Consider the following 50,789-nt stretch of genomic DNA (forward strand, 5'->3'; position numbering starts at 1 on the left):
CCCGCGGCACGGCTCCACACCCGCAGACGTCTGTGCTGCTCTCGACCCCCCCACCCCGCGGCGCGGCTCCACACCCGCACACGTGTGTGCTGCTCTCGACCCCCCCCACCCCGCGGCACGGCTCCACACCCGCAGACGTCTGTGCTGCTCTCGACCCCCCCACCCCGCGGCGCGGCTCCACACCCGCACACGTGTGTGCTGCTCTCGACCCCCCCACCCCGCAGCACGGCTCCACACCTGCACACGTGTCCTGCTGCTCTCGACCCCCCCACCCCGCGGCACGGCTCCACACCCGCACACGTGTGTGCTGCTCTCGACCCCCCCACCCCGCGGCGCGGCTCCACACCCGCACACGTGTCCTGCTGCTCTCGACCCCCCCACCCCGCAGCGCGGCTCCACACGCGCACACGTGTCCTGCTGCTCTCGACCCCCCCCACCCCGCGGCACGGCTCCACACCCGCACACGTGTCCTGCTGCTCTCGACCCCCCCCACCCCGCAGCACGGCTCCACACCTGCACACATGTCCTGCTGCTCTCGACCCCCCCACCCCGCGGCACGGCTCCACACCCGCACACGTGTGTGCTGCTCTCGACCCCCCCACCCCGCGGCGCGGCTCCACATCCGCACACGTGTCCTGCTGCTCTCGACCCCCCCACCCCGCAGCGCGGCTCCACACGCGCACACGTGTCCTGCTGCTCTCGACCCCCCCCACCCCGCGGCGCGGCTCCACACCCGCACACGTGTGTGCTGCTCTCGACCCCCCCACCCCGCGGCGCGGCTCCACACCCGCACACGTGTCCTGCTGCTCTCGACCCCGCCACCCCGCGGCGCCGCTCCACACCCGCACACGTGTGTGCTGCTCTCGACCCCCCCAATCCATGGCGCGGCTCCACACCCGCACACATGTGTGCTGCTCTCGACCCCCCCACCCCGCGGCACGGCTCCACACCCGCACACGTGTCCTGCTGCTCTCGACCCCCCCACCCCGCAGCACGGCTCCACACCCGCACACGTGTGTGCTGCTCTCGACCCCACCCCACCCCGCGGCGCGGCTCCACACCCGCACACGTGTGTGCTGCTCTCGACCCCCCCACCCCGCAGCGCGGCTCCACACCCGCACACGTGTGTGCTGCTCTCGACCCCCCCCCCACGGCGCGGCACGGCTCCACACCCGCACACGTGTGTGCTTCTCTAGACCCCCCCACCCCGCGGCACGGCTCCACACCTGCACACGTGTCCTGCTGCTCTCGACCCCCCCACCCCGCGGCGCGGCTCCACACCCGCACACGTGTGTGCTGCTCTCGACCCCCCCACCCCGCAGCGCGGCTCCACACCCGCACACGTGTGTGCTGCTCTCGACCCCCCCACCCCGCGGCGCGGCTCCACACCCGCACACGTGTGTGCTGCTCTCGACCCCCCCACCCCGCAGCGCGGCTCCACTCCCGCACACGTGTGTGCTGCTCTCGACCCCCCCACCCCGCAGCGCGGCTCCACACCCGCACACGTGTGTGCTTCTCTCGACCCCCCCACCCCGCGGCGCGGCTCCAGACCCGCAAACGTGTGTGCTGCTCTCGACCCCCCCCACCCCACGGCGCGGCTCCACACCCGCACACGTGTGTGCTGCTCTCGACCCCCCCCACCCCACGGCGCGGCTCCACACCCGCACACGTGTCCTGCTGCTCTCGACCCCCCCACCCCGCAGCGTGGCTCCACACCCGCACACGTGTCCTGCTGCTCTCGACCCCCCCACCCTGCGGCGCGGCTCCACACCCGCACACGTGTGTGCTTCTCTAGACCCCCCCACCCCGCGGCGCGGCTCCACACCCGCACACGTGTGTGCTGCTCTCGACCCCCCCACCCCGTGGCGCGGCTCCACACCCGCACACGTGTGTGCTGCTCTCGACCCCCCCCACCCCGCGGCGCGGCTCCACACCCGCAGACGTCTGTGCTGCTCTCGACCCCCCCACCCCGCGGCGCGGCTCCACACCCGCACACGTGTGTGCTGCTCTCGACCCCCCCACCCCGCGGCGCGGCTCCACACCCGCACACGTGTGTGCTGCTCTCGACCCCACCCCACCCCGCGGCGCGGCTCCACACCCGCAGACGTCTGTGCTGCTCTCGACCCCCCCACCCCGCGGCGCGGCTCCACACCCGCACATGTGTCCTGCTGCTCTCGACCCCCCCCACCCCGCGGCGCGGCTCCACAGCCGCACACGTGTGTGCTGCTCTCGACCCCCCCCCCCCGCGGCGCGGCTCCACACCCGCACACGTGTCCTGCTGCTCTCGACCCCCCCACCCCGCGGCGCGGCTCCACACCCGCACACGTGTCCTGCTGCTCTCGACCCCCCCACCCCGCGGCGCGGCTCCACACCCGTACACGTGTGTGCTGCTCTCGACCCCCCCCACCCCGCGGCGCGGCTCCACACCTGCACACGTGTCCTGCTGCTCTCGGCCCCCCCACCCCGCGGCGCGGCTCCCCACCGCACACGTGTGTGCTGTTCTCGACCCCCCCCCACGGCGCGGCTCCACACCTGCACATGTGTCCTGCTGCCTAACATGCTCGCTCAATGGTGTGTGCTCTAATCATTCCATGTCGCCCCCCCATGACACCCCCTCCAGCACGGTCAGGGAGAAGCAGGTACAATCACGGAGGTCCTCACAATTGCACACCCCAACAGCACACACACACACACAGGTGTGTGCCCTGACACAACATGCGTGTGCTCAAAGTCACACACTTGCTGTGGCTCACAGTCACAGAGGCTGTTACAATCATTCATCCCCTCACAACCACACACTCCTACACTTTGCTCCCCACACAAACACACACACACACACACAGCCTGGCCCAGGAGACAGACCCCTCCCCACACATACCCAGCACCCGACTGCCCCCCGTGGCTGGATTACAGTGTGTCCCCTGCACACAGCCCTCGAGCTGGCCACGCGTGTTGTTACGCCCCTTCTCCCCCGCACAGCTGGTCGAGGATTTAAGATGTGCATCTGATTGTGATTGCGAGGAAGCATGCGTGCGCGTGTGCTGGGCGGGGTGTATGCTGGCAGGGAAAGGAGTGTGTGTGCGTGTGCACAGCAGTGTGTCCCTGCGGTTGCGGTGGGACCCGGCTGTTACATCCCCGGCGCGGCGGTTGCACTCGCCTGCAAATGTTGCAGATTTCCTGGCTCGTTGTTGCTCAACTCCCCCCTCCCTGCCCCCTTGCTGCCCTCCCCATCACAGTTTGCAGGACGAGACGGGCAGGGTGGGCATGACCCCCTGACACCTGTTGGGCGGTGATCTGCTCGGTTGCGAACGCCTGTCCTGGGTTGTTTTTCCATCGGTGTGGGAGGAAAGGCACCAGCGTGACCTTCCCCACAAGCTAACAGCCTCCCTTGGGGGGAGCCTCCATGGGTCTTTGGAAGGAGTTCAGGGGTTTGTGGCTGGGGTGCTGGGGGTGAGGGGAAGGAAGCCCAGGGCGCTGCGGGAGGGAGGATGGAAGGAGGCCCGGGGCGCTGGGGTTGTGTTGAAGGAGGCCCGGGGTGCTGTGTGTGTGGGGGAAGGAGGCCCGGAGCACTGCAGGGGCGGGGCAAGAAGGCCCAGGGCTCGGGGGGGGTGGGGGGGAGAAGAGGCCTGGGGTGCTGGGGGGGTGAGGAGGCCCGGGGAACAGGGAAAGGGGAAGAGGCCCAGGGCACTGAGGGGGCGGGAAGGAGGTCTGGGGCCTGGGGGGAAGAGGCCAGGCGCGCAGGGGAGACCCAGGGCCATGTAGTCTATGAGTTTAGGCAGTTGTGTCATGTGGGAATCGGGACAGAGCTCAAATGCCTCCCACGCCGGGGCAGGCGACCAAGGTCACACTAGGTCCGGGCCCAGTCCCAAGGCCGGCAGCGACTGACCCCACACCTCCCTCCAGGCACAGGGCTTGGGGCACCTTGGGAGAGGCAAGAGGCTGCAGGGGTCACCGAGCAGCGTTCACAGCCGCCGGCTCTCCACAGAGGAATCTGCTGCTCTTCGGGGCTCCCCCTAGCCCCCCATGTAGACGGATGGGAGCTAGGACTCCTGGGTTCACGGCCTGGCTCTGCCACCCCCAGGTGACCCTGGACAAGTCCCTGCCTCCCTCGGTCCATCTCCTCTGCACAGACTGGGGGAGCTGGGGGCCCCGGGCATGCCAGGTTCCCCAAGGCGCTGCTCCCACAATCCCCTGGGGTGCACAGGGCCAAGTCAGTCCCCACCTAGGACCACCTTTGAAATGCAAAAACCCCGGCACCCCTGTACGCAAGACAAGCCGGCCGCAACCCCAAGTCAATGCTGCAACCCCCCTTCAACAGCCTAGAGTATCTAGAGTAGAGAGAGGGCGCACATAGATAAGATTCAGAGGAGCAGCCGTGTTAGTCTGTACCAGAGAAAACAACAAGCAGTCCTTGTGGCATCTTAGAGACTAACAAATTTATGCCCAAATGAATTTGATAGATAGATTGAGCATCATTTTAGGCTGTGGCCGAGGGGCAGTGCAGCCCCTGTAGCTGGCCACAGACACCGGAGCCATCGCCAGCCCTGTGTAGAGTGAGAATCAGGCAAATCTCTAGACCCACGTAAAAAAACACCCCCCCCCCCCCCCCGGCAGATTAAACGATTTTTCTGGCAACTGGCATATCCATAAAAAACCCAGCCAGGCGGGTCCAATACTGGCCAAGTGGGAACCCTCCCTGCCCCCCCACTCTGCAGTTTATGGACCGGTCACCCCCTTTCTGGGCCTGATCCCCAACCTTGCTGCTGGCCCAGGGGTGGGAGCAGCAGCGGGCCGGGGAGGGGCACGGCAGGTTCCTGGGGCCAGCAGGGTTTTTCGGATAGGGGTTGGGGGAGCAGGCTGGGCTGCCACATTATCTGGGGTTGGGGGCCTGGGAGGCCGGGCCTGCTCCTTCCAGCCTCCCCCACCTCTCTAGGAAAGTAACGGGGTGGGAGGCAGGAACAGAGCCTAGGGGAGAGCCAGGCCAAGCTGGAATCAACTGGATGGGTCTGGGATTTGGGGGAAGGGGGCTAATGTAAATGGGGGTGTCCCATTACATGGTGGGGAGGGATAAATTAACTGCCTTGAAGCTGGGGAGGGGGTCGCTCAGTCTGAGCTAAGGATTGGGGGGGGAGGGCTGGCTTGGGTAAATCCCCTCCCCCCTGTGTCCCATGGGGAGACCAAGCAGGGACCCACTCGGGAAACCCCCATCGGCACCAGAGTGGGAACCTTCTAAAATGCCCCAGCCCCACAGTGAGTGTGACCGGAAAGTGGGTGGGGGACTCCCACAGGGCTGGGAGGATTTGCGTGTTCGGGGGGCGTTTGAGGGAGCACATGGGGAGCGGGCGGATCAGGGGCTGTGGTGACCGTCCACACTAGCCTGGAGACAGCACAACTTGCCCAGAGTGGAGGGAGTGGCGGGCGGTGGCCTTGTGCCACGAGGGGGCGGGTGTTTGTGCACAAAGGGGTCTCTGCTGCCGTAGCTGGGGGGGCTGCACCAGATGAGTGTCGTGGGCTCTCTGCCCAGAGCCCCCCACAACCTCCCCACTGCGCACCCTGCAGATACACACCCAGCCAAGCCCCGCCCTCAACACCCCCCAGGCTTCACCCCCCCCAACTCTGCTCTCACACACACACATGCGTGTCCTCTCCCACCACCAAGCCCCTCGCTGTGTCCCAGCGCCCCCTGCTGGTCACAAAATGAACTCCACACAGAGAGCTCCCAAGCCAGCCTCTCCCCCAGGGCTTAGGGCTGGGATTTGGGGCCACAGGAGGGGCCCCCAGACTTTGGCTGCTCGCTGCAGGAACATTCCCAGGCACCTACGCTGCCAGAACCCAGGGGCTTTAGTAGCCTCGCTCTTGCCACAGAGGTGAGATGCAGCTGCCTCTGGGGTGGAGCTGGGGACAGTTTACCAGCCTCACAGTGATGGGGGGCAAGAGAATCTGGGCATTGCCCCATCTATGGCTGGGGCTTCAGACCCTGCTATGGGTGACTGGGACAACCTCCTCCTGGGAGAGGGCAGCCAATCAGGCGGACAGCCCGGCTGGGGCAGTGACAGCGCCTCCTGCTGGGGTCTCTGAACAGCCCAGCCCCTCCCTAGGAGCTGGCTGCTTCCCCCAGCCCTACCTTTACATGACCCCACCCACCTTCTCCCTGCCACCCTGCCAACAGCTGGCAAACCCGTGTTTCCCTGGTCCCAAGGATCAGACACTGCCACTCGGCCAGGGGGAGGGCAGCCCCCCACATGGCCCAGATGTTCCTCCCAAGCCCCAGCTGGGCAATATCCTTCTTCAGGAGCAGCACGGGGACTTGGGCAGGCCTAGCAGGGCATAGATGCTCCCGCCCCCCCGAGCCACCCCTGCTTCCCGTTGCTTGTCCCATTTCCTGGCCTCAGCTGCCCTTGGCAGGATGGGATGTTTGTTCCTGCTGGCACAGACACAGGCTGCGTCCTTGTCTGTCTCCCCCCCCGCCACCCTCTGGGTCGCTGCCTCTCATGCTGGGAGGGGTGTGGGGTCTAGTGGTTAGAGCAGGGGGCTGGGAGCCAGGACTCCTGGGTTCTAGTCACTGGCTCTGGGAGAGGAGGTGGGGTCCCAATCCAACCCTGCCGCTGTTCCCCTGTGGGTCCTGGGGATGAAGACGAAGCCTGAGGCGCTGCAGGGGGATTTGTTGATGCGGCCCAGGGCACGTGGGGCCTGAGACGCTGGGACTAGAGAAAATCTCCACCCAGCCGCACTTAGTGCCTCGGGAGCAGCCAGCATCCGAGTCTGGGCCCAGCCTGCCCTTGAAAATCCCAGCACTCGGCCTCTGGTTCCACTTCACGATCTGCTGAGGCAGCGGGGCCCCCTCAGAGTCAGGGGCTCCAGCCCAGCTCCCTTTGGACCATTATCTGGGGAGACGGGACTCTAGTGCCAAGGGAATGAGTGACTGGGGGCAGGAGCTGTACGGCCTCAGAGGCCCCTCAACCCTGCCCCGCAGCCCCCTGCTGCCCCAGCCCTGTCTGCGTCCCCCCAGGTTGGCCATCGAGGGAAGGCAGTGGCCACCACCTTAGCCTCACTTAGGCCAAGTCTCCACTGACTAAGGTAAGTGACCAGAGCATTCATGTCCTGGCTGAGTGGCCCTTCGCTGGCTGTGGATCGTTATCCCCATCAATCAGACAGACAGCACCCGCAGAGACGAACTTATCAGCCTTAACTGCTGGTAGGTTGCCAGTGTGTCTGCTGAAACGGAGAAGCGCTCGCCCGGATCTCGCAGGGGTCGGATACGGAGACTCCTAAACTGGCTGGCTTTGGCTCTGGCTTGCAAGGTGAAGCTCCAATTCGTTATCACTTCCGTGAGAAGCCGCACTCTGCGCATACAGGGAAGCGCTGGCAGCAGCTTGGGGGTCAGCCCCACGTGCCGGATACGCTCTACCCAGCTGACGGGTCCACCTGAACGGCTCCAACTTTCTTGCCCTTCTTGAAGGGTGGATAGCTCAGAGGATCTATACTGAGTCCTTCCATCTGAACAACCGCCTGGCCAATCAACCCCCCGGTCTCTGCTGGGAACTGTCCAGGCCCAGTCCAGCCAGGGGTCACCCACTTAGACGTCTAACATACCGGTGCCATCCCACTGCCTCCCCATCGCCTTGATCCAGAAGCTAGCAGGAGCCTCCTCGTGAGCAGAGGCGGATGGTTTAGGAATCTCCGTCCGCACTCCGTCCCGGTGAATATCGCGTAGCAATCTGGGGCAGAAGTCGGCACACTCATCTCTGTGATTTGGAGTTGAGCTCACGCACCTGTATCATTAGAGGTTGTCCCCGCCGCTCGTTAGCGTGTACTTTATGTGTGTTGGCTCATACGCTCCCCCCCACCCCCGCAAACGTCGATGTGCTGCCATCACCCGTAGTGCATGGAGGGCGACCCTGGAGGAACGTGACCTGCTCACGCGAGGCTGACAACGGTTGCCACGGGGCTGATCAGCTGCCTGCCTCCAGAAGAAAACACGGATCCGGGCAGCTCCTGCTGGCGTGCCACGGTTGTCTTTGTGACATCTTTTTCCTGCCCATGGGCTCACGTGCAGTGCTGCCGGCCCAGCGCCAATCGCAGAGGATCCGCAGCAGATCGGGGCCGCCAGCCACGGCCTTGCAGAGCGGCAGCGGCTCTGGGACGGAGAGGCAGGTGTGACTGCGGGCGGCGATGCAGACGGGGTGCAGACCACTGGAGGGTGAACTGCCACAGCGGGCTGCCCTCGATGACGCAGCGGAACAAGACATCAGCGTGTCACACACGTGAAAGCAGCAGCTCTGCTGGTGCCCCTCAATCCCGACCCGCAGCCCCCTGCTATTCCAGCCCTGGGCTGCCCCTCCTCCCAGCCACACTGGTGCCCCTCACTCCTGACCCGCAGCCCCCAGCTATTCCAGCCCTGGGCTGCCCCTCCTCCCAGCCCCACTGGTGCCCCTCACTCCTGACCCGCAGCCCCCTGCTATTCCAGCCCTGGGCTGCCCCTCCTCCCAGCCCCACTGGTGCCCCTCACTCCTGACCTGCACCCCCTGCTATTCCAGCCCTGGGCTGCCCGTCCTCCCAGCCCCGCTGGTGTCCCTCAATCCCAACCTGCAGCCCCCTGCTATCCCCACAGGTTTTATAGGGGGGTGCTGAGAGCATTTTAACCAAACTGTAAATCCTGCATGTAATGGAAACCACTTAAAGCCAGAGTTCCAGCACCTATGATCCCAGCCCAATGAGGGGAGCACCCCCTGTTGAGCCCAGAGTGGGGGCAGCCACCGGTGCAGACACCTGTCCAGGAGGAACCTGGCTGAGCCCCACGTCCAGCGGCCGCAGCGTCGAGCCCAGGCCATCCCGGCTGGACTGGAACCAGTGACGCATTCTGGCCTGGGACAAGAAGTCCATGTCCCAAGTCCTGGGGTCACCTTCTGGGAAGAGTGAAACTCATGGAGCAGAGCCTGGGGGTGGGGTCTTGCCAGGTCGACACCAGGCACCTAAGGGGCTGACGCAGGCAAAGGAGGGGGCACTGGAGCTGGGGAAGGGGCAGCCGGTGGCAGCAAAATGCTGGCAGCTCCAAGCCCCAGAGCCAGGGCTCCCTTTCCGTGCTTGCCCATCTCCTTGGCGAGGGGGCTGCAGCCCGGCTCTGTGTCTGGGGCAGGAACCCCAGGACAGGCGGCAGCTGGCCTCGTGCCCCTGACCCTGGCTGAGGTTTAGGCGTTTATATGGTCAGCAGCCCCACGCCAGGCAGGGCAAAGGGGCCCACAGGGGTCTTTGACAGCAGGGCCAGAGCCTTGCGACTCCAGCTGAAGCTGGGGGACGGGGGTTAGAAGAGAATTAGCCCAGGTGGAGCTGAGCCAGGGCAGCAGGACTCACCCTCCGGCTTGGTGGGAACACCCTGGGGGATCATTTTACCACCAGCAGGCACAGCTCTGGCACTACCCCTCATCTTAAAGCCAGAACTTCAGCACCGCCGTGGGGTCAGCACTGACTGCCAGGGGAGAGCACGCCTTGCTGAGCCCCCTCCCCCCGTCCCTGCAGCACAGCGCCCCCTAGCACCATGCTGGGGTCAGCAGCGACTGCCAGGGCAGAGCGCCCCCTGCTGAGCCCCCCTCTCCTTGCAGCACAGTGTCCCCTAGCGCCGCACTGGGGTCAGCACTGACTGCCAGGGGAGAGCACCCCTTGCTGAGCCCCGCCCCTGTCCCTGCAGCACAGCGCCCCCTAGCACCATGCTGGGGTCAGCACTGACTGCCAGGGCAGAGCGCCCCCTGCTGAGCCCCCCTCTCCCTGCAGCACAGCGTCCCCTAGTGCCGCCCTGGGGTCAGCATGCTGTGGGGAGAATGCCCCCTGCTGAAGCACCGCCCCTGGTGTCTCCCATCCCTTTGGTCTCCCTGTTAGCCTGCCCTCTGACTCCAGGGAAGGCGGAAGTCGCAGAGGGCAGCAGGGCAGCCGCTGAAGGGATACATGTCCACCCCCAACCCCAGAAAGCCAGGTCCAGGGCAGCCATACAACTGGCACTGAGTGCAGGCTCCGGGGCGAGGCAGCTCGGGGTCTGCTCTATTGCACTGAGAAGGAAGGGAAGGGGGTGTCACTGAGCAGGGCCCAGCATTGGGGCAGGGTGGGGAGACAGGCATTGAGGGGGGCAGGAACCTCCAGCGGAGCCTCGCCTTGGAGCCTCAGGCAGGGGTGTGTGCGATGGCTGAGCTAGGCCTGCCTGTTCTTTCCTCCAGGGCTGCCCCTGGGAAGGATGCTCTGATCGGACCCTTGCAGAGGGAGCTGCCAGTGGGGGGGATGGGGGCTTTGGCACTGCCTCCTGTTGTACCCACTGCCCGGCCCCACAGCACGACCAGGCTCCCCAGCGCCCACCCCTGCCCTGCAGCTGTAGGCAAGTTCCCGACTGCCCCAGTCACGGCCCATGCCTGACGCACTCCCTGCCCCCACAGACATGCAGCTGGCTGGCTAGAGTCGATATATTTTTATGTTAAAGATGCTTTACAGGTAAAATACAAAAATAGGCCCTGGGAGGAGGGGGGGTCTGCCCCTTGTCAGCAGCTCCCAAGGGACTGGGGTTCAGCAGAGGGGTCACAGCTCACTTCCATCACAGCATGAGTGGGGGGACAGGGGCCTTGCTCTCTGGGACTCCAGACCCTGACCATGTCCTGCTCAGCAGGGGGTCACTCCCCACCCTGGGGGCCTGGAGCCCCTTGCAATGGAACCACCCTCTCCAAGTCCCGTGCTTTGCCCACTCCCCTCTGAGCCGGGGCCCAGGCCCAAGCACCAGTGCTGGGCTTAGTGTCATGGATACAGTAGGTGCCTGAGGGCTGGAGAGTGACTGAAGAAGCTGGGGGGCAGGGAGCAATTCTGGGGCTCCCAGCCTGCAGCCCGGGAACGGGGCAGGACGGGATATAAATATTGCAGCACGTAGAGTTTTACAAACATTGCGTGTCCTCACACCCGCCCTGCGAGGTAGGTCAGTCCGATCCAGAGTGAATGGATAAGACAAGACAGAGAGAGGAGGGACATGCCCAAGGGTGAGAAGTGGAGGCAGGGCTGAGAACAGAACCAGGAGTCCTGGGCTCAAACGCCCCTGGTCTAATCCGTAGGGGCCCCCCCACCTCCCAGAGCCAGAGATAGAATCCAGGAGTCCTGATCCAGCCACTCAACCGTGGGGCTTCTTTTAGAGAAGGATCTTGAAAAACTCCAAGCCAGCCCAAGGGGACCCCAGCCATTCAGCATTGTGTGTGTCAGCTCACCCCACCCCAATGGGTGCAGTGGGGGATTCACTCAGAGTAAGGTGTGAGAGGGACGTGTTAGGCGCATCCACACATGGGGCACTGCGGAGGGGATTGGGAAGGACAGTGTTATGACAGGCTCAGAGTGGTGAGCGAAACCCCACAATGGGCTCCGGGGGCAATTAATCATCACAGAGTGTAAACGCTAGGAGAGATCATTAACCCACCTGCCTAGGTTACAGATGGGACACTAGGGCCAATGCTGGAGCCATGGAGGGAAAGAGGGAGGAGGGCATCCCCGAATAGGGGGGCAGGGATAATCTCTTTACACAGGAAGTCAGAGCAGCATGAAGCAGGCAAGGGACCCTGGCTGAGCCAGAGGAGCGAGCCTAGATCAGCTGGGAAACCCACCACAAGACCCAGTGGTGTATACAACCTGAAGGGTCTGGTGCACCTGCTCCGGTGGGGAGACAATTCAAACTCTCCCCCCCCCCCCCCCCCGAGAATGGAGAGGAGGGTAGATGCGTGGGAAGGAAAGGTGGGCTGGGGGGCTGTGAATAGAACAGGCCCCTGACTGGCACAGGGCTGTTGCCTGGCCTGATTGCTCAGTGTGGTTTTTAGCAGGTGGATTTAACCCTCTGACCACCCCCCAGGGCAGCGATGCTCCAGGGGCAGCAGTAGGGGGTGGGCGCTGCCTGGCTGTCTGAGAGCTAAGGGACACGCCCCGTCACACTCACCCGCTGCCCGCAAGCCAGCAGAGACCAGCTGCTTTGAATGTGGGATGTGAACCATACAGCTAGGGGAGCGCAGGGCTCCAGCCTCAGGAACAGATGCATGACAAGAGATGCCCAGTCATTCCTGAGCGGCTCCCGAAGAATGCTGCTGCACCAGGTGGGGCTGTAGCTGGAGGGGGGACCTTCCCCCCAGCCCACCCTCCCTAAAGGGGGGGGGAGCAGTCCCAAGAAGCAGGACCGATCCTGGGGCTATTCTACTATGGTAGGTGGGGCATGGCCCCACTGCCCCACAAAGAAGCCTTTCCGGCAGCAGGTAAACAGAGGAGTGGGTCTCAGGGTGATGGGGCTCAGCTGGGACAGAGCCTGAACACACCAGACAGCTTCTGCCAGAGGGGGCGGGAGCTCCCAGCTACCCCAGCCAGGTCTCTGCCAGCAGGGGGCACTGCAGGCTGTTGATTCCTTTCCCCTGAGTGGGGCAGGGAGGGTAACAGGGGAGCAGGAGGAGGGGATGGGAGCTAGCCACCCCCCCTCAAGTTAACAGCAGCTCCCAGTCTCACACTGCCTTTGAGGGGAACTAGGGATCTCAACCTTGCTCGGGGCTGCAGAACCACCCGAGGAGCCGGTCCGCAGCCCCCCCATGCTGCCTGCCCCCGCCAGCCTGGGGAGGAGGAAGGATTAAAGCACGTGAAGGGATAGGGCAGCACAGTACCAACAGAGCAGCAGGGCAGGGAGCTGGAGTGAGCTGAGAATGCCCTCGGGGAGGAGTGGGCAGGCTGGTGCGGGCACTCTGCCATCCGCAGCCTGCCCGGAGCAGCCTCGCTCCCGTTAGTGGTTAGATCAGTGCTGACAGGCAGTGGGGTGGGTGTACCATATAGGTGGGGGGCGGGCGGGGGGCGGCACTCTGCTCGCAAACACCCACACATGGAACACAGGCAGCTGGGTTAGTTTAAAGGCACCGGGGTTATTGCCCCGGCGGGATGCTGCGCCAAGGGACTCCCTGGCAGTGGCCAGGTTACCCTGCTGACTGAAGAGGGGATAGGGGTGCCAGGCCCTGCACCTGCCAGGACACACACCCTGCTCCACCCCAGGGAGCAGTGCAGGAGCTGGGAATCCTGTCCATCTCCTGACCAGCACCCAGAAGAGAAAAGGGGCCCCCTCACTCCCCTGCTGCCCCCCAGGACCAGGGAGGGAGCACCCCCAAGGGCCTGTCCATCCCTGCAGCCTTCCCCAGGGGCACACAATGGCTCAGCTTCTTGCTCCCTAACGCCCAGCAGCTGTCCCCTCTGCCAACACTAGCACTGGGGGGGGGGAGGGGAGGAGAGGAGAAGAGTGAGGCTTTGAGCCCGACTCCCGCACGGCCCCAGGAAGGGCTGCCTACAGTGAGGTGCACACACAGCCCCGGGTGGAGGGGAGGGGTGAGGAGCCAGAGCTGGAGTGTTTGCCAGAGCGGTGCTGGAGCCGGGCCCGTGGTGTATCCCCTACCCCCTGGTCCACATGAAGGCAGCGGCCCAGCACTCCCTCGCCCAGCCCAAGGGCACAGCAGATCCAGTGTGGGCACAGCAGAGTCCTAGTAGCGCCCAACCTTGGCATCCCCGATGGCGCCCCACACGTCAAAGACGAACTCGTCGGGGAAGGCAAAGTCACCCAGCCGCTCATCCAGCGCCTCAGCGAACTCGTCGGGGTTCTGCTTGTCCTTCCCCAGCTCTACCATGGTGGCAGCTACAGAGAGCAGAGACGGGGGAGGGAGGGTAATGAGGAGCGTTCACTGCCACAACGTTACCTGTGGCTGGACGTGCCAGTCCTAGTGCTATCCCACCACTCACACCGACAGTGCCAATGCTTTGTGCCCTTGCCAGGAGCACTAGACACCCTGAGCCCCAGCGCCAACGCGCTGCTCTTGCCCACAGCCCTGGCTGACAGGAGCGGCCGAGGAGGCACGGCAGCTGGGAGCCCTGGGAGCCACTAGCCTGTAGAGCCTGCAGGGTTGATTAGCTCTCTCTGTGCCCTGCCCTGCTTCCCAGAGCACACTGACAAGCCTGCTGTAGCTGCCACTTCCACAGTAACCCCTGAAATGCTGCTCTGTGCCCCCAGGAGAGCCCTGCTCACCTCTCAGAGAGGGGAGACGTCTCTCCTCACACTCAATGCTGCACATGAGGGATGCAGGCCTCTGGGCCACTAACAGCAGAGCTGGCACTTAACTGCTGGGGAGTGTCCAGCTACTCCAGTCCCAGCCCCTCCAGGCAGGGGCGCTGGAGGGAGCAGGGGAGGAGCACTGGCTGTGGGGGGCGCTACTAGCAAATCCAGCCTGGGCCTCTCCCAGCAGGGCGCTCCCAAGCTGCCCAGGAAGGATTCCCATACTGGCGGACCGTGACGCAACCCTTCCCCCAACACCCCGATGCTTTGGGCACCCAGCCCCAGGGTGACTTGGGGGCTGCTTGGCAGGAGACTCACCTAGCTCTGTGTCGCGGATGCCCATGTAGCTCTCCAGCAGATCGTCCACCTTCTCAATGGCCCTCTCCTCAAACGCAGACAGCTGGGGGGCAGGAGAGCTGCTGAGCAGGAGACCAAGGCAAAAATATAGCTCCCCCCCAACCCAGAACCCATGGGAAAAGAGGGGCCCTCTAAAGCCTCTTCCAACCCCGCCCATTCTTGGGCAGAGGGGTGTGGGTGTTGGGGGCCAGGGCTGGGATAGCAGTGGGCTGCGTGTTGGGATTGAGGGGCATTGACAGGGCTGTGGGAGAAGACTGGGAAGCAGGTGCAGTGCAAGGATCGTAGTGGGGGAGAGCGGCCCCACATGGAGGACCTGTCCCCTCCCCACTCTTGGGACAGCTGGGACCTCAGCTCCCCTCTCATTCTGCTCTGGCTCCCCACCCGCAGTTCTCTCTGGGCAGAGGGCAGGGCCCAAGCAAACACTGAAAGGCTCCCAAGGGCTGATACCTACCTGCTCCTCCACGGTGGCAGGCCCCTTGGCCCGCAGCCGCAGGGTCCCTCTGCCAGTGCCCAGCTGGGAGCTACTGTTGTGCTTGCCCCCTGCAGCCCGCTGGCTGATCATATCTGAAACACAGCAAGGAGACGACCCCATGAGACCACGCCGGAGGTGGTGGGGGGGCAGTCAGCACGCTGGCCTCGCAGCCCAGAATCTCAGCCCAGCCCGAGGCACCGGTGCAGCCAAATGGGCAGCCACCCTCCAGCAGGAAGTGGGGCCAGGTATCAGACACCACCACCTGGGCACAGCAGGCAGGGTGTGCTTGGGAGGCAGCCAGGGTTGGGGTAGTGTGCGTTGTGCTGATGCCTCAGTCCCAACTCAGAGTGTGGGGAGCCCAGGGCCGGGATAGCTGGGGACTGGGATTGAGGGGCACAAGTGGAGCTGGTGGAGGGGAGCCCAGGGCCAGGATGGCCAGGGGCTGGGAGAAGATGCTGCAGGTTGGGATTCAGGCTGTTTGCAGTAACATCCACCCCAGGAAGCTGCAGAGCTGCCTTCCCCTCCCCCCATCTGCCCTGCTGGGTCCCACAGGGTGGGGCTCGGACCCACAAGACTCAACTGCGTCAGTTTGACAACACGGGATGGCAGAGGCACTTTGAGATCAGCATGTGGGACCAGGGATGCGCGGGGGTGGGGGAGAGACGGGACCCCTGGCAGTCACGGCAAGGCAATGGGCGCAGTGCGAGACCTCCGTTCGGCAAGGCAGCGCAGCCCTTGGAGGGTCAGGTCTCCATACTCCACAGCAGAGGGATGTGCTCTTGCTTCGCAGGGGGCTGGGATCCCTGCTTCACAGATAGGAAACCGAGGCATGGGGACAAGAAGCCACAGTGCAAGCCTCATGGAACCCCCAGGCCTTCCACTCCAGGCCATTCTGTCTCCTGGGTGGGTCTAGTTCTTACCAGCAGCAGTGTGGGATCCCACAAGCTCCTCTTTCCTCCAGTATGTGATCAGTTTCTTCCTGCCCTTGGGCAGCCTGGAATCCCCAGGGAAGCCGTGGTGCATCCTGCAGCAGCTCCCACGCCTGCAGGGACCTCTGTTCCAATGCACTTCCGGAGCGGCCAACATTGCCCCCGGACAGCCCAGTCCCCTTGAGCCGATACACGGCACTGGTCACTCCGTTTCCTCTCCCCACAAGGGACTGAGCTGCTTCAGCATCATCCCATTAAAACCCTCATGGGGCAACCAACCCAGCTGTTGTGTTTCTAAAAGAGACTCTCTATTCAGGCCAGTTAGAACAACAGCTGCCAGGGCCGAGGGGACCTGCAGGCTGCCAAAGGGTTAACAGCCTGTGATGCGCCTCTCCAGCCAATCTTTACTGTGTGCTGGGGAGATCCAGCCCCACTGATGTTTCCCACAGTCCCACGAAGTAAAAATAATCTGGGAAGATGTCATCAGATCAGCCACTTTCCTGCTTCTGACATACAGGGGAGGGGTCCCCTGAGCCCATTCCCTAAAACGCCCACGCTAGACACAGATGGCAGCAGGAATATGGTATAAATGCCTAGGCACCGGGCTGTGTGTTGCTCAGTCCCTGCCAGAAGGGGCACGGGAGAGCAGTCTGCTGTGCTCCTTTTCCTACCAGCCCCTGGATCCATTCCTTCCTGCTAGCCATGGTCTCCTCTCTGCCTCTCAATGACATTCCCAAAGCCCAGTTGCTGTGCCAAAGAGGTGCCCCCAAGTGCGGGGGGGGGGGAGGGAGGAGTCTGAGGGCCCCCGCTTTCTTGCTTGTTAGAGCTGTCTGGAGGCGGAGGGTGAAGGCCATGCAGCCAGGGTGCCGGCCATGGGAGCAGAGATCCTGTATGTGGAGCATGGATGCTGGGGCAGGCGCGGGGCAAGAATTATCCAAGAGGGGCTCCACTCGCAGGGTGCAGGAGGTCCCTTCTCATCGTAGGCTCTTCAGAGGCTGCTTCACTTGCAGTTTGTCCTTCACAAATGGGATGAGAGGCCCTGGATGTGCTGAGCCGGGGGCGAGGGACGGCAGCTTGGGGAAAAGGAAGATGGGGACACATGCAGCAACATGGCTCCCCCCACCTCACTGCCCCAGCCCAATACAGCAGGCTGTACACACCGCTGTAGGAGCCCCTATTTATTTCTGCATTAAATTCCATGTCATGCTGCCCTCACACTCCTCGTGGCCTGCCCGGGCAAAGCTTTTGGAGGCAGCTGGTGCTTTGCCACTTTTCCACCTCCCCATGCCCTTCGCGCAGGGGCAGAGAGGACATTAAATGCGGAGCAGGGGAAGGCCTGAACTCCTCAGTCCAAACCTCAGCAAAGGCTAGCTCCCGCTACCCAGTTCTCTGCTGCTGTGGCCCACGGCCCGGGAGGAGGACAGCCCGATGAGTCTGCCAAAGTGAGCAGCAGCGAGACTGGTAACTTAGCGTCCTCAATAAACGTCGGCGACGAACGAGCTCCCGCGTCAGGCTGCCTGCAGACTCCGGCAGATGTCCTTGCTATCGGGTAGGCTCGACAGCTGTGGCTGTGAAGAAACCCCTCAAGAAACTTTGGTTTGCCCCTCCCCCATGCCCCATTTAAAAAAAAAATTTCTGCAGCAGATTGGAGCCCAGATGACTTTGTGGGTGCCCTGCTGCCAGGACGCAAGGGGCGGGGGAGCTGGTTATTCACCCTCCCATGCCAAGCGAGGGGAGCAAGCTGAGGCAGACGCACCCCTGCTCTAGGGCTGATGTATCGCTCATTCGGTGTGGAAGACAGAATGCCACGTTCAGTTCTGGCCCAGGGCGTTCATTTTGAAGTCACTTCTTCCCTTGATCTACAGATTTCCCTCTGGGAGAGACGGGGACGGTCTGGCCTTTGTGGCAACTGCACTGTTGGGGATTGTATATTCAGTGCTTTCTCACCGAACATGGCAATAAATGCTCTGCTCTTTAGGCCACTGCTCTCTGCCCTGTGCTTCTCTCCTGTCCCCATCCTCCGCTCTCGGCTTCTCTCCCTCTTCTTCCCCCTGCCCCACCTCCCAATTCCCACCCTGCCTCCACCACAGAAAGTTGGCGCTGAGACAGAAGTGCAGTGCTGGCAGTTGCAGACGACACCACCGGGAGACTGGACTGAGGAGTGAGCACTCGCCTGCACCCGGTTAGCCATAGTCTCAGGCTGTCAGCAGAGTCAGCCAGCAGTCACTGCCTGGGTCACATGAGAGCTAGAACCCCCTTTGGGGTTTTGGGGTGATTTTTGAGAGGAGGGAAGCAGACACTGTGGACGTGTCCAACGGTCACAAGTCTCTCAGGAAGGCGAGGTACAGCCTGGGGGCCATATGCAACTCCTCCCAGGACTCTGCCTCCAAGAGCGGATCCCGTGGCCCTGCAGCATGGGGCGTGGATGCCTTAGCACCAGGGACACGAGAGGGTACGGGTTCCCCCGACTGTTTGTAAGGCAGCTAGAACTGCTCTGCCTGGTGCATTGGGGTACAGGAGTTTCATGGGGGAACGCACTGCTTGGTTATTTACAGTCCCGTGCACCTGTTCCCCAGCTCTCTGGCGCTGGCCCTAGCAGCTGCTCCTTGCCCCTCCAAGCACACACTAGCGTCTGTCTCTTATGGAAAACACTGCTTCCCTTCCCACGTTCCAAGGAGAACTCCTTGGAGCAGCAGCGGCCACCACAGCCTGGCAGCGGCTGGGCTGGAGGAGCCATGACACCCCGCCCATTACCAGTGTGGTTAGCACAGTATGGGCTACGGGAGAGGGAAAGGCTCTGGACTCAGACTCAAATATCCTCCAGCCACATCAACGTGTCTGGGCTGGAGCCGCAATCAGAGGATGGCGTGCCGGGCCGGCACCCCACCCTGCCGCGTGTGTGCCTCATGCACAGACGCCAGGCCAAAGCCTTGAGAGCCAACGCACCACCTGTGGGGAAAGGACGGCGCCAGACACTGCCGCGCAGGCTGCTCTGTGCCCCGGCCAAGTGTGGGCCGTGCAGGCAGACTTCTAGGAGATCACAACCAAGAGACCTCCGGCCCCCATCTACACTAGGACCAGAGATGATGTAAAAAGCGATTGGCCCAGAGCCGGCATAACCCCTTGGGTGCCCACACAGCCACTGTCCCTGCAGCCCCAGGCACTGAGCAGCCCCTGTTCTGCTGGGTGGATGCTGAATGCCATTAAGACCCCTGGGACGCCTGGCTACCATACACCCGGAGGACAGGGTGACAGGGAGGGGCCATCACCACCACCACGTTCCTATTCTGCCTCTGGCGTTTAGGGCAGTGACGAAGCTCCTCCACTCCTGCCTGTTTCTGGCAAGTCTTTCAGTGGTTCCCCAGCTGTGCCCCAGGTTTTTCAGCTCGGCTTCCGCAGCTCTTCGCCAGGTTGTTTTCGGGCGGCCTCCTTTTCACTTGCCTTCAGGTGTCCATCTTATTGCTACTCTGGTGATGGAATCAGTTTCTGTCTGAAGCACACGGCCAATCCATCTCCAACACCTCCTGGCAATGATGGTGCTCAGATCCTCTTGGCTGCACTGTGTCAATAGATCTTGATTTGAGATTGTTCTGGGCCAAAAGATAGGGAGGATTTTTCCGTTTTGGGGCTATCATTGGCGGGCGCTGTTCATACCCCACGCTCCATCTATTCAGAGCTTTAACATGGGCTGCGTATGGGCTGGTACCGGCGGCCACTTCTTACTGGTACACCGTACTGGCCCACTTTCACCCCTGCATCTATTCTCCCCCAACATACAGAGAGAATCACTGATCCAGAAGCCATGGGAAGAGGGGTCACTGGCCCCCAGGTCAGCCTGCCTCCGCCTCCCTGCTAGAGCCCTCACAGGGCAGGGAACAGCACTGAGCAAGACCAGCCTGGCCCCAGCACAGAAGCCCAGTTGTTCTGCCTCTGCTAACGGGAACATGGGCTTGGCTCGTAGTGGGGATGGAGCTCCAGGTGTTCCTGGCTTCCTGTCATCCCCCCACTTCCCCCAAAGCTGGGAGGGGGTGGCTGTGTTAAACTGGGAATGCAGAGACACTCCCTTGCCTTTCCAGGAAAGCTTGGCTCCTTTCAGACAGGGAGGAGTAGTTTGCCTCACATGGGGAGGCTGGGGTTCTGGCCTCTGCCCTAGAGCTCACAGCCAAGAGAAAGAACAGCCTTTCCAGTCATGCACAGCAAAGCAGCGGGCAGGACAGGGCACAGAGCCTGCATGGGAGGGGAGAGCAGGGCATGTCTGCGCCAAGACTCCAGCGCTGGCAAAGCGTGGAGACCAGAGGAGCCGCAGAAGGTCACATGACCAACATAGTCTAATAAGTGCAAGACTGGAATAGCAAGGGCACTGGCAGAGCTGTGGGGGGAGGGGGCCAGGGCTGGAGAAGCAGGGGGTCTGGGTCAAGGGGTACTGGCAGAGCTCTGTGTGAGGATGTTGAGGTGCACCAGCAGGGCTGTGTGTGGGGGGAGCCCAGGGCTGAAGGGCACCTGCAGGGCTAGAGAAGCAGGGGGTCTGTGGGTGGGGGCTGAGGGGCACCTGCAAGGCTGTATGTGGGGGGAAGCCCAGGGCTGGAGAAGCAGGGGGTCTGTGTATGTGGGGGGGGCTGAGGGTAGCAGCAGGGATGTGTGCAGGGAGAAGGTAGGAGGTGCTGCAAAGAGGATGGAGGGGCGCGGGCACAACCGTGCTGCCTGTACATTAGTCTCATTCAAGAGCATTGAGAGAATTCTCCCCAGTCTCCCCAGCCGGGGCAGGGGGCTGGCCCCTGCCCAGATCACGGGGAAGGTCCTGAGCACTCTCAATGGGGGATAACAGCCACTTAGTCCGGGGAGCTAGAAATAGCCAGCGAGAGAGGTTAAAAGAAGAGGCTGCTCCAGGTTGCCCATAGAGGGGAACAAATGAAGTGAGCTGGCCTAGAGCTCTTCCCCAGAGGCCAGCACTTTCCCTATCAGCAGCTCTCACAGCGTTCCCTCCAGTCCTGTGATCCAGGGCTGGCACAGAGCCCAGCGGGCGGATGCCTCTCCGGTGGGTTTCAACAGGAGGTGGGAACTGAACAGGGCCAGCATAGGATGAACCAGTTCCCCACCTCCCTGCTTCGATCAGAGGACAAGAGGCTGCTTGTGCATTTGTGCAAGGAGCTGGTGATCTGGGTCCTCGGCAAGAGCCCGCGAGCTGGACCAGGGCCCTGAAGCACAAAAGAGCTGTCAAGAGCAGTAAGGGGGACACGGCAGGGGTAGAAGGGTGCACCCAGGAGGCCACCTCCAGGAGAAAGACCTGTAATGGACGCCGCACGGTCCCTCAGGCCAGGCTGATGGAACGCAGAACATCCCCGCCCTCTCCTAGAATCAAGCATGACCTGCAAACAGGTTGTAACACCCAGGTTGGGGTGCACCCACTGCTGCCCTCTGCTGGATACTATCAGATCTACCCCGGCCCTCCCAAGTTACGTCTCCCTCTGGCAGCTCCAGAGGTGAAAAGCCAGTCTACTCTTGGCAGCTAGCGGCGCTCTCCCTGCGCTCTAGCTGCCGGCATTCTGAGAGAACAGCATGGAGCTTTTCTTCCCTCACGCCTCGTGCAGAGGGTCCCGTGCGCACTGGAAGGCAGGGCAGGTTATGAGGCTGGATTGAACCGCCAGTGAGTTGGGGGTCCAGGCAGCAGAGCACAGGGCTGGCAGGACCGAGCTTAGTTTAGCTTTCTCACATTTGCTTCGCCAAAGCAGAGCCAGCGAGCATCGGCACCTGGTCTCTCTCCAGCAGAGCCGAGCAGAGGAGCCTAACGTTCACGTGCACAGCCAGTGCCACGGAGCTGTCACTAATTAGCATGGAAGGAACTGCAGGGAATGAACAGGGGCACGGATGCTGGTGTGAGGGCTCCCGAAGTGCCAGAGATGAACAGATGCAGCTGGTACCCGGTAGAAGGAGGGGAGAAGAAAGTTGCCAGATTCCAGAAACCAGGGATGTGTATGTGGGCTGAGAAGTATAAGCCAAGGAGGAAATAAAGTGAAAATGATCTTCCTTCCCAGATCAGAGTGAGTCACTCAAGGAGGAAGGAATTCGTAGTGGCAGGCTGACCTCGTGGATGAATGAACTGAGACACCAGCAGCAGGGAAAGTGATGAGACTGGGAGCTAGGACTCCTGGGTTCTATCCCTTGCTCAGGGAGGGAGCGCCGCCTAGTGGTTAAGGTTGGCAAACCAGGACTCCTGGGTTCTGCTTCCACACTGCCACTGCCTCGGTGTGATCTGGGGCAATGTGAGGGTAGCAACAATGACCCAGCCCGGGGCTTCATGCAGCATTTGAAGAGCACCTGGAGAGCCTCAGTCTGAAGGTGCTACCAACAGCCAAGGAATCCGGAATCAAGGACTCTCGGAGAAGGCGGCACAGACAGAGGGTGAGGTCGCACTGTGATCAGAGGGAGTCTGCGCGGAATAGAGCTGACAGGGCTGGAATCCCCATCCCTGGGGTACGTTGGGGAGCCACTGACAAGGCCAGCACTGGATAACACACACAGGGGCTGGAACAGTCCAGCCCGGAACCAAGTTGTCTCCCCCTGGCCTTCAGCACCATCCTGGGGACCTAGCTTTTCCCCAGGCTTCACTCAAAGCCCTGTGCTTTGAGGGATCAGTAGGGAGAGAGCCTTCACCTTGCCAGCTGCTGGGGTTGAAACAGGCCTGTTTGCTTAGTGAAATTCAGGACAGTGAGTACAGACTCCTTTCCTCAGGCCACCATAGAGATGGGGGGGGAGTGGGGAGGGAGTGAAGAGAAAGAGGGTGCAGATCTGCAAGGCAGAGTCAGCCCCTCCCACTTGTCCTGTGAGCAGCCTCCTCTCATCACTGAGTACACAGAGGGTCATTCACAGATACCTTGGCAGGGCCACCTACCCCCAAGTCCAAGCAGAAAGGGGTCAGCTTTACAGGCTGGCTGCCTGAAGGCCCACTTGTAGGCTCAGTAGCTACAGGAATCTCCAGATCCCGTCTGCCTTGCATGGCAGAAGCCTCCTTTTCCCTCTTGCAATATGAGGAAGGGTTCCTTGCAGTAACGTGGCTGGTGAAGCCCTACCCTGAAATTAAGCAACAGAACTGACCCACCTCTCAACCAACCCTGTGCACAGGCCATCTGGCTAGGAGCTGCAGTGAGGTTACAGTGCCACCTGCTGGCCACCACGCCACAGGACACGTCACTCAAACCTCAAGCAGCAGGTCTCACCCTTTTTTGGCTCAGGACCCATTTGTAAATGTCGATGGGCCTGTTGTGACCCAGCACATTGGCTGGGGTGGCCCTGAAGGAGGCTGCAGAGCCACCTTGCACTCACCTTGCAGCAGCAGCAGCAGCTCGAGGGAGGCAAGCCCAGCCAGACCCATGGGACCAGAGCCACCGTGTGGCCCTCTGAAACATTCCGGCGACCCGCAGATTGGAAAACCCTGATGCAAAGCCCCTCCCCACCTCCCATTTAATGGCCGAGTAGGACAGAAGGTAATGGCCCTTAGTGCCCACAACAGCCAGCAGAGCTTGGGCCTTTGGGCTATGATGAAAGGCGCTCTCAGATAAGCACCCAATGCGACTCCTCACTGAAGGAGGAAGGACAGAACGTGCAAAACAAAGCCCAGTGCGTTCTGTGCTGGACTAATTGCCTTGGAGGCTGAAGGTCTCAGCAGGGCCAATGGCAAACATACCACCCCCTGCTGCCGGGCCTCCCCCGCCCCCCGCACAGGAGCGGGCCCGTCTAGAGAGATGGGGGAGCTCAGTCTCTGTGGCGTGCTTGGTCCTTTCTGCTTTGGCTGCCAACAAGGGGAGCCAGTTACTTAGCCATGAGCCAGGGACACCTGCCCTACTAGGACCTGGACTGAGACCTACCGTGTTCGTTTTACACATGTCGGGTGGAACCAACTTGTTACAGGCCTCATGCTCCAACTGTCCTGAGCCTGCCAGTGGCCACCCCGCCTCATCTGCCCAGTGCAGTCTGTGGGGCTCACTCACCGAATGCCTTCCGGGGCTCTGTAAGCTTCAGCGTGAAGGTGCGGCCTTTGGGCAGGTCCTTGAGCATCTTGGCAACCTCGTAGTGCCGGCAGCCGACGAGGCTCTGTCCGTTGATGGACTCGATCATGTCGCCCACATTGATGACCTGGATCCGATCTATGACGCTCCCTTCCTTGATCCTCTACAAGCAAGAGACAGGCTGGTTGGCTCACAGCACAGATGGCGGGTCCTGGGGCAGTTTTCTCCCCGCAGCTTCCAGGAGGGCAAGATGCACTTGGACAAGAGAGTGTGAACAGCAGCACTTTCTCTGCTCTACTGCCGTTCAGCACAGGGGTGTGCACAGCCCTTTGTATTCAGCAAAGCTGCCCAGAACCCCATAAGACAGGTCAATTGAGACTGAAGCACAGAGACATCTCCAGGGTCACAGAGCGAGTCAGCAGCAGAGCAGGGAACAGAACCCAGGCTCCCATCAGGCCACAGGGCCTTCCCTTTGTAGTTAGTCTCACACACAAGGACAAGCTTGGTCCTTCCTTAGCACATTAATGGTGACTTATGTACAAGGGATCATGATTTGATCATATTTATAAAATACAAACAGAATGAAATCCAGACCAGTGATATAAATACTCGGTGCTTTAGAAGGGCCAGTTTCCCAAAGCGGAAAACAATTATGAGCCACATTAGCTGAGAGGAAGACTGGGTTTAAGAACATTACCCGATGGCCATAAAGCCACAATTGAGGAAGAAGACTGTATTGGTTACAGAATGACCTGGTTTAGTGGGGAAGTGAAAACAGCTATAAAAAAATAAAGAAATAATGTAACAAATGGAAGAAAGGAGAAAAGAAAGGGAATATAAGTCAGAAGTTAGGAACTGTAGAAAACTGAAAATGGAAGCAAAGAGTCAAGGAGAATCTATCGCCAGCAGAGTTAAGGACAATAAGAAGGAGGTTTTTTTTAGTATATTAGGAACAAAAATAATGCTAACAATATTGATCTATTACTAGATGGAAATGAGAGAATCATCAATAGTAAAGGTTTCAGAGTAACAGCTGTGTTAGTCTGTGTTCACAAAAAGAAAAGGAGTACTTTTGGCACCTTAGAGACTAACCAATTTATTTGAGCATAAGCTTTCATGAGCTGTAGCTCACGAAAGCTTATGCTCAAAACAAAATGGGTTAGTCTCTAAGGTGCCACAAGTACTCCTTTTCTTTTTATCAATAGTAAAACAGAAAAGGCAGAAGAGAACAAATTTTTATGTTCTGTATTTGTGGAAAAAATAATGATGTATTAATATCCTAGGTTAACACTCTTTCCACTGCACTAGTATCTCAGGGGAATGTTAAAACAGCAGCTACTAAAGTCAGACATTTTAATATCAGCAGGTCCAGATAACTTGCAACCAAGAGTTTTAATAGAGCTACTGAGAAGCTCACTGAACGGTTAATGTTGATTTTCAATTGGTCTTGGAAGACTGGGAAAATTTCAGAAGACTGGGTAAAGGGTGACATGGGTAGTTATATGCCCAATCACAGGCATGATAATGAAGCAGTTGATATGGGATTTACTTAATAAAGAATTAAAGGAGGACAATGTAATTAATACCAATTAACATGGGTTTATGGAAAATAGATCCTGTCAAACTATCTTGATTTGTTTTTTAAATGAGATTACAAGTTGGTCGATAAAGGTAATAGTGTTGACATAATATACTGAGATATCTAAGGTATTTGACTTGGTACCGCATGCCATTTTGATTTAAAAACTAGAATTACAAAATTAATATGGTACACTTTAAATGGACTAAAAGCTGGTTAATTGATAGGTCTCAAAAAGTAAGTGTAAATGGGGAATCATCATCAAACAGGTGTGTTCCTAGTTTGTTGCACAGGGATCAGTTCTTGCCCCATATTGTTTAACGTTTTTATTAGTGACCTGGAAGAAAACAAAATCATCACTGACAGTTTGCAGAGGACACAAAAAAAATGAGGAATGGCAAATAACGAAGAGGAGAGGTCATTAGAACAGAGTGATCTGGATCGTTTGGTAAACTGGGCTCAAGCAAGCACTGTGTGTTTTAATGTGTCTCAATGTATACATCTAGGAACAACAACAACAAAAAATGTAGGCCATACTTACACAACAGGGGACTCTATCCTAGGAAACAGTGACTCTGAAAAGATTTGGGGGTCAAGGTGGATAATTAACTAAACATGATCACCCAGTGCAAAATTGTGGCCAAAAGGGCTAATGCCATCCTGCAGTGCATAAACAAGGGAATCCTGAGGAGCACCAGAGAGGTTATTTTACCTCTGTATTTAGCACTGGTGTGACCCCCGCTGGAATCCTGGGTCCATATCCACAATTCAAGAAGGATGTTGAAAAACTGGAGAGGGGTCAGGGAAGGGCCGCAACAAGGATTAGAAAACCTGCCTTATAGCGACAGACTCAAGGAGCTCAATCTATTTGCTTAACAAAGATACACTTAATGGGTGACTCGATTACAGTCTGTAAATTACCTACATGTGGACAAATAATTTGATCATGGACTCTTCAGTGTAGCAGTGAAAGGTCTAACATGACCCAATAGCTGGAAGTTGAAGCTAGACAAATTCAGACCGGAAATAAAGGTTAAATTTTTAACAGTGAGGGCATTTAACCATAGGAACAATTTACTAAGGTTCCTAGTGGATTCTCCATCACTGAACATTTTTAAGTCGATACTGGAAGGTTCTTCAAAAGATCTGCTCTGGGGATTATTTCGGGGCAGTTCTCTGGACAGTGTTTTACAGGAGGACAGACTAGATCACAATGCTCCCTTCTGGCCTTGGAATCTAGGAATCATACATCCTTTCACAAGGGCCTAGAAACCCAACGCCTCCCACTAACCAAATGGCACCATGAGACAAAAGACCATGGCATTAGGAGGCATGATGATGGACAGTCCTGGTTTTACCAGCTGGAGTTGCTGCAGAGTCTACACATCTTGTTTATTAACTCAATAATATTTAATTAGGCTCCCTTGTACCTCTACCCAGAGCACTTGAGACTGGCTCTATAAACGAGTCACCTCAGCCACTGCTGTAATGCAGCCAACTATTGGGTAACAGCCATACTGCACCACTGCAGTGATTTAGACTCTGGAATTGAAGCTTCTTAGGGAAGGTCATTAGCTGAGAATTAGCGAATGCACCACAGTACCAGGGGATCTTTTGTAAGATTCCAAAGAGGATTTGTGCTCTAATACCAAAGCCTGCTCTGTTGGCAGGGCTCTATTCTTTCCATCGGATCCACTAGTTTGGGCCTCTCTCATTTACTTGGAGGTTTAGAGTCTGATCAGGGATGTCACTATCACTGTGCTATGGGGGCACAAAGGGGTCTCTTTGCCTCTGAGGGAACTGCTGCAGCTCCTAGCACCTGGGAAAACCATCTGGGACACAGAGCATGTGAGAAAGTGACAAGGCAGGAGAAAGGACTGGGGCAGCCTCAGGTTAGGAAGGGATGGGTGCACTGATTCCCTAGCTCCTTCAGAGAATGACTCCAAGTGAGGTTTGGGTCAGAGTAGGGGACGGGAAGCAGGAAGAGCTGTAAGCTGAGTAAAAAGAGGCGGTTAGGGGCCAAAAGCATCCTTTAAAAATTGGAAGTTAAATCCTACTGAAGAAAACAAAAAGAAAAACTATCAAGTCAAGTGTAAAAGTATAATTAAGCAGGCCAAAAATGAATTTGAAGAGCAACTAGTAAAAGACACAAAAACTAACAGCAAAAATTGTTTTAAGTACAGCAGAAGCAGGAAGCCTGCCAAACAATCAGTGGGGCCACTGGACGATCAAGGTGCTAAAGGAGCAGTCAAAGAAGACAAAGCCATTGCAGAGAAGCTAAATGAATTCTTTGCATCAGTCTTCACTGCAGAGAATGTCAGGGAGATTCCCACTCCTGAACCATTCTTTTTAGGGGACACATCTGAGGACCTGTTCCAGACTGAGGAGTCAATAGAAGAGCTATTGGAACAAATAAATAAAACAAACAGCAATAAGTCACCAGGACCAGATGGGATTCATCAAGGAGTTCTAAAGGAACTCAAATATGAAATGGCAGAACTAACTAACTGTGGTATATAACCTGCCACTTAAATCAGCCTCTGGACCAGATATTTGGAGGACAGCTAATGAGACATCCATTTTTTTAAAAAGCTTCAGCGATGATCCTAGCAATTACAGGCCAGTAAGCCTGACTCTACTACCAGGCAAACTGGTCGAAAACAGAGTAAAGAAAAGAATGATCAGACACACAGATGAACACGATATGTGAGGGAATAGTCAACGTGGCTTTTGTAAAGGAAAATCATGCCTCGCCATTCTATCAGAATTCTTTGAGGCGGTCAATAAGCATGTGGACCACAGTGATCCAGTTGATATAGTACAGTTGGTCTTTTAGAAAGCCTTTGACAAGGGTTTTTAAGCAAAGTAAGTAGCCATGAGATAAGAGGGAAGGTCCTGTCATGGATCATTAACTGGTTAAAAGATATGAAACAAAGGGTAGAAATAAATGGTCATTTTTCACAATGGAGAAGGGGGACCCTGCTATTTACCTAAGGATTTGTACCGTTCAACATTCATAAATGATCTGGAAAAAGGATTGACCAGTAAGGTGGCAAAATTTGCAGATGATACAAAATAACTATCTTGAGTAAAGTCCAAAGCTGACTGCAAAGAGTTACAAAGGGATCTCACAAAGCTGGGTGATTGGGTAATAAAATGGCAGATGAAATTCAATGTTGATAAATGCGAAGTATTGCACATTGCAAAACATAATTCCAACTATACATACAAAATAATGGGGTCTAAATTAGCCGTTACCACGCAAGAAAGATCTTGGCGTCATCGTGGATAGTTCTCTGAAAACATCTGCTCAATGTGCAGTGGCAGTCAAAAAAGCTAAAAAGAATGTTAGGAGCCATTAGGAAAGGGACAGAAAATAAGACAGGAAATAACATACTGCAACTATATAAATCCACAGTACCTCCACACCTTGAATACTGGGTGCATTTCTGGTTGCCCCATCTCGAAGAAGATATATTAGAACTGGGAAAGGTACAGAGAAGGGCAACAAAAATTATTTAGGGGGATAGCGAGCTTCCATATGAGGAGAGATTAAAAAGACTGGGACTGTTCAGAAAAGAGACGACTAAGGGAGGATATGACAGAGGTCTATAAAATCATGACCAGTGGAGAAAGTGAATTGGGAAGTGTTATTTAGTTCTTCTCATAACACAAGAACTAGGTGTCACTCAATGACATTAACAGGCAACTTGTTTAAAACAAAGTTAACACACAGTCAACCTGTGGAACTTGTTGCCAGTGGATGCTGTGAAAGCCAAAACTATACAGCGTTCAAAAAAAGAACTAGATCAGTTCATGGAGGATAGGTCCATCTATAGCTATTAGCCAAGATGGTCAGGAATGCAACCCCATGCTCTGGGTGTCCCTAAATCTCTGACTGCCAGAAGCTGGGACTGGACGATGGGATGGATCACTTGAAATTGCCCCATTCTGTTTGTTCCCTCTGAAGCATCTGGCACCAGCCACAGTTGGAAGACAGGATACTGGGCTAGATGGACCAGTGGTCTGGTCCAGTATGACTGTTCACATGGCTCAGAGTCTCTGGGACTAGGAGCGCCACGTGATCAGGTTTGCTGCTGAGGTTTCTATTCTCCCAGAAAGACCCACAGCATCGCTGGTGCTCGGGGGCTCATACTGCAGCTCTCTGGGGATGGAGAGACAGATAGGAAGGGAAGGAGCAAGATAAGACGCCACAGTGTGTGTCTGGGAGGAGCACCCCTCCTCTCAGAATATGCACCCCACCCACAGTCCAATCAGCCAGTGACAGGGCCTCCTGGGCACTAGGATGGTGTGAGCAGAGGTCAGTCATCTGTACCTTAATGAACGCATAGCCGGCTCCATTGTCAGTGATGGTCAGGCCCAGGGCCTCCTCGGACTTGAAGACCTCCACCTCCTTCCTCTGGCCCTTCGTGTGTGCAAAGATGAAGTCCTCCAGACCGATCTGGCCACCCAACAGCTTGTCCATGTCCACTTTGTGGGTGTTTAAGGTGCAGAACATCACCTGGGAGGCGGGAAGAGAGATACAGAGTGAGGAACTCTGGGGACCATAGCTTCCCCCACTGCCCACTCAGCATCTCTGCTGGGAAGGCCCCATATCCCCAAGGTTATGTCAGGATTCTAGCACCAGCCCCACTGGGCTCAACCAATTGGGCAGAGACCTCAGAGTGCATATAGCCACTGAGCCCAGAGTCATTGACCTGCAAAAAGCCAAGGGCACAGCACAGCCTGACACAGGATGCTGGCCCACGAAGCCAGAGAAGGCACCAACGCAGAGGGCCCACCCCACTGACTGGCTAGACACTGCCAGGCTACAGGGCATCCTCTTTGAGCTCCCCACCCTGCAGCCTGGGTGCTCAGCACCTACCTCAGCTGGTGGGATCTTGAAAGCCTCTGCAATTTTGCTGTACAGCTCCTTGACATTGGTGAAGCCCTCGATCCTGCCAGTGGGGCTGCCATGGGCCAGCTGAGTGTGGAACACCAGTCGAGGGCGGAGGCTGGCAGGAGGCGGTGGCAGGCCGGGCTGCAGGGCTGCCACACTGCCACCACTGCCCACCTCCACCCCACCCAAGCTGCCACGAATGGGTTCAGCCTCCTCATTCTCCACCAGCGGAGGGGCCTTCTTCCGGCGGCCTAGTCCAAGCGGCATGAGGGAGGAGTGGCCAGACAGCAGGGAGTTTCAGTCACCCACAGGAGAGATCTGTAGGAAGCAAAGGGAAAAGATGGTAGGAAATCGGCACTGGAATCAACAACAAAAACCTAGGAGTACTGGCTGACAGGGTGTCAGGGAATGGGACATGCAGCATTCCTCCTCTAGGGCATCAGCTCCAATCCAGCCCCAGATCAGGGAGCCTGAAAGGTAGGGGAGTCACACTTGTGGCGTGACAAAGCCTGTTTCAATTCTGTTTCATCTGCATGGCTTTAGCCACTTTTAAAATTAACCAGAATAATGTAAAAAGAGGAGTGACAGCTTTGGAAGCTCCCTGCCCCTTGCCTACCTCCCCCAAGACCTACTGTACAGCCCCAGACCAGTGCTCTCCTGCTGGGAGCCAGCAGTCAAGTGGCAGCTCCTGCCAGACCCCCATGCACAGCTCTAAGTTATGGAGAGAGAAGTAGCCATAGGTATTTCTAGCCTGCTTTGAAAACACATTCAGTACAAAGCTGTCTAATGAGTAAGCATCAAGTGATCTCATGGCTTAGCAGTGGCCCTGCATCTCCATTCCACTAGCCAACACAGGGGAAGCAGCATTTCTGATACCAGTGGTGCTGGGCTGTTCACACGATTCCTAGTGCGGCAGTGCGTGTGGGGTATGGGCAGAGAATGAAAAGTATAAATCCCGGAGTCCTGCTCTTCAGGGCTGAGCTGCTGGGGAGGCAGAAAACACCCACTGGGCCTGACCCCAAGTAATGATTTAAAAGTAAAAAATAAAAATCAGTGTAGTTGCCACCTGGAAACAAAGTAAAACCCCCAGGCCCTGCTGGCAAGCAGAGACGACAGAGTACTGCAGAGAGCAAACCACAGGGAAATGCCAGCCCAACTGCCTCCCAGACAAAGAAAAATCCATGTCAGGCCCACAGAGCTTTCCTTGCTGCCACAGCAGGACATGAATACTGACCCTTACACTCCAAGCACACTCCCAGGGGAAGTGGGATTCCACAGGGGCTCAGCAGGATTGAGGATCCTGGTGCTGCTCGCTAGGAATGCCCTGACCCCTGAAGCAAGTACATGGAGGAGGAAGGGGAGGCCTCGGCGGGAGTCCTTCCAGACCCGGAGCCTCCAACGTCTCTGTTCTGGAATGAGGGTGGAGCGCACCCTGGCAGGCTGATTCAGAGCAGAGAAACCGGCTACTGGGCGTTCCTCAGAGGGTGTAATGGCAGAGGAACTCAGCCAAGCCTGTCAGTGATTACTCCATGTCAGGAACCTGCTCAGACCAATGGATCCCAGCACCACCCAGGGCAGAAAGATGCCTCCAGAGCTACCACCCACCATCCCCCTCACCCAGCCCAGAACCCACAGCTCCTAACAGCACTCCCCAAGAGAGGATTCAGCTCATGCTGCAGAATTTCTCTACATCCATGTTCTCCCCCTAGCTGCCCAGCTCACTCAGGATCCTCCTTATACCCTATTCTGTGCCCACATCGGTCTTTCCCCTACTTCCTCCCTTCCCTGTCTCCTCCTCTTCCTTATGCTTACTAGTTTCACCTCCAGCTCTTTGCTTCCTGTCTCACTGTGTCTATCACTCTCACAGAGCCAGAACTTACCCTAGCCCTCTTTGCCCATTTTAAATCCTAGTTTCCTGGGACATGGTTCTTCACTTCCTGGTGCTAAACAGCCATTTAGCACCACACCTGTTTGGGGATCTTGGGACTCAGCTGAGACCTCCTGCTCAGACAGACTCAGCACTGAATGCCTGTCTTATTATGGCCAGGCCTACCATAACTAACTCAAACTATTCTAAAGAGCAAACAAAAAAAAAAATGCAGGAGGCCAAGTTCTTACAGGACCCAAGTGGCCAGATAAATTGACCCCCTATTTTAAAGTTTCAACTTCAGAGTATTACTCACTTAAATCAATTTAGAGCTACTACCTCTTTATGCCTAACTTTTGCACCTGCCAGAACTGGCAGATCACTTATTTGTCTAACACACAACCGACAGTTGTGGGGCAGGCAGGACAACACTGCCAGTATCTGCTCTACTACTTCCTTGTACAGCTATTCACAGTCCTGTCTTTGCATTTAGGGAGGAACTAGAGTTCCGTTTGCAGCTATCCTGCCCAGCTTTTGAAATGCTAATACCATAAAGACATTATATAGACACTTGTTTTGTTTGTGTGCATACGGACCGAGCAGCTGAACAACTGTTACGCTCCACCACAGAAGTGGCTGCATTTTCAGCAGAGGCTGAAGCTATTCCCTTCTAGATTGCAGAGCGTTTGCTAAGTAAATACAGAATGACTAATGAGCATTTGGAACTTTAGGGCAAAGTTGTTAGGAAAAAAAAAAAGATTCACAATTCAGATGAATAAGGAAATTTGATGGCTGGAAATGCTCAGGGGGCTTTCCCCAGCTGCTGGGTCTGGGGCCATCTGCTGCCAAGTGGAAGGAGATAACAAATGGTGCTGCCCATTAAAGTGGCAGCAGTTTCCTGCCCCAGGAACTTGTGACTAGTGACCCCTCTGTGGTGACAGAGCTGGGTGGGGGGCCTAGAGGCATCAGACGGGATAAAAAATAAGGATTCTCAAATTGCCCAGTAAAAGTAGGGCACCGTGTGCATGTTTGTATGTCCTGACTGATCTTGTGGCTAAAACACAGACATGGGACTCAGGAGATCTCAGTTCAGATGCCCAGTTCCAGCCTAACTCACTAACATGCTGGGCAAGTCACTTTCCCCTCACATACATCCCCACAAAAGGTACCTCAGTTTTCCCTTTTGAAATTGGAGAGCAATACTTCCCTACTTCTCACGTGAGGCTTAATTCAGCACCACCTGGCAATTCGGGAATTTGAAGGGCAAAATGACACATGGATAGTTTTGTTCACGGACATAGAGGGAATTCTATGCATTCAGTGACTGGGCTCTGGCTGCTCAACCATGCATATTGAACTTCTACTAATCTCTTCCCACCCACCCCCCCACCCCTCCCGCTAAACTGCAAGTGCTGCAAACCCCAGCAGTCCCTAGTACCTTTCTGTGGCAGTGAGAGAAAACTAATCCCCAGCCTGGCTGACAAGAGATTATAACATGATCCGCCAGAGCTAGAACAGCAGATGCAGGGAAGGAGCAGCACCCGCTGCCCTCAGTGAACACACCTACCCAAGCATTCCCCACCATTCTCTGGGAGCCCGAATGACCATGGAGTGGGATTTGATTTGGGGGATAATTAATTCAGTGGTTTACCACCTGTAGTAGAAAGGCTGCTGTGTTTTTCCCTGACTCCTCAGACAGTAGAGGTTGTTGAACTCATTTGAGGGATGATCAACACTAGGAATGATTATTTCTTTTGTTTTGTAGCATTTGTAGTCTTCACTGTGTTGCCCCCATGCCACACTCAGAGGAGAAACAAACACCTAAAAGGGTGATGTTAGTTCCCGTTGCTGCACTATGCACCAGACACTCCTCTGCAAACCTCTCACCACCTGCCTTCATTAGATAGGAAAAGGTAAGGGGAGGAACAGGCTAGAAGATACTAAATAGACAAGCAAACATGGGGAATCTCCAGTAGATTTTGCACAGCAAACTTTGAACTTAAGTCAGAACCTTTTGATCTTTCACACGGAGGAGGGAGAGGGGGGGTGTGTGTGGAGAAAAACCTAAATCAAACCCAAGCCTAATTTACAGGGTGCTGCCCCCCGTTCTGCATGGGCATTTGGAGATTCCACACTGCCCATCTCTATATTAGAACCTCTGATCAGCAGAATTCAAAGTGCTTCAGACATACATCAATTAATCCCCACTCACCCCCCCAGGCTCCCAAGTCTCTTTACCCATATTTTCCAAATAGGGAAACTGAGTACAAACAAGACTTTCTGGTCACACAGGGAGTTGACGATGACACTGTGAATATAACCAGGAGACCTGGCACCCAGTTTCCTGCTTTAACTGTTGTCCCTGGTCTCCAAGTACAGCCCAGCACCTCAAACATGCATTGTATCCTGCACAAGTCTGCAGGGCTGGGACCCCTATGCATTTGCACAAAGCGGGGAGGGGGAGCTCTGTATGGTGGTTACAGGAGGGTACTGAGAGCCAGGACTCCTGGGTACTATTCCCACTGCTTCATAGCCTTCAGTGAATCCCACACGTACCGTGAGCCTCTGCCTCTCCCCGGCATAAACCCCACAGGGGGCACCCCCATCCTTCCGTGCCACCAATGCCCCCCCTTAAGGGCACAGCAACGGCACCCCCCCCACACCTCTCGCACATCGCTTGACCCCCTCAAACACACTCCAGCTGGAACCCCATTGCCAGCCACAGCATCCCCTTCCCAAAGCTGGAGCCAGGGGACCTCCCCATCCCCCTCCAAGCTGAGGCCACCCGTCTCCCGTCTCAGAACTGGACCCCCCCCCGCTCCCATCCCCCCACCCTCGGGCACCTCCCCCCGTCCATCCCCGCTCAGAGCTAGACCCCCCCCCCGCTCCCATCCCCCCTCAGAGCTGGACCCCCCTCGCTCCCATCCCCCCACCCTCGGGCACCTCCCCCCGTCCATCCCCGCTCAGAGCTAGACCCCCCCCCCCCCGCTCCCATCCCCCCTCAGAGCTGGACCCCCCTCGCTCCCATCCCCCCGTCCATCCCCGCTCAGAGCTAGACCCCCAACCCCGCTCCCATCCCCCCTCAGAGCTGGACCCCCCTCGCTCCCATCCCCGCTCAGAGCTAGACCCCCAACCCCGCTCCCATCCCCCCTCAGAGCTGGACCCCACCCCCCCGACTCACCCCGTCCGCCTCCCCACAGAGCCGGTCCCGACCCTCCTCCAAACTCCGGCCGGGCGCAGCCGGGGCCTGTCGCTCGGGGAGGGAGGGAAGGCGGGAGCATCGCCGAGCCCATTAGCCAATCACAGCACACCGCGCAGACCCGCTGGCCAATCACAGCTCGCTCTGCAGGACGGGGAGGGGAGCTGGGCGGGCAGGTTCCGGATCCACGGTGCAATGGAAGCGTCCAATCCAAACAGCAGGGGAGAGACCATCCCAGGAGATGGGGGGGGAGGGGAGATACCACCTAGGAGCCCTAGGGAGAGTGGGAGATACCATTCAGAGGTGGAATAGCGAGATATTATTGAAGAAGGGTCCCATGAAGTGAGCTGTAGCTCACGAAAGCTTATGCTCCAATAAATTGGTTAGTCTCTAAGGTGCCCCAAGTCCTCCTGTTCTTTTTGCGGATACAGACTCACAGGGCTGCTACTCTGAAACCTGAAGAAGGAGGGGAGCTGGCAGCAAATGCCTCCTAACCACTTCTGCCCCAGCAGCTTCCCCTGGCCAATCACAAGCAAGAAGGTAAGGTCGAAACTAGCCAAGCAGAAATTAGCAAGCAAAGGTATTGGCGGACTACCTGTACCAGGTGCTTTGTCCCCTCCTATCCCCAAAATGACCAGAGTCCACAGCCTAGCATGCTGACCAATACTGTCTCTTTGCTTCCTTGTTTGCAGTGTTGTAGCCATGTTGGTCCCAGAATGGGAGTGACAAGGTGGGTGAAGTAATATTTTTACTGGACCAACTTCTGTTGGAAGAAACAAGCTTTCAAGTTTACACAGAGCTCTTACTTCAGGTCACTGCTTCCCTGTACTTTTGCCTGTCTGTGTCTATCTATCTGATTTTTGGCTCTTTGGGGGCAGGGACTGAGTGTTCAGAGGCTGTACAGCATATAGTACAATGGGGTCCTGCTGATAATAGCTCATCTTAACTAATTAGCCCCTCACAGTTTGTAGGGTAATTTCCAACTTATCTGTGTGTGTATATATATATATATATATATATATATATATATATATATAACTATATGTTCCATTCTATGCATCCAATAAAGTGAACTGTAGCTGTAGCTCACGAAAACTTATGCTCTAATAAATTTGTTAGTCTCTAAGGTGCCACAAGTACTCCTGTTCTTTTTGCGGATACGGACTAACACGGCTGCTACTCTGAAAACTGGTCTGTGGGCTGGGGCTCCTAGTCAAAGATCCCCTGATCATCCAGCTGATGCAGTTAAGGCATGTACGTTTCATGGGCAACAGTACACAAGGAAGCGATTTGGCTAGCCCCATCTTCAACTGACTTTGACTGCCCAACATGATGGACTAGGTTCCCATTTTGTAGCTGGAGGCTCCTAGCCACTACTGTAATACACACAAATAATTGTACTGTTTGCAAGCTAGTAAGGGAGGTGTGCATTTGACATTCCCTCACTTTGGTAGCTAGTGCCTTTTGTTCCAGCAGATATTAGAAACAGGTGGGATGCAGTTATTCAAGGTTGTGACATTACAGTTTTGCATTTCAAAGCTTACAATAATAGGCACTTTTAACTACCTGACACTTTTTAAAGTGAACTTTTAATAATAAAATTTAGCTTTTAGTGAATTTTCTGTGCTTGAATGCTGAGGGTTTGTTTGCTCCAACATTCTTTCCCTGCCCCATTTTTTCATCCTAGCTGGACACGTACACCTCTTCTCTCTTGCCCTCCCCCTTCCCTTCCCATCTAGTTGATCCCCTCCTAGCTAAACCCACCCAAAATAAAAACAACTCATGAAACTGATATGTTTGCTGTTCTCACATAGTTCACTCTGCTTGTTATACTGCTTCCTCCACCCACTGTATGTAGTTTGTCTGTTTAGAGGGTAAGCTCTGCAGGGTTTTGCACAGCGCCTAACCCAGTAGGACCCCATTCTCAATTGGCCCCTAAGCACTATTATAATAAAATAAACACAAAGCACAGTGCCTCTCAATTTTGTACCATTGACTGGCTGAGCAAGGGGGTTGCTGGGAGCCTGAGGACCATATCTAATCTGGGTGGGATGGAGCATTACACCCACCTTAATTCTTCATAGGTGGAATTTGATACAATAGTCCCCCAGCTGCAATGCTCTTATGATGCATTAGACTAGCATGCATTGCATGCCGGTTCAGGTAGTTTTCACGGGCATGCAGGCCTAGTAGCTGCACATGAGCCTTATTAATAGGGGACAATTCTTATGGGCCAGTTGTTTATGAAATGCTTGTGATGTGCTAGACAGCAGCAAATTACATCTTCTGCTCTCTAACCCTTCACCCAACAACCCTATGCCAGGGCCCCCTGGAATATAAAGCACACTAAAGCATTTACATATATACTAAAAAAAGTGGGGGAATATGACAGTAGTTGGATTTGTATCATTTCATTGTGGAAAGTTTCTACTCATGAAGACTGCTGAGGGGAAAGAAGATTGAAACCCGGCTTAATACAGGGCCCTCGATTGACAGCCTTAACATATGGGAGCTTGGGACATGGACATCAGATTACTACATGGAATCCCCCATAGAAACCATGGCCTGAGGGGTGGGGTGAACCAGCTCTGAAAACTTAAGAGAAAGTATTTGTGCTGCCCCTAACTTCCTGCCCTGGCTCCCTTTGTCACCCTAGAGGGGAGCAGGCTTTTGTTTTCCAGCTGTACAGGTACAAATGAGGTAATACTGCTGGGCTGGAGCAAGTTCTCAAACTTATTCATGGAAGAGAAGTAGGTCACACTGCTTCCTTCTAAAGTCCAGCCAGTCATTTCTGTACAAGGAACACACTGACGGAAGTAGTTAGTCTAGCTCTACCCAGTAGGGGTTGCTGCGCTGAAGGAAGAAACATGAGCAGCTACTAGTGCCTACAGCCAAGGAGGAGGACCAGAACTAGCAGCTATGGAGGAGAGGCACCAGAAAGTGCCATGAATATCAAGCACCCAGTAAAGACCAGGTGATGACAGAGCAAGGCAGACTCTTGAAAGAAGCCATAGGGCCATTAAAACGAGAGAGCAAAAATGGTGGATCTTGATAGGAAAAGAAGAGGGGAGAAACTGCCAGCTGAGATACCTAAATACTTCCCTACTCTTACTTTTCCAGTGTTGTAAGGGAGACAGGGATACAGTATATTACAAACAGGAGTGGAAGAGGAAGTTTTATGTAACACCATCTGATAAAATGATAGTAGTAAAGTACAACCAATTCCTCTTCAACACCTGATTCTTTCATATGAAGCTCACATGCTCTTTTACAGCTCCATTAGAGAAAGGATGTTTTTCAATTTGAGGCCCCCCCTTGACATGCAATAAAAACTCAAGGGCCTAGCAGAGGTGGGGAGCTTACCTCAAAAAGTTTGAAAACAGCTTAGGGTGTAGGGAGCAGGTAGCTGGGGGCTGTGCATACATGGGGTAGCTCAAGGTGCAGGGAGGGCATAGCCTCAAGGTATAGGGAGAGGGGTATTAGGGGCTATGTGCTGGCGGGCTCTGCTATGGTCCCTATTCCCTGAGGGGTCTGCCAGCCACTGAGCCGGGCCCCCCTGGCACAGGGGACTCTTACCTGCTGCGGCCGTGGGAGCAAAAGGGGTGGAAAGCTGAAAAGCAGCTTCAACGTGGGGCAGCAGGAGAGGAGGGAACGGTGCCATTGCCTGCTCCATGGCACCAACTAGAGTAGCAGCTGTCTCACAGGGCCCTGCTCCAGCTTCCCACCTCTGACCTTGCCAAGGAGAGAAGATGGGGAAGGGGGAAGTTGTAGAGCTGCCCCTGAGACTGCCATGCTCTTGTGCTGGGTTTTTTTTTGGGGGGGGGGGGGGTGAGGGAAAAATGCCCTCCACATCCCAACTCCACCCACAGCCTCAGGGCTTCTGCCCCACAGGGAGCACGAGGGATCAGGGCTTCAAGCCCACAGGGGAGTGCTTATATAAGGCTACAATTTAGTCTCAGAATCTGTGACTTCCAGCTACCTCTGTGACTTCAGACTACAGTGGTCAGGAGCTGCAGGATCCTCTGGTCCTGGCAGGGGCAGGGAGCGGCATGGTGCCCGTCACCTCTAGTGGTCCCTGGAGCTCCAAGCATGGTCGGTAAACGGTAGTAGAGACAGGCATGAGCTGAGTAGTTTTAAACAGCAGTATCTTTGTTATGGAGCACAGTCTGTAGATATTTGCTTTTTAAGCTACCACAAGTATTCAAGACATTCACTTTGAAATTGCATCCTTCTGGGGGAGAAGATGATCATCAAGAGAAGAGATGGTGGTAGCTTACCACAACTCAGACAACTGAAGCAGCGTGGTGCTAGCACATGGGAGCTCTCCCATAGGAAAAAGGTATAGAACACCTTCCCAAAGTATGTTTGTCACGCAAGACAGAGGAGGGATAGAATGCATGGACTAGCTTGACTAATTTCCTCACGACCCCTGGCTCTAAGCTTTATTGGGTAAGTTATGTGCTCCACAACTCTAATGAAGCTATTAAGCCATGTTTACAAGAAGATTTTGCACCACCCCTGGTTCAGGACTAGTGGAGCTGTTCCAGGGATGGTAACACTGAAAGCAGCATAAAGAACCCAGACAGCACTGGAGGGTAAAAACCTAGGCCCCAGCCCTGTGAGCTAGTAATTCCACCATAGGTACCATCATAGCTCAGTGAAAAGTGCTAGTGCTAATACACTCTGCAAAAGATGGGTGTTTAGTGACTAAACCAGTGTTCAACTGCATTTTCCCATTACTCTGAAGTGTAATGACATGTTTAGATAAGTCCTTCATTCCAGACACCCAACCCTGCCCCCTTGCCACCAGACATGCCTAGATCTTTTCCTTCAGTTAAGGAGACTTTAATTGTGACGCAGCTCTTTGACATTAGTCTGTCATCATGGTAGTAACATTACAAGTTAAGTTTCCAGTGCATTCCGGGTTCATGCTCCCACATTGGAGAGAGAGCATGTTCTCTCACAACCCCCTCATGAATCTTTATCAATGTACTCAATCCTATAAAATATAAGCTGCTCTACTGCATTACACACATCAACTTTACACAAATGTATACAAAAAATATATAATATATACAGGAAGTGCCACTGTGCTCCTATATCAGGAACAAAAACCCTTTTATCAAAAAGGATAACTCCGGTGGTGCTACCAATTCAGAGGATCAGATTCCTTTGAAAAAAGTCCAGAGTCCATTAGTGTACGGAGTAAGTCTTTAACATAATAAGTTTTGACACTGACCCTGCATGCAGGATGATGGAGACTCAACATCCTGTTTAGGTACAGTGTACCTGGAATGAGAAATGGCTGCCCCATATTTGTTCAGCCCATGACCAGGAACCAGGATAAGAGACCTTAAAATGTCTGTGTGAGGGGGAAGACTTTCATAGAGGGAATGATTCAGAGTATTATACTTAAGATCCATTTTCCTTTGCATATTTTTTCCTAGACCAGACCTTGTAACTTTGGTTGTTAGGTTTAAACTCATCACACATTGGCTAAGGGCTTACTCATTCAGGCTCACATTCTGAAAGACATTAGGACTTCTCTAATGTTTCCAGAGTCACAGATTAAGCTCAAACACAGGGTGGCTTCCTTCTAACACTATCGACAGAAGGAAAAACTGTTAAGAAAACCCTTAGCAAGACACTGACAACTTACAGGAACTAAAAATAGTTAACATTTAAGAGTGTCCCTGTAGGAAAGTCCTTAAGTATAGGAAGTGACAAGGGACACAACACAGTACAACAGCAAAGGCAAGATGTTAGAGATTGTTTTACTTGCAAGTCCAGTTTTAGATTTATGTTTCACCCTTTCCAATGGAGGAACTACAGGTCTGCATGAGATGAAATGAAACAGATGCCCAGTCTATGGGTAACCAGTTAAGGGAAGGCAGCACATTGAGCACTAGGGTGGAAACTGGTCACCAGAACAAAGGTTTGGCCATGAGATGTTCTGCAGATTCCTCCCACAAGCAACTGCTCACTGATGTAAATACTTCAAGTGATGATCTGGGACTATAGAGTCACTGAAAAGCGAATGCACAATTTTCAAGATGGTACTCTTGGGGAAAAAGATACTTAGCGTGAAAGTCAACAACCTCCACTAAAGAGAAACCCTGAAGTCCTGGTTATGGTCCAAAAACCTTTTGCTTTGGAAGTGTCCTTATTTCAGTTCTCCGTGAGCAGCCTTGCTATATTGGCAGGATCTGCTCTAGTACACTTTTGGAAGCCTGTGGAATTCTGTCTGGAAACTTTACTTCAAATTCTATAATAAGGTCCCCTCGCTGGTCTGGATTCTTGGGATATGGGAGGCCCTCTCCAGGGATTCGCCGCTTTATCCCAGGTTTAATGACATCTTTAAATACCATTGGAATGGTCCTGCCATCCAGCGTCGGCACATTGACTGTGCAACCACACAGGGCCTAAGTATAAAAACAGGACAATTAAAACACTGTCTGCAAACACAATCTCTAGCAGATTTCCCGAACAACCAAAGAGAAAATGTTTCATTGTGATGGCCTGTTTATTCCAGTTAGGCTCTTCTGAATCCTGCTGAGTTAATCTGATACAGGCACCAGATCAACAGCACTAGAAATTGTACAAATATACCACAACAAACAGTTGTGCAACCCTTCCACATTGATGGATCAGCAGGGTCAGTTTGGATGTTGAAAGTTCACTTTCTCAACAGAGTAATTTGCCCATGATCTGCCATCTCTAATGGTGACTTATGCCCTCTGGTTGCTTCAGAAGGAAGTATCCTGAGGCTACTAACTTATTTTATACAGACCAGAAAGCAGTTAGGCAGGTATCCTATTATGGATTCAAGCCAGATACTGAACGAAGTGTAGGGGAAAGAAGAGATCTCAGTATTCCCATTTGTCACTCCCACTATCTAAAACCCAAGCCAAGCCACCCATTAGAGTCCCATACTGAATCAGGCACCTTTGCTTACCTCACGGAGGCTGATCTTAGCTGGGAAAATAATATCAGACCCATCTCTCTTAAAGACATTGTGTGGCTTGTCTTTTAAAACAAAGACAATGTCAGCTGGAATGTTGTTTGCTGTTTGGTCTCCCTCTTTGGGAAAAGTAATCTTTGTTCCTTCTTTCCACCCTCGTTTGACTTCAATGGTCAGAATCTTGTCCTCATTCCGTGTGGTCTTGCCATCTGTATTGAGTCGTTTGTGAGAGATTTTCATTTTCTTGGTGCAGCCAGTGTAGATCTCCTCCAAGGAAACCCTCAGATCATGAATGACAGGAGGGTCTTGTTTTTTGCGTATACTTTCATGGCCCGAGCGGGAGCGAGAGAAGCCCATATTACTAAAGCCCCCCATCTGAAAAGTGGAGAAAGGGTCATCAACATCCATGTCTTCATCTCCATTCCTTTGTACAAAAAAGGTATCAAATGGATTCCTCCCACCAAAAAACTCTGCAAACATAGCATGAGGATCTCCATGAAAGGTGTAGCTGAATGAGGTACCACCATTGGCACATCCACCACTGCTGGGACCACTTCCCTTTAGTCCTGAAAAACAGAGTAAATATAATCCAGCAGTTAGTCATAAAGCTTGAGTTTACTTGGTTCTTATCAAGAGTCCAGTCCACCATGGCTTTGTTAACTGCAAGACTCTCCCCCACCCTAAGATCTTTGAAAAGAGATTTTTATTCATGACTACGTTTGAGATGCATCACCAAAAAGAGGTTTGCTGTCATCTTAAAATGATGTCAAGATTCAAACCTCCCTAGTCAGAAATTAGAGCCATGTTTAAGAGCTCTCATCTCCTCCAATTAATGAGTCTCCTAAAGTATTAACTTATTCAGAGCCGTTTATTTTTTTATAATTGACCCAACTGTACCCCTTAATATGGCAGCAAACCTAGCTGGCCTATAAAACTTCCCATCTCTATCTACAGAGAGTCTGATTTAGAATCACTGTAGGCAAAAATAATTTAAACTGAAATGGTTGGAGACAGCAAAGTTAAATTTTTCCTACTTCAATGAAACACTGTTACTGAGGCAAGTTTCATAACCTAGCAAACAAATGTACTAGAATCTTCTAGTGACAAGCAAAGCCATTCTCTAGCCATGTCTCGGCTGTCCTAGAAAAGTGGCCTATCAGCATACTACCACTAAGGCATCAGCTCTTAAGGGGAAATCACTAAGAATTTACAGGAAATGCAAGATATAAGACACAGGAAACTAGCAACTGAAAAGCAGCTCAGACTCCACTTTTCGGAAGTAGTTTAAGGACAGTTATCTACAATTCTATTAGCTGGAAATATCAACTAAATTAGTTTTAAACAAATCCTTCTCTTCTTCCAGTTTCAGCTGAATACAAATATTGACAGTTGAGTTAGCTGAGCTAGCAGTGTTTGAGAAAGTACAAAGCAAGCTCCCTTGCTTGAGTCATCTAAATGGAGGAGACTGCGCCCTAGAAAAAACAATCTGGACTAATGTTAAATTAGAGATTTGGTGCAGAAGTTTAACTCCTTAATCTGGAGGAAGTCAGGCAGGCACACTGCCTCCAGGCTTTGCACATGGACTTCAGAGCAGGTCTCTCCCAAAGAGTCGGACACTGGTGTTCTATTAATAGTTTTAACAGGCTATGTTATTAATGCAACAGGACGCTGATAATAAAGAAACTGGCCAATTCCCAAATCCACTTATAGACAGTAGGAACTAGTTCTACTTTCTTTCATAACTAGCCCTGTACCAGATCTCCCTGTTCCTAGGAGTCTCCTCTTAGATTAGTTTGTTGACAGTCATTTTCACAGCCACTTAGCCGTCCCATGCCATTGAGAGCATCTACAAGCTGTACAGTCAAATTGTGTGTGTACAGGAAGGGGACACAAGCCCAGGATTCAGTACTGTCCCCTGAAAGTCAACTAGATGCACCCCTCTCCAGACTTGCAGACAAAACCAATGAATTTCAGGAGCAGGAGTAGAGGATAAAAATAAGAGAGTCCAGCTACTAGTGAATACTTTGTTCTCGGTCACTCCCAGGGCTGCCCCAAGAGAGCCTCTCGCCATCATCCTGTATGTACCGGGGATACCAGGAAGTTCAGGTGTGCCCCATTAGGGAATAATATCCCTCTTCCCCAATCTCAGAGCCGCACCTCACGTCAGGGAAAGCACTTACACCGGATACCCATCACCATGGCACCCCACACCACCCCATACAGGGGCCCTGCTACAGAGCTGCATCAGAATTTCCTTCTCCCCCAGATATACGGTCTGCCCCAGCCCCCCTCCAAAGAGCCCCTCCTGTCCCCACAACAACTGCACCCCAAACCCGGGCACCTCATTTCCCCTCCTCACCCACCCATCCTTAGCCGTCCACCACTGTCTCGGGCCAAGCCAGCCGCACCCTCTACTTTATCCGAAAAGCAGCACCCGTCTTCCCGCAGCGCCCCAGGATTCACGCTTCCTTCTCCCCCCCCGCCGCCCCCTCACATCAAGTCAGCACCCTTCGCCACCCCACAGCTCTACGGGGGCAGCCCCGATACTCCGCCCCCCCCCCCCGAGCTTTGCGGCAACCGGCCCGCAGCCCCCCCCCTCACCTTCCTCGCCGAACTTGTCGAAGACCTCCCGCTTCTTGGGGTCGCTGAGCACGTCGTAGGCCTCGGCGACCTCCTTGAAGCGCTCCTCCGCGCCGGGGTCCTTGTTCTTGTCCGGGTGGTAGCGCAGCGCCTGCTTGCGGTAGGCCTTCTTGATGTCGTCGTCCGAGGCGCCGCGGGCCAGGCCCAGCGTGCGGTAGTAGTCCTTGCCCATAGCGGCTCAGTCCCTGCCCGTGGCGCTCTCCCGTCCACCGCGGCCCCCGCCGCGGCCGCCTCCCCGCATTTATACGGCGGGTGGCGGAACCTTCCAGAGCTCGCCACGGCCCTCCAGAACCTTCCTCCGCCCCGGCCGCCGCCTCCGCCAATCCTAGCGCGGGGCCGGCCGCGCCCCGCCCCAGTGGGGGGACGGGTCTGCGTCACGTGAGCGCACACAACCCTTCCCCCGCCCCTCCCCTCCGAGAGAGCGTAACCGTCGCGGAGGCCACGCCCCTGCTCCACCCGCACCCGTGGGGTGGGCGGGGACAGAGGCGCGCGCTGGGCGACCAACGGTCGCAGCCCGTCAGGCGGGACCAATGGTTGCGGCCCCTCCGAGCGTTCTCGCCCCGCCCCCTCCTCGGGGCGGGGCTGGGCGCGAGCTGAGGTCTGAAATGTCAATTTCCAGGGCAGCCGCCCTGTCCGTCTGCGTCCGCGGAAGGAACGGGGGGACTTGTGGGGCCCGAGAGGCGAGCGCGCTTATCCGAGCACAGGCTCCCCTGGGCTTCAGCCCGCTTCATCGGATGCATGCAGTGGAGAATACAGTGGGGAGATTTATATACACGGAGAACAGGAAACAATGGGTGTCACCATGTACCCTGCAACATACACACTGCAAGGTACACACCATACACACTGCAACATACACACTGCAGCCATACACACTGTACACACTGCAACATACACACTGCAACATACACACCGTACACACTGCAACATACACACTGCAACATACACACCGTACACACTGCAACATACACACTGCAACCATACACACCGTACACACTGCAACATACACACTGCAACATACACACCGTACACACTGCAACATACACACTGCAACATACACACTGCAACGTACACACCGTACACACTGCAGCATACACACAGCAACCATACACACCGTACACACTGCAGCATACACACTGCAACATACACACCGTACACACTGCAACATACACACTGCAACGTACACACCGTACACACTGCAACATACACACTGCAACATACACACGCAACCAGAGTGATCAGGAAACAGCAAGGGGGGGCGGGACACCTTTCCCAGTGATAATCCACGTGGGCCATTTCCAGCAGTTGACAAGAACGTCTGAGGAAGGGGAGGGGGAAATAAACAAGGGGAAATAGTTTTACTTTGTGTAATGACCCATCCGCTCCCAGTCTTTATTGAAGCCTCAGTTAATTGTGTCCAGTTTGCAAATTAATTCCAGTTCAGCAGTCTCTCGTTGGAGTCTGTTTTTTAAGTTTTTTTGTTGAAGAATTGCCACTCTTAGGTCTGTAATCGAGTGACCAGAGAGATGGAAGTGTTCTCCGACTGGTTTTTGAATGTTACAATTCTTGACGTCTGATTTGTGTCCATTTATTCTTTTAGGTAGAGACTGTCCAGTTTGACCAATGTACATGGCAGAGGGGCATTGCTGGCACATGATGGCATATATCACATTGGTAGATGTGCAGGTGAACGAGCCTCTGATAGTGTGGCTGATGTTATTAGGCCCTGTGATGGTGTCCCCTGAATAGATATGTGGGCACAGTTGGCAACGGGCTTTGTTGCAAGGATAGGTTCCTGGGTTAGTGGTTCTGTTGTGTGGTGTGTGGTTGCTGGTGAGTATTTGCTTCAGGTTGGGGGGCTGTCTGTAAGCAAGGACTGGGCTGTCTCCCAAGATCTGTGAGAGTGATGGGTCGTCCTTCAGGATAGGTTGTAGATCCTTGATGATGCATTGGAGAGGTTTTAGTTGGGGGCTGAAGGTGATGGCTAGTGGCGTTCTGTTATTTTCTTTGTTGGGCCTGTCCTGTAGTTGGTAACTTCTGGGAACTCTTCTGGCTCTGTCAATCTGTTTCTTCACTTCAGCAGGTGGGTACTGTAGTTGTAAGAATGCTTGATAGAGATCTTGTAGGTGTTTGTCTCTGTCTGAGGGGTTGGAGCAAATGCAGTTGTATCATAGAGCTTGGCTGTAGACAATGGATCGTGTATGGATCGTGTGGTGTGGTCTGGATGAAAGCTGGAGGCATGTAGGTAAGTATAGCGGTCAGTAGGTTTCCAGTATAGGGTGGTGTTTATGTGGCTATCGCTTATTAGTACCGTAGTGTCTAGGAAGTGGATCTCTTGTGTGGACAGGTCCAGGCTGTTGCCAACTTTGTCCACATATCTATTCAGGGGACACCATCATAGGGCCTAATCACATCAGCCACACTATCAGAGCCTCGTTCACCTGCACATCTACCAATGTGATCTATGCCATCATGTGCCAGCAATGCCCCCCTGCCATGTACATTGGTCAAACTGGACAGTCTCTACGTAAAAGAATAAATGGACACAAATCAGGAATTATAACATTCAAAAACCAGTCGGAGAACACTTCCATCTCTTTGGTCACTCGATTACAGACCTAAAAGTGGCAATTCTGCAACAAAAAAACTTCAAAAACAGACTCCAACGAGAGACTGCTGAATTGGAATTAATTTGCAAACTGGATACAATTAACTTAGGCTTGAATAAAGACTGGGAGTGGATGGGTCATTACACAAAGTAAAACTATTTCCCCATGTTTATCCCCTCCGCCCCACTGTTCCTCAGACGTTCTTGTCAACTGCTGGAAATGGCCCACCTTGATTATCACTACAAAAGGTTTCCCCCCCACTCTCCTGCTGGTAATAGCTCACCTTTCCTGATCACTCTCATTACAGTGTGTATGGTAACACCCATTGTTTCATGTTCTCTATGTATATAAATCTCCCCACTGTATTTTCCACTGTATGCATCCGATGAAGTGAGCTGTAGCTCACGAAAGCTTACGCTCAAATAAATTTGTTCGTCTCTAAGGTGCCACAAGTCCTCCTTTTCTTTAAACATCAATGTCGCTGACTACGCCCACTCGTGAAAGCCACGCCCTTCATATCACCCTGGTCGTGGCGGGGTCCCTCTAGTAGGGGCGGAGCCAGGCTCCCGGAAGGAGCAGCCTGGAGACCCTCCCACACCAAGAGCACCCATCACCTAGGGTCCCACAGCCCCCCCAGGAAGCCCATCACCCTGGGTCCCACAGCCCCCCTTCCCCACCAAGATCACCCATCACCCTGGGTCCCACAGCCCCCCTTCTCCACCAAGAGCACCCATCACCCTGGGTCCCACAGTCCCCCCCAAGAGCACCCATCACCCCAGGTCCTACAGCCCCCCCCCCCCAGGAGCACCCATCACCTTGGGTCCCACAGCCCCCCTTCTCCACCAAGAGCACCCATCACCCGGGTCCCACAGTCCTCCCCCCAAGAGCACCCATCACCCTGGGTCCCACAGCCCCCACGCAAGACACCCGTCACCCTGGTTCCAAAGCCTCCCCCCCACCAAGGGCATCCATGGCTGGATCCTCTGTGTTTTAAGGTTATAAAAGGACTCAGGGAGGGGAGAGACAGGCACAGGATGTTTGGGAAGGGGAAGGCCAAGGTCAAAGTAACCGAGCTTGGCAGAAGGCTGCATATTACATCACGCAAGCCAGAAGGGCCCGAGAGGGGCACACAGGACTCTGACCCCAGCCCAAAAGGTGCTGCAGAGTGGTGAGGAAACAGGCAGGGAAATGCATGCAGGGCTTGTGATTCTGATACAGATCTGTGTATTTCTCAAGCGATTAAGGGAAGACAATGCTGCCTATGACCCCTGTGCAAAGTCTAAATGTGCATTTCATGCTTTATGCCTGGCACCTGCCCCCTGAGAGAGTTACGTGGTGAGCCGCCAGGCTCACGCCTGCAGCTGGAGTTCTGCGAGTACTCAGCACTAGTTTGCGATGCGGGCGCTGGTATGGTCTAAGCCAGAAGTGGGCAAACTATGGCCCGCAGGACCCTGCTGCCCAGCCCCTGAGGTCCTGGCCCAGGGAGGCTCGTCCCCGGCCCCTCCCCTGCTGTTTCCCCTCCCCTGCAGCCTCAGCTCACCTGCGCCGCCGTGCAATGCTCTGGGCGGCGGGGATGCAGAGCCGCGGCCTGACCCGGTGCTCTGTGCTGCACGGTGGCGTGGCTGGCTCCAGCCGGGCGGCGCGGCTGCCTGTCCTGGTGCTCTGGGCGGCGCGTCTGTAGCGCTGCCAGCCGCCGCGGTAAGGGAGCAGCGGGGGTTGGATAGCCGGCAGGGGAGTTCAGGGTGGTGGTCAGGGGGCGGGGGTGTGGATAAGGGTTGGGGCGGTCAGAGGGCGGGGAACAGGGGGTGTCAAGGAGCTGGAACTGCTCCCCATGAAGCCAGTCAGGACTCTGTGGAAGTCTCCTCTCTGGGAGCAGCCTGTCTGCAGGACACACAGCTCACCCGGCTTCCACCTTCCTGGGTCTGACCTCGGAGCATTCAGCATCCTCTGCCCCTCCGTGCGCTTCCCACAGCGAGTCCGCCCAGGCGGGGTCCTGGGGAAGCCAGAGGGTCCTGCCCCCCAACTCCGCAGTCAGACGTGACTCTCAGCCGGCCAGTAAAACAGAAGGTTTATTAGACGACAGGAACATGGTCTAAAACAGAGTTTGCAGGTGCAGAGAACAGGACCCCTCAGCTGGGTCCATTTTGGGGGGCAGTGAGCCAGACAAACACGTCTGCACTTCACTCCTCCTCCCCAGCCAGCCCCAAACTGAAACTCTCTCCAGCCCCTCCTCCTCTGGGCTTTGTCGCTTTCCGGGGCCAGAAGGTCACCGGATTTCTTTGTTCTCCAACCCTTTAGCTCTCACCTTGCAGTGGGGAAGGGCCCAGGCCATCAGTTGCCAGGAAACAGGGAGTCGGCCATTCTCTGTGTCCAGACCCCTGCACACACCTGCCCTCTTTAGGGCTCTGCAACGATCATACACCCTTATCTCACCCCTTAGATACTTAAGAAATGCCTAGGGGAAACTGAGGCACCCCCACAGTATTCAGAGGAAACATTAAGAACAGTCCCGCTTCGTCACAGGGGGGTTGAATGGGGGCAGGGGTTCTGGGGGGGGCAGTCAGGAAGGAGAGGTGGGGTTGGATGGGGCAGCGGCGGGCAGTCAGGAAGGAGAGGCGGGGTTGGATGGGGCGGCGGCCGGCAGTCAGGGGCAGGAGTTCCGGGGGCGGTCAGGGAGAAGGGGTGGTTGGATGGGGCAGGGGTCCTGGGGGGGCAGTCAGGAATGAGAGGATTAGTTGGATGGGGTGGCGGGGGGCGGTCAGGGGTGGGCTGTCCGGGGGCAGTCAGGGGCTGGGGGGGGTAGATGGGGGTGAGAAGCAGGGGGGGTTGGACATGGGGCGGGGGCCAGGCCATGCCTGGCTGTTTGGAGAGGCACAGCCTCCCCTAACAGGCTCTCCATACAATTTTGGAAAGCCGATGTGGCCCTCAGGCCAAAAAGTTTGCCCACCCCTGGTCTAAGCTCTCAGGACAGGCTAGTAGATAGAGGGTCTGTGCACCAAAAGTACGCCTAGGGACCTCAAGCCAGGGTCACTGCCTGGTCTCTGTTCAGACCCCAGTCAGAGACTTAAAACACACAGGATCCAGCAGCTGGTTCCCCCTCCCCAGCAGTCCAGTGAGTAGCCAAAAGAGGACCTCTGACAATTCCTTTGAGGGAGTAGAAGATAGATCAGCTACTGTGGCCCAAATGGACATTGGCCTC

At 55.3% G+C, this 50,789-nt stretch overlaps 2 protein-coding genes across 2 annotated transcripts; both read right to left on the reverse strand.

Moving 5' to 3' along the window:
- Nucleotides 1-10,435: 10,435 nt before the first annotated feature.
- On the reverse strand, nucleotides 10,436-35,518 carry GIPC1 (GIPC PDZ domain containing family member 1). Its single transcript, XM_007069166.4, has 7 exons — nucleotides 35,363-35,518; nucleotides 30,300-30,632; nucleotides 29,751-29,936; nucleotides 23,818-23,998; nucleotides 14,883-14,995; nucleotides 14,393-14,474; nucleotides 10,436-13,660 (listed from the first exon to the last, which is right to left on the reverse strand). The coding sequence occupies exons 2-7, from the start codon at nucleotides 30,579-30,581 to the stop codon at nucleotides 13,509-13,511; spliced, it is 996 nt and encodes a 331-aa protein (XP_007069228.2). The 5' UTR covers nucleotides 30,582-30,632; nucleotides 35,363-35,518; the 3' UTR covers nucleotides 10,436-13,508.
- Nucleotides 35,519-40,209: 4,691 nt separating this feature from the next.
- DNAJB1 (DnaJ heat shock protein family (Hsp40) member B1) lies at nucleotides 40,210-45,406 on the reverse strand. The gene is made up of 3 exons (XM_007069165.4): nucleotides 44,943-45,406; nucleotides 42,336-42,907; nucleotides 40,210-41,802 (listed from the first exon to the last, which is right to left on the reverse strand). Exons 1-3 carry the CDS (start codon nucleotides 45,151-45,153, stop codon nucleotides 41,572-41,574), a joined length of 1,014 nt encoding a protein of 337 aa, XP_007069227.1. The 5' UTR covers nucleotides 45,154-45,406; the 3' UTR covers nucleotides 40,210-41,571.
- Nucleotides 45,407-50,789: the final 5,383 nt, after the last annotated feature.

The sequence above is a fragment of the Chelonia mydas genome, chromosome 20, assembly GCF_015237465.2.
Source record: "Chelonia mydas isolate rCheMyd1 chromosome 20, rCheMyd1.pri.v2, whole genome shotgun sequence".
NCBI lineage: Eukaryota > Metazoa > Chordata > Testudines > Cheloniidae > Chelonia > Chelonia mydas.

Coding starts and splice junctions, on each gene's coding strand:
- GIPC1 (XM_007069166.4), bottom strand. CDS start 30,581: ATGCCGCTTGGACTAGGCCGCCGGAAGAAGGCCCCTCCGCTGGTGGAG. Junction 23,999..29,750: donor CCGGCTATGCGTTCATTAAG/GTACAGATGACT, acceptor TCTTGCTTGTAG/AGGATCAAGGAAGGGAGCGT. Junction 13,661..14,392: donor CATCCGCGACACAGAGCTAG/GTGAGTCTCCTG, acceptor TGCTCTCTGTAG/CTGCCACCATGGTAGAGCTG.
- DNAJB1 (XM_007069165.4), bottom strand. CDS start 45,153: ATGGGCAAGGACTACTACCGCACGCTGGGCCTGGCCCGCGGCGCCTCG. Junction 42,908..44,942: donor CGACAAGTTCGGCGAGGAAG/GTGAGGGGGGGG, acceptor TCTGTTTTTCAG/GACTAAAGGGAAGTGGTCCC. Junction 41,803..42,335: donor CTAAGATCAGCCTCCGTGAG/GTAAGCAAAGGT, acceptor TTTTATACTTAG/GCCCTGTGTGGTTGCACAGT.